The sequence below is a fragment of the Eucalyptus grandis genome, chromosome 3 (assembly GCF_016545825.1).
Source record: "Eucalyptus grandis isolate ANBG69807.140 chromosome 3, ASM1654582v1, whole genome shotgun sequence".
Classification (NCBI taxonomy): domain Eukaryota; kingdom Viridiplantae; phylum Streptophyta; class Magnoliopsida; order Myrtales; family Myrtaceae; genus Eucalyptus; species Eucalyptus grandis.
Genome location: NC_052614.1, coordinates 23508533 through 23580621, shown reverse-complemented (window position 1 = coordinate 23580621; position 72089 = coordinate 23508533). Strand labels below are relative to the sequence as shown.

The window sequence follows — 72089 nt, the reverse complement described above, 5'->3', positions numbered from 1 at the left end:
AAGATTGGGATATTATTGGGCTCTTAAATCAAGCCCACTCAACTGAACTGAACCAATTTCATAAAAAGTCAAACCCAGGCCAAACATTAAAAAGCTGAGTCAAGCCCGTCCCAAATCAAACCCAACGTGCAAAGATTTTTAACCTCACCTTGTCGAGGAAATAACCAACGCATGAACAGAAACAATGGAAACGTACGGAAGGAAAATGATGTTGTTGAAAGCTTATCTCTGGGCACCGTTGAATGCTTCACAAACTCCTGGCCATTCCTCACAGATTATCACCACAGAGTCATCATCATAACAAGCTCTGCTGCAACCGCGAAACATATATAAAAGAAAACGTTCATATTCGATCTTTTTAACAAAGAAATCTAACTGAAAACGTACTCAGCAATTAATAGAAAATTCCTTTCACATGAAACATGTTCACAAGTGTTGCAACCCTCTCAAAGCACATCCGATAGCAAGGTCTGAACCTTTTGAGGGGTTTAGAGGCATTACTCATAAGACGGTCCAAATGATCTCTCGATTATGAGTGTAGGCTCTCCCCAACTATTCTCTCTCGTAACATTTGGAGATTTCATTTTTTAAGTACTTTTTAGCGTAATTAAATCTTGGAGTTCCCACTAGCAATTTGGAATTGGCTAAAAACCATATGAGATGCAGGAGGCTTGACTCATTTCCTACCCAATGAGAGATTCTAACTACAAGAACTTGATTACGCTAATATTTATATTAATGCCCTTTCAGTGCCTCTAACTAGAAGGTCGTTACTTAAGTGGTTATGCATTGTTTTTACCATTTTACTCTTTTTGCATTTTTCCTCTTACCTTCTGCCTTTTATTCTATTATTTCCTTTGTTCCCATCATCTTCCTCCTTCCTCAGATGGACGAGCCTCTGCCCTCGACTTCTCAGAACTTCCATCGATAAAACCCCAAAGGTGTATTAAACCAAACCTACTCCCGCAAATCTTGTCACTGGCAACAATCGCTAACCTCCGATCATCAAACGAAATGCCGTTACCTGACCACCACAGTCAACCACTCCCGGCCACCGAAATTTATCATCGCCGGCCACCCCATGAAGTAGGGCAAAGCACAGAACAGATGGAAGGGAAGTGAACGCAGCAACACTCCCAGAAACGACGCAATATGGCAGAAAATGTGATGTTCAACAACCATTAAGAAGGCGTCTTATCACGCAAAACATATAGATATGCACTCAAGGTAATTTACGATCGGGAATAAACTGACACGGTTTCGGTTCCTGCATTTCGTCGGACATGCAGCGTAAGTGGGCTGAGGAGAAGGTATTGACCATTTTTAGACCTCGAACTCGGATCTAGACTCAAAGAAATCATCAAGAAACACTCGAAATCAGCCATATCAACTCACTTGAACCCAGCGAATGGATCAGAAAAAATACCAGTCCGGCCTCCGATTGGACCAAAAGGGGGCGACGGTTCATGGGAACCGGGTTTAACCGCTAAGACTCCTACCCGGCTCGAAGCCGACGGCCATAGTATGAGTTCAGGACGAGTCAGTCTACAGCCGACTGCCTCCCTTCGTCTCCAAGCTGCAATCCTCGGATTAAGGAACTCGAACCGAGCAACTAAAGAAACTCACCGGAAATGCTGAGAATCAGGAGAGGAGTAGTGAGAAACGATGCTGGCTGGAGGTTGTTGGACGGCAACAGTAGAAGTGGCCAGTCGGCTGAGGTCCAGAGAGAAAGAGACCCAAAGAGACAAGCAAAGGGAGATGCGGGACTGAGAGGAGGGGAAGGCAAATGGCTCGGTGAGGGGCGCCGGTAATGGCTGCGACTGGTGGTGGCGACTGAGGCTATGGACGGAGGAGGGTGGTCGACGGTGAGGTAGAGGTAAGGGGGAATGGAGAAGAAAAGAGCGGGTGAGATTTAGAACCAAAAAAAGAGAGTGCGCCTGAGGATGGAGATGAGCAAAAAGAAGACCCCGTTTTCTCTTTTCCCCGACCTTGTCAGCAATAAATCTCCATTTTTCATTTTTAACACTTTAACTTGCTCTATTTCCACTCCATTATTGATTCCTCAACCCCATGGTTCATATTGAATTGATTATATTATCCACTATAAGTCTTACTTTTAACTTAGGTTTATTTCTTACTTTGATGAAACTATCCATGCTCCTCCTAAACAAAAATTATTAATTTTAAACATAAGGTCTACTCTTGATTTTAATATTATCTTTGCCTTTATTTTCTTCTTTTTTTGATTTTTTCCGTTTCTTTCTCCATTTGAAACAAAGTTGGTGTACCTCTTTTTCAAAAAAAAAAATCCATAAATATTAATTATTTAACAAAAAAAGCTAATAATTGTATTAATGAGTTGTATATTTCTTTTTTTACTAAGAAACTATTATTCAAAAAATAACCTAAGCACAAGTAAAAGGGAAAATAACTATCTACCAATTTTAGCATGCATTTTGTTTATATGAAAAAATGTAAAAAAAAAAAAAAAAAAATCTTAAATCAAGATTAAGAATCGTAATGAATAATATAGTCAATTCAATGTGACAAAAGTGTTAGGAGGCAATAAGAAGTGGAAATAGTGTGCGCTTTTTCTTTTTGTACCCTATGTGCTTTTGTTGCTGTTGTCCCCTCCGTTGTGTGCAAAGTAATCCCAGATACCCTATGTGCTTTCGTTGCTGTTGACTAAATTATTTTCTTCTTTTTTGACTTTTTTCCGTTTCTTTCTCCATTTGAAACAAAGTTGGTGTACCTCTTTTTCAAAAAAAAAAAATCTGTAAATACTAATTATTTAACAAAAAAGCTAATCATTGTATTAATGAGTTGTATATTTCTTTTTTTACTAAGAAATTATTATTCAAAAAATAACCTAAGCACAAGAAAAAGGGAAAAGAACTATCTACCAATTTTAGTATGCATTTTGTTTATGTGTCATTATGTTGTAGTTCGCGTAATTTAATTCTTCAACTTTCATTTTATTTGGCGAATTTGATAGCCAAATTTTTAATCATTTTATTGTGTGACGTATTCAATATTTTAAGTGACCTTGATCAGTTCCTTTTCAAAAGGATAGTCAATCAAACATGATTCAATCTTTCGTCTCTATTGTGTAATAAAAATATTACGCAAATTATGATAATTACCTCTTCTATCGCAACCAAGAAGAACATATTTGTCTCTTTTTGACTATTTTATAAAGACAACATAACCTTAAGTAAGAAGATGCGTCCTCAAACTACTTAAGAAAAACTCTCACATTAGAAAATTACCTCATAATGTTTCAAATGAACTTGTTGACTTGATTAATTATTGTTTTCCATTTGCAGTTTCCCCATCGATGGATACATGTAGGCAATTAAACAATATTGTCTTACATAGTGACCACATTGCTGGAAAAAAAAAAAGACAATGCAATTAAACATAAGCAAACTGTGTATAATGCATATATCAACCACAATATCGAAGTTGAAAAATTCACCAACATGAGGACAATCTAAGGAAATAAATAAACAATTTACAAATAAAACTAACATTTTTTACTCTAATGCATGATTAGTGCGTCCAGATTACAATATTGAAATGTAATTGGTGTAAAAGAAGCAGTTAGGTAAAAACAAAGATGAAAGAAATATTGAAATGTAATTGGTGTAAAAGAAGCAGTTAGGTAAAAACAAGGCTTGCGCTATTTCCACTCCTTACCAGCTCTTGACATGCCTATCACATCTAATTGACTATAGTATCATTTGCTTTCTTAACTTTTACTATAGACGAAACTAGTCATACTCCTTTCAAACGACTTTTTTTAAGGTTAAATATAGGGTTCAACTCTCTTGAAAAAAATATTTTACCCTAATCATAAATAATTTTTATTATATTAGTAAGAGACTCATTATTCACTTAAAGCAATATATATCAAGGTATATCTTTCAATTTATAGTGCGAGGAGCTCCAAGTGAATTTGTTGACGTAATTAATTGATGTTTTTCAGTTGTAGTTTCATCATCAATAAATACATTTAAGTAATTTGGGTTCTCTTCAATATTGTCCACACATAATGACTACACTACAAAGAACAATACAATGAAATATGACTAAATTGTGTATAATGCATCAAGTAACCACAATACTCAATCTTTGAGTAAATTCTTGTAAATTTGCAACAAAAATTGAAATAATTTTTTTTTCAATCATTAGGATTATTTGAGGAAATGAAGTTAATAACGGGTGGAATAAATTTAAAAGAAGACAAACATGAAGAAAAGTTAGAATAAAATGTGTTTGGAAGAAACGGCTAAAGTGAAAAAAAAAAAAAAAAAGTTGTTCGAAAGAGACATGGGTAGTTTTGTCTTTTAATAAAATTGAAACAAAAAAAAATGGTAAAAAACTATTTTAAATCAAGGGTAGGACCTATAAAGGTACCATAGTCAAATCGATATGATGAAGGGCGTGGGAGCTAATAATGGGGTGAAAATAGCACGAGCTTAAAAATATTATTTAAAATGAATATAGATAATTGTATTTTAATAAAATTAGACAAAAAATAAGAAAAAGGTAAAAAAAAATCTTAAATCAAAATTAAGAATCGTAATAAATAATATAGTCAATTCAATGTGACAAAATGTTAGGAGGTAATAAGAAGTGGAAATAGTGTGCGCTTTTCCTTTTTGTACCTTATGTGCTTTTGTTGCTGTTGACTCCACCCTTGTGTGCAAAGTAATCCCAGATACCCCCTTTTGTCCTATTCATCCACAGCACCCCCCCAAACAAAATAGAATAACCTAGCTTGGTGACAAGTGGGAAGCTTGCAAGGCGCCATGTGGCACAAGAAGTAGAAAGGCACGATCTAGGATCGAATTGAGCCGAGCTTTGTCGGGCCTTGGCTTGAGATCAACGAAGTATGTAATAATGCATACATGTGGTGGCTCGAGCTAGATCTTGAGCAACAAAGATAGACATACATATCGTTATGGTAATAGAGCTATGTTACTAGTATGTCCATGGAGCAAATTATTAGCACACTAATGAAATTACTATCATGGGTTGAATTGGTTGACATATGCGAATAACCATTTTTACTTGGTTTTAAGATTATCGTTGCCTATCTTTTCTTCTTTTTTGATTTTTCCTTTTCTTTCTCCATTTGAAACTCACCAGAAATGCTGAGAATCAGGAGAGAGTAGTAGTGAGAAACAACGCCGGCTGGAGGTTGTTGGACGGCGGCAGTGGAAGTGCCCGGTCGGCCACAATGTGCCTATGAAGACCGCAAACCATTTCATCCAACGGCCATGGATGAAGGGAAACCAAAATGGGTGAAATCTTCCACGTAATCTTCGGCGGATTAGTGAATGGAGAGAGAAAATTCCCTTGGGTGCTTTTTTCTCTTTCAGTGACATGAAAAGATTCAACTTTGAGCGCCAAAAACGACCACTATCATGACACATTTTGACTCGCCATTTTGGGGAGAAGTCGGTCGGTTTCGTTGCAAAATAAAATAATTTTTATATATTAACTTGACTTTGAGCGAATCATGAGAGGCCTGGCCTGTCGTTACAATAAAAGGGAATTGAGACACAAGTCCACAGGGTGCCGATTACGGATTGATGTATTGGAATTGAACATGCATATGTCGTCTATGTGAGCCATCAATTAAGAACTTAATCCTAAACAGCATGTGAACCCACTGCATGACGTGCTGTATGAATAATACAAAAAATTATTAATGTGGTCTAATTTTTTGTTTTCTCTTTTTAAATAACAAAAATACAAATGACCCTAAATTTCTACAAATTAAATGGATTTCTATTAATCTTTAATCATGCTCGAGTAAAATTGATACGTATGACCTAATGTTGGCACTTGATTTTTGCTGGCCATTCAACTTTCCATTCTCGCAAAAAAGAATAATTATGAAAAATAGCAATGATCTTCGATCTCCATTCTTATCATAGAGAATTATACAAGTTAGCTATGAAAAGCTCCTCTCTGCAATGGAGATTTCTCTCTACCGACTGAGTAGTCCCCTCCTACCTCACGGGTAGGTTTTCCCAGTTCTAAATCAACTCCCTGCTACCCATCACTACTGCATTTCACCATCATATTTCCCAGTCCCACATAATCGCGTTTTAAAGAGGATGGGTTGAAAAACCCTAAGTTCATTCCTCTTCCGGCTACACCAAAACCTATCCTCATCTCATCTTAGTTTCTCCTCTACGCGCTTCATCTCGATCTTCAGGCAAATCTCTTCCAGCTGGTGCTGATTTCTAGTTCTCCCGGTCGATCGAACCAGACCTCCCTTCAATCGCAAAGGATTCATCGTCTCGCTCTTGGTGGTTTTGCTACTCCATCAGGTCAGTTCTGAAACCCTATTGTGACCCTGTTCCTGCAATCGAGAAATGGCCAATCCATATGAGGAAGAAAGGCAAGTGGCTGCCCTCTGTAAGAGTCTGGGCAATCTTTGGTCAGATGAAGATGCAGTAGAAATCACGGGTGATGTTCCTAAAGAAAACTTGCAGACTTGTCGAAAAACTCTGTTTGGAAAGTTTTCAATAAGACCAACATCAACTTCAATGGTTTTATGGGCACAATGCAAAAAGCCTGGCGAAATGAAACTTTCACTTGTGCTGCTATTGAACCGGGTTATTTCCAATTTTCGTTCCAATTAGAGGATGAAAAACAGCGAGTGCTTGATTCAGGGCCGTGGTCTTTTGGGCACAACCTTCTAGTCTTAAAGCAATGTGATCCCGACACCCCGATATCTGTTATGATTTCAACAAGTGTGATTTCTAGGTAAATTTATTTGGTCTACCCATCGGGAGAGTAATGAGATGCGATCGTCGAGAAATAGCATCAAAATTGGAGATGTAGTAGATAGGGGTGAGCGTGGTTCCGGGTAGAACCGGGAACCGGAACCGAACCGGAGGAGGTTCCGGTTCGGTTCCGGTTCTAAGGAGACCGGTTCCGGTTCCCGGTTCTCTTTTTCGGGAACCGGCGGTTCCGGTTCGGTTCCGGTTCCCATAGGAACCGGAACCGACAAAGTTAAAAATAAAAAACCCCAATCCCTTCGCGTTAAGCCCCCTTCAATTTTCCCCCTTTCCCTTTCTTTTTCTCTCTCTCTTTTCTCCCCTTTTTCCTCCTCACGTCACTTCCGCCCCCACTTTTTCTTTCCCCTCTCTCTCTCTCTCCTCTTTCCTCCTCTCTCGGCCCGAACCCTCCCACCTCTTCTTCTTCTTTTTCTTCTTCTTCTTCTTCTTCCTTCCTCTCTTCTGTCTCTGCCCGACGTTGCTCACTATGCTCCGTGCTCGCCCTCGACGAGTTCCTCGACGAATCTCCACATGGAGTCGGGCCTCAAGTCCCTCGACGAGTTCCTCTCCGGCAAGACCTACATCTCCGGGTAAAGCTCGTCTACAAGAAGCCGGCGAAGAAGACGACCGCATCCCCATCTTCGTCGGCTCGGAGGACCTCGCGTGGAACCATGTATCATCCCACCGAGAGGCAGCGTTCGCGGTGGCAAAGATCGTAAGCTCTCTCTGCATCGTTCTTTTTAAGCTCTTGAGCATTTGTGTTGTATTCTCTTTGCTCGATTCGAAAGCGCGGGGCTTTGAAGCTTGGGCTGGCTTTCGCCTCCTCGACAACGAGATTCTCATCCTCAAGGTCTGTCCCTCTCTTTGGACGTCGATGGCTTTGGTTGGATTTGCTAGGGCTCGTGGCGCGGGTTTACTTGTTGTTGGGGGCTTCGTGCTTCGGCTCGTGCGCGAGGGTTTCTTTTGAATCTTAATTTAGGGTCCGTGCATTGATGGGGGTTTTGATGGGATTTCGTTTGTTTTTCTGTTTTGTGATGGTAGGAGGAGATGCAGAGGACGAATCTGGACGCCAGTCGCCCCCCGCTCGCCCCGCCCTTTCCTCCGTCGACGCCGTCAGCCCCCTCTCGCCCCGTAGCTTAGCCGGTGGACATCGCTCACCCTTGACGCCGCTACTGAACGCAGCTCGTTCCCCCGGTGGACGCCGCTCGCCGCTCGTCCAATCGCCCCGACGCCGCTCGCCCGGCCCGCCCCGACGCCTCTCGCCGCTCACCTTTCATGCTGGTAATCTCTGCTGCCCCCTCTCTCCGTCGTTTTGCGAAGTGTCGCAAAACTGAGCAAAGCCCTTTGCTGTCCTGCAGATTTCAGTTCTCCTTTAGGGTTGTTTTTTTTGCGCTGCCTATGCATTTCGTTCGTAAGAGAGGAGTGTGAAGGTGGGTATGTTCAAGGGAGCATTTACGGCATTCAATCAGGTCAAAAGTTTGGACAACGTAGAAATTGAAGGTGGGTATGAGACTCCCGATGTCTACGTGCATTGCTGGTACGTCAAAAAGCGTATATCTGAACAAGCTGAAATTATCCCCTCTCCTCTGTATCTTTCTCAGTCGTGTAGATTCAAAGCTAATTATTATGAGGATTTCCAGGTACACCGAGTTTGGGGGAGCGGTGCCTTATAGGCAAGCAGAGGATTTGGCATTCTCGGTCGTGAGGTTCATTCAGAACAGCGGTTCATTCATCAATTACTATATGGTAATCTTGACTTCCGTAGCATCTGTGGCTCTGTAACAATCACTTGATTTTGCCTTTCCATTATCCTGCGAATTATAATCATTAATTAACCTTCTTTTTTGTCTCGTTTTAAATGATTGCATACTTGCTTGTTCTTTATATGGGTCTTGTTCGTTGTCTTTAGTATTGCGGAGGAACCAACTTTGGCAGGACAGCTGGTGGTCTCTTCATTGCCACCAGCTATGACTACGATGCTCCTCTTGGTGAATATGGTATGTGACTTGGAATAGATTGTTAGTATCCTGGCGTGGGCAAGGCTAACTTTGCTCATGTGCCTCAATTTGTTTCACTTTGAGCATTCGATGGATCTAACAACTTTAAGACTGGAGTAATTGGTAACACCATCAGAAGTTTAACCGAGTGAAGGCAAATCTACATCTTGTTGCTTAAACATTAAACCTTTTAAAACTAAGTCTAGAAGTAATTCATGACATCCTATCATGGTGATTACTAAGTCATCTTCCTTACATCAGAATTTGCGTAAATGTTGCAGGTTTACTGAGGGAACCAAAGTGGAGTCACTTGAGAGATTTGCACAAAGCCATTAGGCAAAGTGAATGGGCTCTGGTTTCTGCTGATCTGCGCAGTGCGGTCACTTGGAAGTAATCAAGAGGTTTGGTTTCTCACGCCCCCTTAAAATGAATATGCATGAAAACACTCCCACAGCCTTGTGGGTTGTTAATTAAACTTTTACCTGTCAAATTCTATTTTTCTTAGGCTCACGTGTTCAAAGCTGGAAGCGGATGCGCGGCCTCCTGGCAAACTACGGCACGAAGTATTCTGTCATAGTCAATTTTGGAAACGGTCAATATGACTTGCCGCCTTGGTCCATCAGCATTCTTCCGGACTGCAAAACTGCTATTTACAACACTTTGCAAGGGTAAGGCACAGACCATTTGGTCCCAAATGTGGAAGCTTTTTAATAAGTTTTGTCACAAATTTCCAAAGTAGGCAGATGATGAGTTGGCTGATTTTAGAGGATGCCTTGATATTATTCCTGAAATGCTCGAACTGAGATTAGTGCTTTTGAATGTCAAATTTTTGTTAGTGCTTTTCTGGACCTTGTTGTTTTGCCATTCTTTGTTTTGCCATCAACAATGCTGCTGCTGTTTGGACTTCGATGATGAGCAGCCCGCATGTTGACGAGCTGACATGGAAAAAAGTTGCACGTGTCGCTGTTCAATTTTATTTGTTTTGTATTCTCTCTCATAAATGATAAACTTGTTTATTATTGTTGCGTTCATTTTTGTTTTGTTTAACTAAAAATGAAAAAAAAAAGAACCTGTTGGACCCTGGAACCGACCCTGGAACCTGTGAGAGGGTAGGTTCCAGGTTCCAGATTCCGACGGGTAGGTTCCAGGTTCCACAAAATGAGGAACCTGTACCCGAGGGTAGGTTCCAGGTTCCAAGCGGAACCTGTAAGGAACCTGGAACCGCTCACCCCTAGTAGTAGATGTCAAATTAGTAGCTAAAGGGAATAGTAACTACAAAGTGGGCAGGGCTAGAGTAAAGTTGAATCTGGAAACCCCTCTCAAAACAGGTGTATTGGTGAATTTTGACAGAAAAAGATTGTGGGTTGAATTTAAGTACGAAAGACTCCCGAGTTATTGTTATTCATGTGGGAAGATTGGGCATTATGCAACTAATTGTCCAGAAATTCCATATGAGGAAACGGGGTTAGCAAAGAACTTACCAGGAAGGTTTGGGCACTGGCTTCGCGCAAAGGCACGCGAGCTGAGTCCATATGGCAAAATTTTCTATGGCAAGCAAGAAATACAGCTAGAGGAGGAGGAAAGTGTGCCTGAGACTCCCATTCAGCCAACCCCTGAACCAGAACAGCATCAGAATGTAATGCAGCAAACCCAACCACTTGGCAATTTGAGCAATAATGAAACCTTCAACTTACAGGAATACCACCACACTATCTCTTCACAAGAATTAGTACTCTTTGCAGAGAAGGGCCCCCAGAAGCGAGGTAGTAGCTGCCTTGATGATGAATCTATCATGGTAATATATCAGGAACAGTTAAAAGAGGCTAAAGTAGAAATGGCGGAGAAGATAGCTGAGGAAAAAAAGCCAAACAAGGGAGAAAGCAAGAAGTACTAAGCTGTCCTCCTCAAAAAAAAGGGAAAAGATTATGTCCCTATGGTGCTCAATCATCAAAATCAGTAATGGTCGACACTACCCAGCTGGTTGAAACTCCTATTCGCGTGGCAAAAAAGTCTGCTCAATGGGCTCTGGTGGCTAGCCCTAATAAGCCACCAACTCATCCATAAAGATTATGAGCTGGAACTGTCATGGGCTGGGCACCCCCTTGACAGTTCAAGCGTTAAGGGTCTTAACGACTCAAGAAAGACACAATATTATCTTTATGATGGAAACTAAAAATCAGGAGCAGAAGGTGTTAAATTTGAGGCGGAGACTCCGTTTTCAGCATTGTTTTATAGTAAATCCAGAGGGAACAGCAGGGGGTTTAGCAATATTTTGGGACGAAGAGGTAATCCTAACCATAGATTCCTTCACAAAACATGTTATTTTCACCCAATGCCATCTGTCCACTAGCAACCAGCGCATGCATATCTCTTTTATACATGCACCGAATGACTTTAAGGAGCGAATACTGCTATGGGAGCATATTAATAGAGAGGGTAATCTTTATCATCTGCCATGGTTGTGTATCGGGGACTTCAACAAACTTCTTTATCAATGGGAAAAAGTGGGCAAGAAAAGAGTTGAAAATTACTGGATTGCAGCTTTCAGGGATTTCCTCAATCATTGTTCTTTGCTGGATATGGAATGCAAGGGGTGCGCATACACCTGGACAAACAAGAGACAGGAGAAAATCTGATCAAGGAACGTCTCGACAGAGTATTATGCAACTCAGATTGGCGAATTAAATATCCTAATGTAGAATGTATAGCCATACCAGCAATTAGCTCTGATCACACTCCAATTATTCTATCCACTTGTCCAGCAAACAAACGGAAGAGGAAGATTTTCAAGTATGAAGCTTTTTAGGCAGAGGAGGAGGAATGTAAGAGCATTGTCAGAAACACCTGGGCTGATCCTACTTCCCATCAGCTCAATGTGGCTGAGAAACTGCAGAATGTGGCAAAAAAGTTGGTTAAATGGAGCCAAGGAAAATTTACTAATGCAAAGAAGAGGCTAACTTGGCTGAATAGTGAACTACAAAAACTAATGAATGGTGCAGGGGTTCCTCAAGAAAGCAAGGCAGCTAAGGAACTAACAAAAGAAATCGAACAGTTGTGGCGACAAGAAGAAATGTACTGGGGAATGCGTTCTAGAATTAAGTGGTTAGCTTGGAGAGATAAAAACACTAAATTCTTCCATGCTACAACCATTCAAAGAAGAACCGAAACCAGATTGCCGCTGAAAAATTCAGAAGATGAATGGGTGCGAAATGAACAGCAACTAAAAGAGATGACAAACACATATTTCAAAAAGTTGTATGAATCAGCGGGACCACACAACTTCCAGCCCCTTCTACAACAAATACCAACCTCGGTGAATGCGGGAATGAACCAACGACTAGTAGAACTGTTTCTTTGGAAGAGATCATGCAAGCTATGCAACAATTAGGAGCCTATAAAGCTCCAGGACCGGATGGTATGCACGGTCTCTTCTTCAAAACTCACTGGTCATACATCTCTCAGGATATTTATACAGAGATACAGGGTTTTTTTAACACGGGCTATCTCAATCCAGCTATGAACAGCACGCTTATCACCCTTATTCCCAAAGTTCCAAATCCATAAAAGTTGGAACACTTTCGCCCCATTAGTCTGTGTAATTTCATTTACAAAATTATCTCAAAAGTGCTGACAAATAGATTAAAACCCCTGCTACCAACTCTAATTGCTGAGGAGCAGAGTGCATTTGTGGAAGGAAGGCTAATACAAGATAATATATTGCTGGTACAGGAAGTTCTCCACAGATTACGAACCCGGGAGAGAAAAAAGAAGTTTCAAGCACTCCTAAAGCTAGATATGCAGAAGGCATACGACAGGATCGAATAGGATTTTCTTAGTGCATGCCTAACCAAAATGGGCTTCTGCGCACAGTGGGTACAATGAGTGATGCAATGTGTCTCAACTGTTACTTTTAGTGTGAATTTTAATGGGAGTCGCTACCATCTTTCAAGCCTACATGTGGAATTCGACAAGGTGATCCTCTCTCCCCATATCTATTCATATTAGTAGCCAATGTTCTATTCTATATGATGGGTAAAGCTGTTGAAGATGGCACTATTAGAGGAATCCAGTTGAATAGTAGATGTCCCACCCTCTCACATTTACTATTTGCGGACGACTCAATTTTTTTCCTCCATGGTTCAATCCTAGAGTGTCAAAACCTAGCTACGATTCTACATGAATATTGTTATGCTTCTGGCCAGGCCATCAATTTAAACAAATCTGGTATATACTTCAGTAAATGCTGTCCACCAACCTTGAGGCGCAATATGGCCAATGAACTGAGAGTTCCAGAAATTGGAAAAACAGGGAAATATCTAGGGATCCCGACAGAATGGGGCTGCTCTAAAAAAGACATGTTTACGTGGATACTTGCAAGGATAAATATAAAACTTGAAAGCTGGAAAGAACATCTGTTATCAAAAGCAGGAAAGGAAATTTTGATAAAATCAGTTGTTCAGGCCATCCCTCAATATGCCATGGCCATATTCAAGATCCCTGTTTCTATATGTAAAGCTATTGAGAGGAGGATTGCAAGCTTTTGGTGGAAAAAAAAACAGTAAAAACGCTGGAATTCACTAGAAGAGTTGGGAAGCTTTGAAAATTAGAAAGAAGGAGGGAGGCCTAGGTTTCAAAGACCTAATTGCTTTCAACACAGCTATGTTGGGCAAACAAGCGTGGCGCATCTCACAAACTCCTCAGTCCTTATTGAGCAGAGTGATGAAAGGCCTCTATTACCCTCATGGAGACTTCTGGAAAGCTGGCCACGGATCCCGACCTTCATGGGGTTGGCAAAGTATAACTCGGGGTATGGATTCTATCAAGCCACACATTCTGTACTCGGTTGGGAACGGAAAAATCTATCAATCGAACGGATAAATGGATAATAAGTGGTCCAATTGGAGGCCCGGCAACAAAAAACGAACCAGAACATGTGGCGGCTCTAATTGAACCTAGAAACAGCAAATGGAATACCTAGCTAGTGGAGTCGATGTTCGATGACAGAATCGCTAAGGAAATACTTGCTACACCTATTGGAGGGCCAGACTCAACAAACAAACTAGTCTGGATACATAACAACTCTGGTATCTACTCAGTGAAGAGCGGTTATCACACAGTCAGAAAACATCCAGCAAGTATAGGCCAAACAGCAACCTCATCGCATCACGTTAATCCAGATTTATGGAAACTGATTTGGCAAGTAAAAACCCTCCCAAAAATCAGGTTTTTTCTCTGGCAAGCTTCCCATAATGCTCTATTGACACGGGAAAATTTATATAGAAGAAAGATCGTACCGGATCCCATCTGCCCCATCGTAGCAAAGAGGTTGAAACCATTGAACATCTCCTCCTACTCTGTCCATGGACAACCCTGATTTGGAGTTCCGCACCTCTGCGGATCAAGATATCAAGATATGCTTGCCTTGATGATTGGCTCGTTAAATGTAAAACCAACCCTCACCTTGCAAAATATGTTCCTCTTCGAGCGGCATCCCCTACACCCGCAGCAGGTTGTGTTTCAGGCGCAAATCCTCCACGAGACTCTCAGTTTCGCGACCCAACAATAGGAGAAAGAAAGGAGGCTTACCGCTAGACCTGATCGATGGCTACCACCGCCCCCTCATATGCTGAAAGTTAACATAAACGCCTCCTTCGCTGAGCCCAACGCTGCGGAAACAGAGATCGGAGGAAAATCACAAAACAGAGCTCATTGCGTGCATGCATGCGGGGATTACCGAGGATGTTTGGTGGATGGGTTCGTGAAAGTGGTGGAGGCGACATCGGCGGAACAGGCAGAAGCTTTGGCTCTGCTTGAAACCCTAGATCTACTTGCAACCCGTGTGGAACTCTCTCTGGAAGTACAAACTGACTGCTCTTCACTCGTGCAAGGACTTACTACTTCGACGGAAGTGAAGCGGCGAATTCAACCTCTCTGGACTGGGCCCGAGCAAACTGCAGACATTCGGGGACATTTCTCGGCCCACTATGGTCGAACAACAAACCGGCCTGCTGATTGGCTTGCAAAGGCCTGCCAGTGTAATTTTCTTCCCCCCAATTGGTTGTTCCACCCCCCGCCTGCTTTTCTAGACTTATTATGCACCGATGCTCTTGATGTAATTGTCCAAAACAGTGACTAAGTAATCAATCGTATAACGTATTTCTCGATAAAAAAAAAAGAATTATACAGGTTATGAAAAATAGCGATGAAAAATAGGAATGATCTTGGTTCCGCATAACTACAGAGTCCAATTGATTCTCCATATTAGTCATTCGTGTGCTCTCATTTTCATTCTCCATTCTTGTTGTTGAATGCGTTCAAATAGAAGATTTTCCTTTGGCCGTTTTGCATTACCTTGATTTTGCAAAATAAAGTCAAAAGAGATTAAGGTAGTATATGGAAGAGAAGTGGAAAGAATACAGCTCTTCAAAATTCATCCTTTCTTAGAGTGACTCTTGTAAAAGTCCAATCTCATATCAAAATTTCTTTATAAGTTCGAAGAGGTAACGCATGGTGATTAATCAAAATGCCCATTCCATATTCCATTAGAACTTGGTAAAAACACACGAAAGGGAGGCTTTCACTAGTTACATCAAAATTTGCAAAAGACAATCCCTATACATTCTCTGAGAATTGGAAAGAAATTCCTATAAATCGTTACTAAAATGCGTAAAAGAAAGTCCCATACATTCTGTTTAAAGAAGTAACCACTTAACAGTTATTCTGACAATTTCAGCATAATAGGCGAGAGTCTTTTGGAATTTTCACTGAACATAGTGAGACCAAAGCGATGAAATTTTTTCTAAAGTCAGAAGCATGAAGAGATGATCTATCATAAAATAAAGTAATTATTAACACAACACGTAACTCTCACCCTTCTTTGTCATGTCTATCACCTAGTCTATCTTTTCGCACGATTCTCACAAGTATAATCATCAAATCGTTAAACTCTCACCCTTTTTTTCGTAATAAAAAAGAATAAGTTGATTCATAGTGAAGGTCATCGTGCTTTCTAGCTATGATTATATAATGTTGTTGATTTTCCACTGACTAGCTAACTCCAAGATCAGAATACACTACTTATCCGTTCGAGAGAAATTTTTTGAGCGGAAAGAATGCTTACCAAACTTGTTTTTTACTACTCACGAAAAGCTCAAAATCGGACGTGATTCTAACAAAGACGATCTACCCTAGAATCGGTTTAAGTGGTCCATGTGTTTGGATTTGGTAGAGGGAGTTAGCATCATGGGAGTTCTCGGGTGAGCGTGCCTACGGTCGGGGCAACGATGCTGTGTTTTCGGAGTGCAACGTCAACATTGGGAAGCCAAAATATTATCCTTGATTCAAAGACAAACCACGAAGAAGATACATGCGAGTATGGATACATCAATGAAGGGCATTTTGATAAATTAACTATAAAGGGGTGTTTTTAATCAAAGAATTTTAGCACCACCCTTTTTGCAAACTAATCTTAATAAACATAACATTTTCCTTTTTCCCATTAATTTTTCAACATATAACTTACAAGCAGGCCCAACACCTTGGTACTAATACATAATGTTTATTTACCTCCAAAATTTGGGGGAATTTTTGCGTAATTTTTCAACAAATTTATTGTGCAACATCAAATTTGTAAAACATTTGTAAGAAGATTGTGGCATAATTAGGTATGTCGAGTATTGAAATATGGGAAGCAAAACTTATATTCCAACTCAAAATCTCAAATTTCCCATTGATGTCACTCAGGAACTGCAAAACGTATGGTCCATAATCATAGTGAGACCTTGACAATTGGGGTGGACCTAACCCTAATGTTGCCGATTTAGAAGGAACACAAGAAGGCTCATCAATCTGTCGTAGTGATTTTTTTTTTCTCTCTCTCAATAACCAGCAACTCCGGTGGATCTTTAAACACCCTTCAAGCCCTATAATTCAGTTAAGTTGAAGCCTTTGATCCACATGGATGGCTTGACAGTGAGTAACTCGCACGCAAATGAAATCATTTAAACAAACGACTTCCAATTTTTGAACTACAACCATTATTGCCCTAATAAACCACGCCAACTTCGACCGTCTAGGCAGGTTTTTTTCCTATTATCTTTTTCGAAGAAATGTAACTGTTGGTAGGCCCTCACTTTTTGACATGAGTATGAACTTAAAAGAGCTAGTTATATTAGAATAATTATGTTAGTGTTGAGTTGTATATCTTCTCATCTACTATGATCTGGCCCCATTATGCTAGATATTGGTGCACGGACTCATTTAATTTCTATTCAAAGTTACCACCGGTATGAGAATGATATATAATTATTTTCATATCGGAGGTGTAACAGTCAATCTACCTTATGATTGGAAAGATAAATGTTTGTCTGTGATTATTTTTAAATAGTAATTTCTGCATATAAAAATTTTATGATGTGAAATCCTATTTTTTCATAACGAGCTAAGGGGTAGGTATTGTTGGCCTAGAAGTAGCAATAAATTGGACTTTATTGAGATCATTCATGCGCCTATTACAAAGTATTTGAAGTGAGCCACTAAGTACTATACATCATTTGTGATCCGAAGGTTCTCTCTTCTTCTGACAATTGAGGTCACGAGCGTTGGTCACTTGACTACCTTAAAGCTCATGAAATATTTTGCAAGCTTTATGCATATATTAAGTCCATCTATTTGGCCAATGCATATAGCTTAATCTAGCATTTGGGCATGGTTGGTGGAGTTCAGATGGCTGACCTGTGGTTTCTTAATCGGAAATTCCCCCAATTCCTAATCAATTGCACAAACTTTGGGGATTGCAAATGTTCAAGAATAGCAAGCTTGTTATTGTCTCCATATAGGCATGCTGTTAATTAGAAAGTTTCTCCGCAAAAACAGATGTCGTGCCTAAACAACATAGCACGAGCTGTTTGGAGATTTATTCATAACGTGAATCGCGCTCGTGACCCCATGGAAGATGGCCCATTTAACTCAGGCCAACATATTGAAGGTCGGTCCTTCTTTTTTTACTTTTGGTAAACTTATTAAAGATTGGTCACAGTTAACATGAAGCTTCTTCATGCAACCTTAGTAGGGATAAAGATGGACGGTATCAACTGAGCTCACATTTGATGAGATTTAAGCACCTTCGGTGTGAATCTACTTTTGGAAAATGCTGCTGCAATTCCACACCCCTCATATAAATTAGTTTTTTTTCTATAAGCTCAATAAAATAGCTAGCGATAGTTTGACCACGAGCATCATGGGAAACCTTTATGATAAGTTAGAATTCTGAATCTGTGGGTACGTTTGTTTCCAAAAAAAAAAAAAAAGTTTCAAGATAAAAGGACAATATCTTACAAAAAATATCTTGAAACTTTTTTCTTTCTTTTCAGGTTAGGGAATTTGTTTTCCTACTTTAAGAATACATATATTCTTCAATTATAAATAAATTTTCTGTTTACTAATTATTTTCAGCAAACCAAATGTGTAAAAGTCAGAAAAACTAATTCATGAAAAAAAATTTCACTCGAATAAGGCTAACGAACTCTTGTCGCGTTTTCTTACCTTTACCAAAAAAGAAAAAAAAAACTCTTGTCACGTTGAATTGTTTGGGCTTGGACGCCCTTGCCCCAAAGAAAACGTATATATTAATTATTATAAATTTATTTTTCTATGTTAAGACTACTGCTAAAAGTGAATCATGAAATCGATGACTTACTGAGCCACCAGAATCACTAACTAATACTAATCTAATATTAATAAAATAGAACATACTTATAGAATAGAAGAAAACTGTCTTTTATGTATACTTCCCCAATAACACACCCTATATTGATAGTTGGGCAATAATTTGCTATATTACGATGGTGGTTTAAGCCATGTTAAACTTCCAAAGCCAAAGCATTGGGTAGTAGGGTAGTGCAACCAGTCCGACTCTACTCGAAAATTAGATCAAACGGGCCATAGAAACAGGTCCAATTTCTAGTTCCAGTGGAAACAACTTCAGTTCTAAGTTTTAAATTTTTTGAACCAATAGTAGAGGTGAGCATGATCCGGGTTGGTCCGGGCCACCCCTTAACCCTAGGACCAACCCGTACAATGTCGGTTCTCAATTTTTAGGACCGAGGATCGACCCTATTGAGCCTGGGACCAAGGATCGGACCGACCCATTGGGTTCGGTCCGGTTCCAAGGTCAACCCAGGACCGATCGATAATTTTTTTCGTCTTATTTTTTTATACTCCCTAAAAAAGCAAACTTATAAATTCAAATTACACATCCATCTACAATATGGCATTGTGCAACTAAACTATAAATACCAATACATATTTAGTAAATTTAAGATGACACAATAATAGAAATTTCGTATTTGCTAACCGCTTATCGAAATATGAGACAAGATGGAAAGTTCTTGTAATCATCTATCTTTACTATTCATAACACCATATGCAAATGTGTTTTCTTGCATTTGATCATGCAGAGTCCACTCAACCAAAAATGAGCTTCACACCACTTGACTAGCAAATCATCGTAGCAATTGCAGTACTACTCTACTCTTCAAAAACTTCTACCATTTGACACAAATTGAAAAGCAAAGTGCAGCTGAAATTCATTAATAAAATACAATTAAACCATAAAAAGTTCAAAATACTTAATATAAACCATGAATATATAACTTCACATCTTGTTAATTCACTTAAACTTCTAAACACCTGAAAACAAAACACACGACACATAATTAATACTCAACAAAAGTTTTAGATTGAAATTACTATTAGTGCTATTGATAGAACATCTCAATATAATATAATATAACAGACATTTTACTTAGGTTTGAATATATAAAAGAATTATAAATAATATAATATAATATAAAACTCTTAGGACCGAGGACCAACCCGCACAGTGTTGGTTCTGGAATTTCAGGACCAAGGACCGACCTAGTCCCCTTGGGAACCGGACCAAGACCAGCAAGGTTTGGCTGATCCAAGGTCGGTTTAGGATCGACCTTAGACCGCTACTCACCCCTAACCAATAGCATGTGGTTAGGTTTTAGGTTTTGGGTGCTAAACCCATCCATCCAAGAATCGGTTAGTACATGTTCTATGAAGTTGGAAGAAGATGATTTATCTTTCTTAAATGAGCTTAATTTCCAATTAATTTATATTTTGCTTGTTTTATATTGATATTTTACTTTGATCCATTTTGTTGCTCATACTATTTTCTTGTGACAATTATTTGTCTTGCTTTTTTAAAAATAGTGAAGCCAAAAACAAAAACAAAAAAAACAAAAAAAAAATCACTTCCCAGGCAGGCCCTAGAATCATAATGGACAAACAAGGTAAGTTCTAGGATCGATTCCAAAATAAACGCGGTAGGTCTTAGGTTCAAAAACTAAGAATAGTTCTAATAAGATAGGTTTAAAGTTCCGAAACCTAGAACCTACCTATCCTCAAATCGATTACCCCTAATTAGTAGGAAATTTTCACCGAGACTTGAATTAGCAAAAAAGAAACAGAACGTTAGGAGTAGCTACAATTTTGCACTGAAAATTCAAATTAAAGATGCATTTAAGATATGAGTTCTTGCATTAATTTTATAATAACGTAAAAATGAATTTCAATTTATATGTTCGAGTGTAAATTATGGACTAAAGTGCTTACTTGACGTTCTACATGGTTTAAAAAAGAGAGATAAAAAATAAGGAATATTGAAAAACATAGTAAATATTAAAAACATTAAAAGAAAGGGAAATTCGAAAGGTAAAAGAAGGGACGGACAAGGGAGGGAAGTGGCGCACTGTTGCCTGACTTTAGCAGATACCGACCAGGTGTCTTGCGACCTCGGTGATCCATGATTAGGGTTACACAGCCCCAGCCCAAATTAGACCTTGGCTAGCTTCTCGCGACCCAACTAGGAGTCTAGGACAATGGCCTCTCTCCCTCCCTCTCTCTCTCTGGCTTTGATTTTTTTTTTTTTTAAAGAACAAGATTTTGTCGATATTTTATCCAGCCTAAGAAACTCGCATGTAAGCACAAGATTGCCCGGTCAATGCTAACGTCATGCCGATGTGTCAACTCGCCTTAGTATTTTCATTTTTTGTTATAACAAAACGACCAATTCAAATATTAAGAAAAAGAACATATACTTTAAAGACCAAGTTGCACAAAAAGCATATATCCCTAATGTGTTTAATGTTACGTTTCTAAAAAGCATTTCTTGATTCAAAGAATCTATTTATATTGCAATGCAAGGGCTTTTTATTAACTTGATCAGTCCATGATACGGCACCGTCCAATCCGACGCGATGGAAGGGGGTCGCCTTCCAACTCGCCACCTCCTGCCTTACGTCTTCATCGACTCTCTCTCTCTCTCTCTCTCTCTCTCTCTCTCTCTCTCTCTCTCTCTCCCTGCTTTCATTTTCAACAAGCGTACCAGGAAAGCCAAATCCCAACTCTCTCGAACGGACCCATTGTACCGTTAGTTAACCCAGCTTTTGTTTTGCGTTCTCTGCTGCTTTGCGTGCGTGCGTGCGAGTGACGAGTGTTTGCTAGCTAGTTTAGCTCTCTTTAGGTTAAGGTAATGTGGTGCTTCGCGTCAGATTTCTCGCCTTTTGGGTGGTGGTAGGGGATGCTTTTGATTCGAGTGTGTCTGAAAGAGGAGGGATTCTAAGTCCGAACAGGAATCGATTTTGGGTTTGTCCGTGCCGTGTTGAGGCATTGAGGCGTTTGATGTCTTTTTTTTATTTCTGATGCAGTTGAATGTTATAGGATCTTGAACGGACTCCTTGCATGGTCATAGCGTTTTGACCACCGGTCCAATATGCACCTCTTGGTGCTGGAAGAGGTTTCTCTTAAGGAGAGAGAGAGAGTCGGCATCTAATGGTATCGTTGTAGATGTTAGTCTGATCTTACAATTTTTGAACTGTTACTCATTTGGCAGTTTTATCGCCCGACTTTCCGGTTGATTAACATGAGCGACATCGTGGCTCGATTCTTGTCGATAACAAGAGGAGTAGCGTGGTGTTGTTTTTTCCTTTGTCGAAGTGACGGAGTTCCCCCGCTGCTTTCCTTTCCTTTACCGCCATCTCGTGCGATTGAGGATGTGGCATTCCAATCATTTCCTAGGAACAAGTCGCTCTTATCCAGTATATGTTATGGACAGTGTTAGCCGATAGGTGTACAAGTATGTAAACTGTGAGTGTGGATTGGCAGTGAGAACCATCTAAGTTTCGAGGGTGGAACTACTCAAAACTTCACCATAGTCTATTTTGAAGATTACTAATGGAATCCAGTCTTACTGCAGCTATTAGTTTAGGAGACTAGACATAAGCTTGATATAAGCCAAATCATGATAAATCTAATTTGCAACATCTTTTATCTCTTTGCACCTTTTTCAATATTTTTCTGACAAGGGCATGCTGCATTGCATATAAGCATATTGCATATTTACGTCTGGTAACATCAAGCTTTCCCTGCTTATATCCAAGTCCAGTTTCAAATAACTTGTGAAAATCTAAAATAATATTATTATACAACATATTCACCCCTATTTAGGTTGTATCGTTAATCTCAACAAATATGACGGCCTTTTGAATGTTGCACTCTCTAAAGTTTTTGGAAATTATGCCGAGTAGGCCCAATGTTCTCATATATAGGAAAATTTATTTCTCAAAGTTCCTGGCCCTATTTCACTTCTTTGTAAAAGCATGCTCCAAGAATTCACAAATATGTATTTTTGCTCGCAAATCGACACCGACTGATAGACTATTTGTCACTACAAATGACTTTCAGTATTGTGAGATTATATATGCATGCTTTCTAGGGTATATCAATCTAGTAAGGCTAACGTCCTTTTTACATTAGAACACGTTATAATGCCTTAAAGAATATTTCGCTTAAATTTATTGGAGAAAAATCTACAAGTAATTTTGATGATATCCAAACTATCCTTAATATAATGTTTACTACGACATATGCATATATATATATATATATATATATATATATATTTAGAAAGGATTACACAATATTGATAGTGTGATCTAGTATTTGAAAGTATGCAACAGGTCCGGAAACAGTTTTTTGTGTAAATACTACCAATGGATCTAAAGATCAACTGATGACGATGTTCATATCGCAGCTACAAATATCAAGTCGTTGGTGTTATAACAACCATGAACATCTTATGAAGTTTGTTGGGTTAGCAAATTAGCCATTGTGGCTAAGATTTGCACAACAACATAATCCAGTTGAAAGTAGTAATTTGAGAATCCAAGTCGTCTAATAAGTCTATCAGAGACTACAGTGATGGGACAGTGGCAAATGCTATACTTAAGTAGACTACAAATGTTCAAGAAAAAAAGAACTATATGGGCAGTTCTATTCTTGGATAGACTCCAATGGTTCCTTGCTTTTTTTTTCTTCTTTTTTTCATCCTAGAACCACCATACAGCCGGCAGCCAGTGGCGTAAACCAGGGAAAGCACTAGTGCGGGGGCCCACCTCCCACAACACTCCACTTTAGTCACACAATGGGAGCACAGAGTTTCGAACCCCTTCCCTCCCGAATGAGAGGGCAGGGCGCGAACTAGCGCGTCCACCGCAGGGTGAGTGGTTCCTTGCTTGTTTGATCTTCTCTTAATGGGCAAATTGGAGATGAATATAAGAGAAAAGACCTAAGAAGCCAAGGAGGAGAAAGAGAACAACATTATCTAAAGATTTGCATTATGCTTTGTTCCTAACTATACACTCTTGCCCAAAGTGTTTCGTTAAGTTTTGTATTCATGATATTTGAGTAATTGTGTTCTAGATTAAATGTAGAGGGTAAGAATTGCAATTGGGTCTTGATAATGTGATTTATCTTATAATAAGACTACTGTTTGCCTATTGTAATTGTCTGAGTAGCTTACACATGCAATCCAGCCTGATTTGTGGCTATTAGTCTGAAGAGTGAACGTAAACTTGGAGATAAAGCCAAACCACTATATATCATTGTGTGTTATTGTTTTACTCTCTCTTACTCTCACAAGCACAGATCACAAACTTCGAAACATCATCTTGACCTTATCTTTACTTAGCATTAGCTAATTTCTGTGAAAAATTGTCAAGTTTTCTTTAAAAACCTATTCACCCCCTCTAGGTTGTATTATTAGCTCCCAACAAATTAGTTGCTTTGGAGCAACAAAAAGCTACTAAAAAAGTCTTGAAACTTGCTAAATATAATAGAAGATGTTCTTTTCATATATTTTTCTCTCTTGAAGTAAATACACATATTTTTTATATTCTTCCTTTTTGAAGCTTTTGGTGTTTCGGAGACAAAAAGAATAACTCTCCAATCAGATTATTCAACTGGAAAAGCAATCGATGCAAAAACAAACCTTGAAATTGGAAATTGAACAATTGAGAAGATCATTAAATGTCATGAAGCACATGAAAGACGAGGATGATACTGAAATTTTGAAAATAATTATTTTGCTAGTGGATATGAGGGGAAAATAGGGAATCTTGAGGATGTAGAAGTGCTGAATCGAGCTATCATAGTAAAGGTGCATAATCGCAATAATGAGCTTCAAGAAGCTCGAATAAAATTGATCAATGTAAGTTTGCTTTTTCTCTTCTTTTTTTATGGTGAGATTTTTAAATTTTTTTGCAGGGAATCATGTTCACTCGTATCATTTGTCATATTTTTTCATTTTTGGTTTGCTATCTTCAGTTACTTCATTCAATACAAGTTTCTGTTGCAGCTGTACATCATTGATTGACTTAGCTAAGGTGCCAAATTAAACTTAATTTGCAAGTATCAAAAGACATACATAGTGATTTTAAAGTCGATGGCAATGTTCAAGGTTGACAGAAAACTCCAATCCTCCAGTGAAGCTGCACCTAAATAAGTACGTATTTGCTTGCGCCATAGTGACCTCCGTGACCCCCTTTTGCTTGGGGGATTGACCATAACCAATCAAAAGGGACCTCATGGAGGCCACCACGGCGGACCCAAGGGCATACTTCTTCTAAGGCAGCTTTACTCGATCAACTTAGGTTAGACATTTCCATCGACTTTAAAAATTACTAGATTTGTCTTCTAAGACTTGCAAAGTAAGTCAATTAACACCTTAGGCAAGTTAATTAGTGGTGTACAATAGCTACAAGAGAAACTCATGTTGAGTGAAATAACAGAAGACAACATCCTCAACTATATGAAATTCAATTTAAGTCTAGTACCGAAGCTCATTATTCCTTACCAATTAATTGGGAACTCTACTTCTTTATTATTATTTCATATCTTTATGTGCACGGAACTTCTGGCCTTTCTTTGTGTTTTTTATTTAGTCCCTTCATCCCTAAACAAATTAATCCTCTCTTCATTATTCTTTTTTACCCAGAACGCTTTTCACTCTCAAGTTCAGTAAGCTCCCATCTCTTCAAACCTCCATTAATCTTTTCTCTCATTCTCGCTCAACTCACTCACCATTCTTCGAGCAATTCACTCATATCTGCACCCTTAAACCCATGAATTTGGAGGCAAGTGTCGTGTGCACTCAAAGAAAAGAGATACACCCAGAACACATGGAGAGAGAGAGAGAACGCGTGTATCTGCATATATTGAAAATACATTCACTCAAACGACACTTATACAGAAGACACATTCAGCAAAGACAATTTGTGATCTAACATGTCATCACAAACACATACGCGGGAGATATCTAATTGACTCTCACGCACGATAATATAATATTTCAATTTCAGTATATGCCTAATGAATTCTCCAGCAATAACCACCAAACTTTCTCAAATTACCACACTGACATTACCGAATTATTCTAGAGAATCGAGAGCTTAACACGTGCAAACATGGGAGGCTTATCAGAATCGAGATTCTTGGAATTAACTAACAAATGAATTCATCTAGCCTATGCAACTAGCACAGTGGATGAATAAAACAGATGAGGTGATCATGGTCAGACCGGAGGTTACGTCTATTAGTAACGCAGTTCAGACATTTAAATGAATAATTATTAAGCATCAAGTCAGAGAACAACACGATGACAAGTTGGTGGAAATCAAGACACGTTCAACATGAAACTATCACGGTAGAGTTGAGATCACGGATATAAGCTCTGACGTGTATGATTTTAAAGCTAGGAAGAACTAGATTCTCATCCTCTGTTTTCATTTTCATACATCTAAACCAGAAGATACTCAGTTAGATCTAGCGAAAGGTGATTACCTGCAGCGACGGCTGATGGCTTTGAACAAAACAATCACCGAGGCGCTCTAGAAGGCTTGAATTTGCGAAGGAGTCATTGGCAGCAACTGGTCGAACTTTTCATTCAACAATGGCACTCCAAAAAGCAGGGACAAGCAGGAAAATTCCAGAGCAGCTCGGCGATGACGAACAGCCGCTGTAGGCAGGGTTACGACATCCTGAAATGGTGGACCATGAATGCTGATGTCAATTAACCGTGAAGAAACTCCTGGAAAGCGATGGGATCAAAGTGTGTTTAAACTGCCGTTAGACCCTCAAACAGTATGGTTTTTTCCCCTCAAACCTCGGTCACATAACTAGGACTCGACCCACCAGAGCAGAGCAGAGATGCAATAATTACCTTGGAGATGCAGTAGATGGTCACGAACACCGATCGAACGTAGAACTCAAAAGTCCTGGGAGCGTCTCCACCGACGGTCCGGGCCGAGGGGGGAAGAAATCTCGACCGAGATCTGTGCTTTCCGGACTACCCTCTGGCGGAACAGGGGCGAACAGAGAGGTGGTGGAGGTCTGCAAAATCTAAAACAAACCCGTGAGAGCTTTCTAGGGACATATTGCAACTCCAAAACTGATGCTCTGTCTCCTTGCTCTGGTCTTCTCTCGGCTGTGAATCGCATCACACCCCCACCGCCCCCGCGGACGCCTATCGGATTGGCTTTGTTCTGGAAGAAGAAGAGTCATTACGGAGCGTCGGTTAGATGAGAGCGATTCTCTCGGTTCTTTTGGGGTTTTCTGTAAATTTCAAATTTTTATAATGCACTGTTGTCACTATAAAAATTTTAAAATAGAGAAAAACATGCGTACTTTTATTTATTCTATGTGATATTATAAGCTTAGTAATTTGAAAATTTACATCGTACTAATTAAATAGTAAATCTTACATTGCCCTACTAATTAAAGAAAAAAGGAGAGGAGAATTTTTTTTTTTTAAGAAAAGAGAAATAGTAGTCTTACTCACCAAAAAGCTTCGAACAATAATACTTTTATTTACTCGATTTGATAATATAAGTCTTATTTGAGGTGCGATTGCTTGTGTAGTATAAAAACAAATAGGTTATGATATGGAGAAGGAACAAAGAATATGCCATGTGAAATACTATGATGGAATTATGAACGTTAATTCCATTTTTATTTTTGGCGAGAGAAGAATGAGTCTTGAATGCAGTGTCTTCGAGCACCAAAGCCTATATGTGTTTAGTTTGATTATATGTTATCAAAAATAGAGGAAAAAATAACCAAGCTTATATCATCAAATTGAGTAAATGAAAGTATTATTCCTCATAGCTTTCTTGATAAATAAAACTATTATTTCTCTTTCCATTAAGAAAAAAAGCTTTTTTTCCTCTTCTTTTTTCTTTCTAGTCAATACAGTAGAGCGTACTAGTACATAATATCTATAATCAGTAATAAGTCTGCCTCTAGTACTGATAGTAAAATTCCCTTACTAAAAATTATTTAAATAATTGATGATCAGAAATAGATTGTTGGTACAATATGCCAGACTTGTGTACAATGTATATGTGGAAAGTGAAAACTATCTCAACGTGGAATTTCTTTTGTAAGATTATTTATAACTTATCAGATAGAAATGATTAAAACTTTAGAATTAAAATACGTGGAAGACAAAGTAAAATCTTTAATTTAGGCATTTTTCCATTGATAGAAATATTCACAAAGTAATTATTTGAAGATATTTTGAGAAAGAAAACGATTGTAATTCCTAAAAGGCGTGGATACTAATTTTTAGCGAGCTAAAGAATTTCAAATATCAACAATTACTATAACTTTTTTTCTCCTAACCGGACAAGGTATATAGATATTAACTTTTTTTTCGACTGCTTAAGTGTCAAAATTTCTAAAAAAAACGTTTACTTGAATATTATAATTTTCAATCGATAACTTAAGTTTTAAAAATTCTTAAAATGTTTCCCCAAATGCTGGAAATCCAAAGGCCTCTTGTGATGAACGTTTTTAAAAAGTTATAGAAATAAAATCCAAATCTCAATCTGGATCCGAGGCTGCAAGGACCCAGGGACAACCTCCATTGCCAGTCATGGGGAGGAAGTGATTAGGCCATATATTGTTACTTGGTCAAGTCATTTTGTCAAGTACTACTAGAGTTACTAAAAGTATCACCAAAGCGATCTCGCTAAATGATGTTTGCAGTTTCCACGACCTTAGACAAAGACAACGATGAAGGACTCAATGAAGAGGAAGACATTTTAGCGTTCTCGCAAAAATTTAATGATAAATTTTGATGGAAGCTAATGTGGGGTAAATGTGTTATAAGAATACACTAGTTTGGAGTTTTTGATAATCTAAAAATTAGTTTTAATAAATTTGTCGCGGCATATCGGTTTGGGACAAAATTGTCGTAAGTATATTAATTTTGGTTTTTTCGTGATATAACCTATTAATTGATCGGCATTAAGTCCACATGTCACCTATGTTAGCAATTTATGGCAATATTTGACAGAAGCTTATGAATGGCAAATATATCGCGCGTGTACTATTTTAAGTTTTTTTGTAGACAAAAAATTAATCTTTTGTAAATTTGTCACAGATATACCAGTTTGGAATTTTGCATTATATTAACCCTATTATAAAATTAATTCAAGTTAATGGGGGCAAAGTAAAAATAAAAAAAAATAAAAACTCACGAAACTTTACAACTTTCATTAAATAAAAAAAAAAAACTGAGTGTAAATAGTAGGGAAAATGCAGAACAACGCACCACCGTGTTTGTGCTTCTACCGTTAACTTTGCTGGTAGTTACCAGTTTCGCCATTCCGGATGTTGCTTTTGTTTTCATTTTTTATTTATTTATGGAAATACATGAGAAGTACGTAAACTTCACAATAAAGCAAATCGAAGTAAAGCAAAGTCCAGATAATTACAAGACAAAGTGAAATCCAAAAAAAGAAAAAGGAAAATTATCAGAGCACCAAGGTTAAGCACACACTTGTTCCATAAGAATGGATTAGTCTAGCAAAATAATTGTTGACCAATCACTGAATCTTATATCATTGTCAATAATAAGCACACGCTGAAAATTTCTTTTCCAATAACTATAGCATTGTCAATTGACAGTGTATGCCTAGGTTTGGCTTCCTTTACACCACCCCGTACAAATATAGCCACAACAGGTTAAATAAACACATTGCTCCTAGATCTAAAATTAGATTGTGAGAATTCAAACTCTCAAATCTAGAATTGAACCAAGAGAAAAGAACTATCATATTTAGATCGAAAAAGAAGAAAAATAAAATAAAATAAACAAGAAAATATAAATAGAATCAACAAGAGAGCGAGGGAGGATGAGACTAACTCAAACTCTTCACTATAGCTTTAGGTTGAACAAAACACAAATATAATAACCACTCTACCACTTTTCACCTAAAAACTACTATTATCTATATTAAAATATATAAAATGAAGTGCATTTAAATAGTGAAAAAAGTGACGAAGCATATTTAGGATTTTTTAATTGTTTTAATTAATTTCAGACTTTACTCATTACATTGTTAGTTATAATTGTACCATTGAACATTTTGCTACTTATTTAAAAAATATACATTACAATCTTAAATGAATGTGTTTATGCTCGTAGTATTGCTAACCTAAATCTTTTATTCCAACGCCTATTGCATTAAAATATTTTTTATTATGATGCATAATGGAATGAGGAGCATGGATTGCATTTTTCGCTTAGAGTAGTGGGTTGATTTTTTTTCTAATTTGAAAAATGAGGTAGTATGATATCATTATATTCGTGGCAAAACTTAAATAGTGCATGTGACGTGGCTTTTTAGAGTTATGGGTTAAAAGTTTTCGTTTTATCTTTCCATTTCAAATTGGAAAATATGCAATCAATGATATTATTTTTTCTTATGGCAATCCTCCGACCGAAAAATGAAGCCCAACTATTTTTTTTTTTCTTATTTTAACTTTCAACTCATTCTCAAACTTTTATCCCGCCTATTTGCAAACCGTAGGATTCGGACTCCACATATGAAACTCTAAAAAGGTGGAGAATCAAACTCTTCACTTACTCATTCCCATGTATGAAGGGTGGACAACAGTGGTTAAGCCTAACTAATTGACAAGGTCAAAAATGATCAATGTAAGAGAAAGTCTACCACGTAAGAGCTTTAGCTTTAAAACATCATCTTCACCTTTTTAATTGTGCATATTGGTCGAATTAAAAGCAAAAAACGATTCATTTGGGTTTTTACTTAGATGAGAGCAATGTTCCACTACTGGAACTGCTGAGTGGTTGGAGGATTAGGTTCTCCAGTTTTACTAATGATGATGCCTACAAATTGCCGGTGTTTTGCAATAAAAATTCGTTTGTTTAGAATAAATCGTCAGACTCCTTCACTGCTTTGGTGATGTAGACTGATGTTTTTAGAATGACAATTTGTAGAATTTGTTAGGCTAGAAAATTCATGCCCTGCATCTAAACAAGCTTGGCTCGTTATTGTGGACACGGCCAAGTCTTTAACACCAACAGACAGGCAGAAATAAGGCCAACTGCACTTCTCTTCAAATATCAAACGTACTGCCAAGCACAATAAACTGTAGCCCAGAATGCCTGTGGTCTCAACAGTATCATTGCCACATCTTGCAGCAAATACAGAAAACAAATTCCGTCTCTTTAAAATGAAGATTATCACATCAACAAAAATTATTAGAACATATCAGACTTCCAATTCTTTACAGAGCTACTTCTGGTCGATTTTTCCCCTTTCTTGGAGATCTTGTTGATCCAACAGTTCCAATGCCGTCCTTCAGATGCTCCACCACTTGTTTCCATTTCTCTTGCTTCTTTTTCATACTGTCTTCCTTTGCTGCTGGACAAAAGAAATGCATGCTATGAAATAGAAGTGACTGAACTGCCTTCCCATTAAGGCTATTAAGAACCAACCAATACTCAAGTTAAAATGGCACTCATAATCATTCCACTACATACAGTTACTTAAAAGTAAGGTTAAAAGTACCTTTTGAGCGGTGGCGCTGTTATGATGCATCTCTGCGACAAGTTGGTTGGCTTCTCTTTGTCTGACTACTTCATCCTGTTCACTTAACAAAGATGAAAGTAAGAAAATAATGACACAAACACAGACTGGAAACACAGAATGATTGAACCTCACCTTTTTTCTTCTGATTCAATGGACAATATCTTGAGTCATGGCCTTGCTTGAAGCACAAATGACATGCGATTTCTGTGCCTTGGCTTGACTCTTTGAATCCATATTTAGATTCTCCTTCCTCTGTTATCCTTATCTCTTTAGGCCTACCGGGCACAATCCGAGGCGTTGGTGCCACCTAAGGTTCTCTATCACTGAAAGGCCAAATGAGTGAAAGGGGGGTGCACATTATTAGCCGATACTGAATGAGAGAATTGATTTTTTAGACCTCCTCCTATTAATTTATGATATAATGCCGAGCTGTAAGAGAAATTCAACAAATAATATTTCGAGGAGGAAAAATAGAGAAAGATACATGGGACATCCGTCGAATCTAGACAGGTGAAGAAAAGTCTAAAAACAGGAAGTGCATCAACTTAAACTCGAGTGCAACTGGGAAGATAAGCAATGTGAGCACATGAAGACTACTCCAATTAATGACAAGGGACGTGAGAAACTAAATTATCAATTAGATTCCAAAGTAGCATGTTCACGAGAGATGATCTTTGTTACAAGCTAAAGCAATATCAATCAAGCTTTAATATCCCAAATAAGGCGCAATTGCAAAAGCACATCACTCAATTCTAGCAACCTTGTTCTTCACACCAGAAATATTTTCAAATTTGGATACAGAACCTCTGCAATAAGATCTCAATGTCACAAAATTTTGATTCTGAGACTTCCAACCGTGGTGGATACATCCATTTTAAGACAGCAGCTTCCCAAAGTAAGAAACTCCAAGCTATTTATTAACCCAACAAAGTTCAGCAGGCAGACTTTGAATAACTTCCACTCTAGCATGAAGATCCAAACCTGAATCACAAACAACTCTCTCCAAAAGACCACCATGCAGGTGCCAATTATGATAACAAATTGAAATACAATTGTCCAAATTTCAGTACAGAAACCTCGTAAGTTAACTGACAGTTTTAGCTCTGCCATGCCTCTGTTGAACGTAATCAGGGCAATGTGGGATAACAGTGCAAACATCCTTTACAGTTCGAAGGGTTCATCGTCAGCAATTAGGAAAAGTCCAAGAAATTAAGCTTCTGATCCTCTGATGACTTTGTTTCCTTTTAGAAGTGCCTTTCGGAAGCTCTTTTCGATATTTCAGCGTTTACTTCACAATCAGCACAATAATAACCATATCCTGTCAGTGAACCAAATGAAATCAATATTGACAGGCATCTACTAATAATACCCCAAAGTTTACAGATCTTTGTTTGTCAAACTCAATGTTGATTTCCTTTTTGAACTCTTCCAATCCCAACTAATAGGAATCCAAAAGCATCCACCCCAGAAGCTTTCATCAAGTTAGTATAGTTATACAACTTAAGTTGCTTGCTTTTGTGGGATATAGTATAATTCTTTCCTTACAGTTTTCAAATGGCAGGACAAAGTGAAGTTTCTTTAGGAAATTGATGGAAACGCTTTCCATGTTTTCTTTTCAACAAGTAAATGCACTAATGAGAGCTTATGCACAACGTAAGGGATTATTTCACAGTGAAGTCAATTGTGTCAAAAGACATTATTATTCATGTCTTCCATCTTGATTATTTGCTAGACTCTTTAACAGTTCAGGCAAATGACATATGGCATTACTAACTCTACAGACATTAAGAAGTATTCTTTGGGCTAAACTATTGTTTGGCTTGGATTTTTAGGAATATCCTGGATTCAAAGCAAATGAACATGGATTCATAGTCAGCAAACTTCAAATTGCAATTTTCTCAACTGATTCAAATAAGTCACGATAGTTTTGCTTCCGAATTGTTTTCTTGTTTATTCACGACCACATCACTAGAAGAGTCTGCTCTTGCATTTGTAGTTTCTCAACCGATACAATTACCTTAATCAACTAATGCAAACGATTTGGTGAAATAATATGTGCGGAACACAATAGTTGGACAAACTTCGTCCCAAGTCAGTAGTGTCTGCACACTAGGGGATGCCCACTAAATATGTTCCTTTTGCACCTTAAATTCAATCTTAAGCATACCTTAGAAACATGCAGTCATGAAATGCATGGTGAGTGCAGAGCAAACGAAAACCTAATATCAGAAGGATCTCCATGAAGGGTACTTCATTTAGCAATTCTTGACCTACACAATTACCATTAGCATTCTATTAAAAAGCCCACATACATCAGTTTTTATTCTGTAATTCCAGCATTCCGGAATCAATCACACGTGGAGACTCTTTATTTTTCTGCATAGGATGTCGCATCTTACCTGAAGACTAATGGCAAATGATGCACTTAGAAGGCCTATTGATCTATTTCCATTACTGGCATGACCAGCAGAAACATTTTGCCAGAGTACACATAAACTTCCCCCGAACATCTCCCGCGGATTCCTGGAATTCACATAGGAAAATGATAACACTGTCACTATTGAAAAGGTTATAAATCTTCTAACGGGAAATAAAATGAAACTTGGGTGATAGATCTCAAAGAGAAAAGGTAGCTTACCTGCTTTATGTACCGTTGTTAGGAAATGTGGATCATCTGAACTATTCTGACTCATCCCAGTCAATTTCTCCAAGTTCTATCGTTCCACGATTGAGGCAAACGGCATTTTCTCGTAACTTCGATAAAGTCGCGTTCCAGACAATTCTGGTATTCTTTTAAGTGACATGCATCCAGAAATGTCCAGTTCCATTAAGTGGTCCAAATTCTGGAGCCCTCGAAGCTCAGTCAACTTTTCACAATTTTGCACAACCAGACTGATCAAGTTGTTACACGATGACAAATCTGGTAAGATCTCAATCGAGGAACATCCTGAGATGGCAATATGTTTTAGAGATGTCGACTCCTCAAGCCCCGCGATCTCCCGAAGTTCATGACAATTAGACAGGAACAATTTCTGTAACTTAGGAAAATTTGACAAGTTTGGGAATTTTGCTAAGGTCTTGCAATCTTCAATCCATAAACTCGCGCAAGACGTGAATCCCTCTAGGTTCTGAATGTCATAAAGCTTGTCATTGCAGTTGATTGCCAACTTTTGCAAGGTGTCAAAGCAACATAAATCTGGTAACCTTCCAAATGAAGTGCACCCAGAGATATTGAGCACTTCCAAGAACTCTAACCTATTAAGGCCTTGAATTTCGACTAAGCTTTTGCAATATTGAGCATCTAATATCTTCATACCCTCTGATTTTGGAAGGTCAAGCCTTTTAATTGAAGTGCACCTAGAGATATTCAGCACTTTCAAGAACTCCAACCTAGCCAGACCTTGTATTTCAACTAGGTTTTTGCAATTTTTAGCACCTAATATCTTCAAACCCTCAGATTTTGGGAGGTTCAGCCTTCTAATTGAAGTGCACCCAGAGATATTCAGCACTTCCAAGAACACTAACCTATCAAGGCCTTGAATTCCAACTAAGTTTTTGCAATTTTGAGCATATAATTTCTTCAAACCTTTGAGTTTTGGAAGATCTAGCCTTTCAATCGAAGTGCACCAAGAAATATTCAACACTTCCAAGAACCCCAACCCATCAAAGCCTTGAATTTTGGCTAACTTTTTGCAATATTGAGCAAATAATTTCTTCATGCCCTCAGATTTTGGAAGGTCCACCCTTAGAATTGAAGCACACTGAGAGATATATAACTCTTCCAATAACTCCAACCTATTGAGGCCTTGAATTTCAACTAAGTTTTCACAATTTTCAACAAATAATTTCTTCATGACCTTGGACTTCGGAAGGTCCAGCCTTTCAATTGAAGTACACCCAGAGATATTCAGCACTTTTAAGAACTCCAATCTACCAAGATCTTGAATTTCAACTAAGTTTTTGCAATATTGAGCATCTAATATATTCAGATCCTTGGATTTTGAAAGGTCCAGCTTTTTTATTGAAGCGCAACCAAAGATATATAGCTCTTTCAAGAACTCCAACCTATTGAGACCTTGAATTTTGACTAAGTTTTTGCAATATCCAACATTTAATATCTTTAGACACTCAGATTTTGAAAGATCCAACCTTTCAATTGAAGCACATTGAGAGATATATAGCTCTTTTAAGAACATTAACCTATCAAGGCCTTCAATTTGGACCAAGTTTTTGCAATTTTGAGCATGAAATATCTCAAGACTCTCGAAATTTGGAAGGTCCAGTCGTTCAATTGAAGCACACCTAGAGATATATAGCCCTTCCAAGAATTTTAACCTATCAACGCCTTGAATTTCGACTAAGTTTTCGCAATCTTCAGCATTTAATATCTTCAAACACTCAAATTTTGGAAGGTCAAGCCTTTCAATTGAAGCGCATTGGGATATATATAGCAGTTCCAAGAACTCTAAACTATCGAGGCCTTGAATTTTGACTAAGTTTTTGCAATTTTTAGCACATAATATCTTCAAGCCCTCGAATTTTAAAGCGTCTTGCGTTAAAAGGCTAGGACGGAAAAACTTAAACCCCTTCAACAACTCCAATTTCTCGAGGCGGTGAATTTCAACTAACTCTTCCCAATTTTCAGGTAGGCCCTCAAATTTTGGAAGGTCTAACCTTTCGATAGAAGCGCACCTAGAGATATATATCTCTTCCAAGAACTCCAATTTATCGAGGCCTTGAATTTCGACTAAGTTTCTGCAATTTTTAACAACTAATTTCCTCATGCCCTTGGATTTCGAAAGGTCCAACCTTTCAATTGAAGCACACTGAGATATATATAGGAGTTCCAAGAATTCCAACCTATCAAGACCTTGAATTTCGACTAATTTTTCACAACTTTTAGCAAATAATGTCCTCATGCCCTTGGATTTTGGAAGGTCTAGCCTTTCAATTGAAGTGCACCCAGAAATACGTAGCATTTTTAAGAACTCAAATCTATCAAGGCCTTGAATTTCGACTAAGTCTTTGCAATTTTCAGCATCTAATCTTTTTAGACCCTTAGATTTTGGAAGGTCCAACATTTCAATTGAAGTGCATTGAGAGATATGTAGCTCTTCCAAGAACTCCAACCTCCTAAGGCCTTGAATTTCGACCAGGTTTTCACAATATTCAGCATGTAGTTTCTTCATGCCCTCGGATTTTGGAAGGTCAAGCCTTTCAATTGAAGCGCACCAAAAGATATTTAAATCTTCCAAGGACTCCAACATATCCAGGCCTTGAATTTCAACTAAGTTTTGCAACATTCAGCATGCAATTTCTTTATGCCCTTGGATTTTGAAAGGTCTAGCCTTTCAATCGAAGCGCATTGAGAGATATCTAGCTCTTCCAAGAACTCAATCCTATCAAAACCTTGAATTTCATCCAAGTTTTCACAATTTCTAGCATTTAATATCTTCAGGCCTTTAGATTTTGGAAGGTTCAGCCTTTCAATTGAAGTGCATCCAAAGATACATAGCATTTTCAAGAACTCCAATTTATCAACACCTTGAATTTCGACTAAATTTCAACTAAATTATTGAGGCCTTGAATTTCAACTAAATTTTTGCAATATTCAGCGTGTACTTTCTTCATGCCCTCAGAATTTGCAAGCTTCAGCCTTTCAATTGAAGCACACTTAGAAATATGTAACACTTTCAAGAATTTCAGCCTATTGAGACCTTTAATTTTCACTAAGTTTTCACAATCTTCAGCATGTATTTTCTTCATGCCTTCAAAATTTGGAAGGTCCAGCCTTTTAATTGAAGCACACCCTGCAATGCTCAAGCTTTCCAAATATTTCAATTTGTCAAACCTTGAACTTCACGTATATTATCGCAACACTCGGCTGATAATGTCCTCAGATGGTTTAAGTGGGAAACATCCAATGTTTTCATAAATTGGCAGCCACGTATTTCTAAGATTTCCAACTTGAAGGGATCGTAAGGGGATTTTTGTAATTCTGATTCTTCAACATTTGTCAGTTGAGAGCATTCTGAATGTTGTAATAGTGTCGATCGAAGCTCCCAGATGCACTCAAGAAATTTGCAGTCAAGAAGTCGTAATTCCTTGAGATGGTTTAGGTGGGAAAGTGAAGGCAATTTGCGACTTTGACAAGTGATGCTCAAACATGTTAAGCTAGAAGGAAGCTCCAGCAGAAATTGGAGCCTTCGGTAACCATGAAAATGAGGGCGTGGTAGGGAAGAAAGACTACGGATGCTTTCTGTTTCTGACATTTTCCCTCCCAGTTTATAGCAGCCTGAAGCATCTAAGATTCGGAGGTTTCTCAGCTTTCCAATACCATAGGGTAAATCTTTTATCCCAGTGCCACTAATATTCAGAATTTCTAGATTCTGCAGAGCCCCTATTTCGTCTGGTACTACAGAAATATTTTGACAACCTTGTAAAAGGAGTTGCTCCAATGCTTTTAATTTACCCGCTTCTAGTGGCAGCTCCTTGAGACTAATACATCCCGTCAAGTCCAAGCGAACCATACTCTTCATGTCTCCAATCGAAGAGTCAATTTGCTCCAATCTCCAACAACCTTTTAGGATAAGAACCTCCAAATTCTTAAAAGCTGATAGGAAGAATGTTCGTTCTAAAGATGAACAACGTGTAAGGTCAAGAAACTTTAGCTCCTCTGCCATCTGATAAAAAAATACAATAATCGTCGAGGGTTCAGCACAGAGTGATTATAATTCAACAGAAAGCCAGAAAAAAATTGGAAAACAAAGACTTGTTCTGCATCTTACCATGATGGAATTCCATCCTCCCCATTTATCTGAAATCTTGCTTTTTGACAAATCAAGTGCAACTAATTCCTTTAAATGAATTCTGCTTCAAAAGTCAAGGGACAATTCTGCCACTAAAGCCATCTTAACTCCTCAATTGAGTTTTTAAAATCTCCACTAAAATGTGCCCCATTCACGTGAAGAAACCTTAGCCTCGTTAAATTCTTGAATTGTTCACTTGTAAGGATATCGCCAGCATGTTCAGGTGTCTCGCCAAAGTCTTCTGAGCTGCCTTTGTTAAGATAAATGGCCCTGATCTTTTCTGTTCCCTACAAGTGAGAATCAACGTTTTTTAATACTATTTATATCCAACTAAAGTAATCTAATATCATTCATTCATATTGCTATTACCGTGCATCAATGGCTTTTAGAGTGAGCAAAGTAAAGATGACATTTTTTTTTGCCAATAAACAGTACTTATAAAGACTAAGGGAGCAAAAGAAGAGAAACAATCACCTTATTTCCCTTCAGCACTTTTTGGATTTCCTTGGATTCCCATAACCTGCTACGGTACCAAGGCTCCTGTTGGTTTTCCTCGCGAACGATTTCCCTACCAAGATCTCGCAATTGGTCATGCATTCTGAGCTCATGATTAACTCCAAATTTTATTAATGACATAAATCTTAATACTTCAATTGCCTCCTCTGGAAAAAATTCACAGGCATCCCACATGTAAGATGCAATTCTTCCATCGGTGCCAATGAAAAAACAAGCGATATCCAAAAATATTTCTTTTTGTCCATTTTCTAATACATCATAACTAATCCTTAACTTTTCTAGCACTTTTCTATTTGGAACTTTTTTCAACTTCTTTATTGTACCTCTCCATTGTGTTGGCCTCTTTCCACACAACAATGAACCTAAAACCTCAAGAGATAAGGGAAGGCCTCCGAGTGGTGGATACAACTTCATGCGCGAGGTCCTTAAATTCATTTGGAGGAGAGTTACTACGAAATGCATGTCTACTAAACAGAATCAAAGATTGATCACCATCCATTTCCTCATGTTCATAGTTGAAGTCCACTGTAGCATTGTCAAGAATAGCCTTGTTTCTGGTGGTAATAAGGATCCTACTTCCAGGCGAAAACCAATTATGATTTCCAACCAAAGCCTTCAACTGATCATCATCGTCCGCATCATCAAAAAGAATGAGGACTTTCTTATCTTCAAACTTGGATGAGAGGAATCTGGTCCCTTCATCCTTACTATAAACTTGATTTTTTTGCTTCAATATATCCGAGATTAACTTATTATGTAAGTACTCAATGCCATTACGCTTGCATGATTCCCTAATATCAGCAATGAAGCTACAATACTCAAATTTACTGGAGAGCGTGTTGTAGATGGTTTTAGCAAGAGTTGTCTTACCAATGCCTCCCATTCCATGGATGCCAACAAATAGGGTAGCACTAGAATTGTTATCTAGAAATTCCATAACGTTCTTCACATGACTATCAATTCCAACCAAATTATCGGGAATAACCAGCTCAAACTCTTTCTTCAGCTCATTCAACACTTTTTGGACAACTAATTTCACCAATTTTCCTTCATACCTGTCACACATGGCAACATTTATATCATATCGTACATCTAGGGGATAAATCAAAACACTTCAAGTAGTGTTTTTGCCATATTTCTATATATTATCTTACATGCTAAGACTACAGTAGAAAATGCTGGCGGTTGCTTCACACGGCTTACCCCATTCCAGTATTACTCTAACATAATTTATGAGCCGGAAGAAGTTTGAGGGTATTGCTTATAAATCTTGAATATTGTATATGTAACACATTTGAATCAAATTTTAAACTTGTTGCGTGTTAAAGATATTAAGTATGACACGAGCGTGACTTTGAAAAGTTTCTGGGGTGTTTGAATAAGCAAATATACAATAAACTAGTCCGGTATGAGAGTTCAATTAACAGTCAATATGTAGGACATAACTTTTGATGTAAGAGGACCAATCCAAAAAGTCTTTCAGAGTGCTATATTGTGAACTACTTGGATACAATTGAGAATATTTCTCCTTATCTATGCAATTCTACAAGCTTGCAAGTTTCTACTCGTGTTGGGAGTATAGTATGTTCTAGATTTGTGTTCTTATCAATTTTTATTGCATCAAGGGTTGTACATTATATTCCTTTTGAGTATTTTCTATGTTCTAGGATTTTAATTAATCTACCATTGATTCATTGGGAAGTAGAAGAATAATTTTTCCCCAAAATAAGAACATTGCTTCAATTTATGCAGGTGTATGAGATTAAAATTATGCGCTGAAGATAGGAAAATGAATTGAAAGTTATTTAAACATACATATACTATGACAATCGTTTTTCCATTTCTATTTATCATCACCATACATATAACTAATGAATTATTTATTTTGTAACAATAATTTTAATAGGAACTAATTCATGACATTAATGATTTAATAAATGTAACTTGGGAGGTTAAGGAATTATGGCTTTAACAATCAACATGTATGGTATATGGTGTTACGAGCTTTCGATAGGAGCTGCCAATAAGTTGTGCTATTAATCTCAAATAAATATATAGCTAGAAAGGTTTGAGATGAAGTTTAATGCAGCCTATACTATAAAAATAAAAACAGCACGATGTTACAAAATCTTTGGATATAGGAGCAGAAACTCATTTAGAAAATCTTACATTATTCAAGCGAATAGGATCATAAAATAAATCTATGATTAGATTGGTCAATATCATTACAGTAATTCTAAAAAAAAGAATAACTTATAGAACTCATGCATGGCAGGATCTCACTGCTTCCCTTTTTTATGTTAAAAAATGAAAAGTGAGAAAATAAAGCATAGAGAATTGTTTGGTGAAAAACCTTACCCATTGGCTTCCCATCCTTTCAAGAAACTGACTTCACTGAGTGCTAGCTTCCATTTCTCTAAAATCGCCTGGTCAGAATGCCTCTCATGCATACGAAACGCGTCTCCAAAACTCCTGATTTGACAACGCACGTGAGTTGGTTCCACTTTGTAAAATATAGGCAACACTAGATGCCCGATGTTACTATTCTGGCACTCCATTATTTGAACCAGTTCATTTAAGCACCAACTGCTCGACCCATAATTCGAGGAGATAATGGGGATCAGGATCTTACTGTTCTTGATGGCTGCCAAAAGATCTGGCCCAATCTTCTTGCCATGGCGAAGCTCGTTATCATCTTTGAAAGCATGAATTCCAGCATCAACAAGTCTGGTGTAGAGGTGATCAGTAAAGCCTTTTCGAGTATCTCGAGCCTCTAAAGCTTAAGAACACCTCGTAGCGGTTTCCAGTTGCCATGGCAGACGAATTAGATGCACCATTAGTTTCTGTCAGAGACAAACTAGATCCACCAGGATTAGTTTCTGTTGACACAGTCAACAAATCAGATGCACCAGTAATAGCATCTTCTGCATTTCTTCGCACACTAGTTCTCTTCTTATTGAGAAAATGGAACGCAAGCCCAAAGAGGAGGATCGGGGCCACGAGCCCGGCAAAAGAATGCCCAAAAATAAGATGATGCATTTCGTCTTTGCTCTGACCCTACCCTTAATTTTTCCTTTCAGGTCTTATTGAAAAGAAAACCAAACTGCCTCTTAGAAACACAAAATGCCTTGTTGTTGCCCGTTGTCTCTTTATTGATTGGATTTATATAATTGAACCAGTTGCCAACCGGAACCGCAACAATAATTCAAACTTGTCAAGCTGCATATAAATTAGTAATTCATTGACTGGGAACAGTAACCACTTGCTTATAGTTGTTGCCTTCTTCTGGTGGAAATCTCAATACGCAGGAGAATCCAAGGCAATACCTGCCTATAAAGAATACAATATGTGAGAAAATTTCGATGCAGAAGAAATGAAAAGAAATAAAACCAAAAAAAGAAAAGTGATGCTAAAATCAGATAATAACATTCAAGGTTGCATCATTGATAAGTTGAAAACTCGGGACATTTTTTAAGAAAATTAAAATCCCATGATATTTTAATACAAAACTTAAATTTTATATTCCCCATGATAATTAGGGTCTCAATGGTTCTGTTCGGTTCTCCATGATACCTGAACAGAACCATATGGACGTGTGCATGTATTGACCCAAATGTGACCGGAACCGAATATAAAGGGCTCGGGTTGGGTTTTGGGTTTCCTTTTTCATTTTTTTTTTTTTTTTGGGTGGGGGGGGGCGCTATTTCAAACATTTGCCCCAATTCAAGCATAAAAAATTCCATTATAATCAACGATAGATCTTTCCAGACAACAGAGGTGAAGTCAAACACATTTTTCTTCAATCACAGATAAAAACTACGCATAGTACTAATACTGATCAACATAGTCACATATTCATAAAATATACTTGTGAGAAGATATTCCTGTCAGATTGAAAGCAAATCCACTAGAATGGCTCTCGTGTTCATCCTTTCTCACTGAATTGCCAAAATAGGAATTACAAAAGTCTTCTACTTCTTCCAAGACCTCATGCAGCAAACCAACTCCCTCTCTTCCCCATGTCAATCGCATTACTGTTCTTCATGTACATGAAAAATGAATTTGAAAATTCCGAAACAACTTTGCATAAAATCAAATGATGTCACTGTTTAATGGTTAACATATGTAAAACAACATATATCAGCTTCATGGTGCAAATCATCTTCCCATTAGGACAAGCAAACATTAACTAGTTTCTCAGAAACTTCAAACAGAACAGTAAAAGTCTAATTTGTAACTCAAATATGTGCAGGATTAGCTAGTGTTCTTCTATTTACAAGAGAATTTAAGATCTAAAAGTGCATCCACAAAAAGAATAGCAAATTCAAATGAATCTTCACGAAAAATAGAAGCCAATTTATCAAATTCCACAAACATAACTCGATTAACAGTTAACAGAAAATGAGGTTGCAGTTCACAAGGCTCAATAGCACTTAGGGATGTGCCGAGCTAAATCAATTCTTTAGCCAAAGTCTTTACAGGGACAAAATTAGAATTGAGACAAAATACAGAACAAAGTTTCGCCCTTATTTTTCAGAATTTTTATGCTCAAAAAGACAAAAAAAGAATCAAAAGGAGACAAAATCTAAAGGCCTCACTAATCAGCCTAACAGCCAAGGGCCAAAAACTAGAGTATAATTAAATTGGCAAAATACAGAGAAGTACATTCTGCCAAAGCCTGAGAATCTGCCTAGATACTTGCGGAAGTGGTATCAATACAATATTAAAACAAATTTTACGTCACCAAAAGACAAATATTTTACCAGCTTTATATACTTCATAAGCCAATAGTGGTGTCTGCATTCACAACAAGAATTTCCCAAAATCATCAACCCAACCATGGACTAACATTTATTCTCTGAGGATTCCAAACATCCTCTGTTGTAGAGAGAGAGAGAGAGTTCAGGGTTAACTATGTGCTTGATGATGAGTTGTGGAAGGAGTGAATTATTTTACAGGATTGAAGGGGATCCAAAGAACACAAGACATTTATAGAACTGTCACAAAACCCAAAATGAAAAAGAACAAAGTGCTGGGACCGTTAGTTAGAACACCGATCCCACAATTCTAATGTCGACCAGCTAAAGAAAGATGCTTATGTCCCGATAAACCCAACAAGACCAGAAGAACGAAAGGAGCACTCGAAGATGAGCAAACCCACAAAGATTTCAACGCACATTTACAGATTTATCAGATCAACATTGACAGAGGCTTACGAAATCAAACACCAAGAAATCACATTTCGTTCATCACTATGCCCGATTAAAGCCTGATCATCATTCCCTCATTTAGTTCTGCCAACCTACGTACATATGGTCGCTATCTACGCATCTGCAGCAACAATGCGACGGAGACATCGAGTATTGGAGGATTTGAACCACTTCCCCGAAGAAAAATTAGCTGAACCATACCTGTTCTTACCAGAAAAGAGCGTTTTCGCTTCGTTTGGCTGTGCAATTGTCGATTTCCTTGCTTGTACAGACCTATTTCCACCCAGATGATCACTGGCAAGCTCTGGTAGTGGCACACCGAGAACAAGGCGAATCCACCAGCAATTAGTCCGGAGAAAATGACAACCCCATCAGCAAGCAATGGAAAAATTGAAATCAAATCCGTGAAATCAAAGGTGATACAGAAAAAGAAGGATGAAAAGGAAGAATCTATCAAACCTCGAGAGAAATCGCGGGAGAGAGTGTCAGAGAATGCTGCGAACGAACGCGAAGCTGGGTTTGAATCACGAATTCTATGAAGGGAGAGATGAGATGGAGATGGAGGGCGACGGGTAGCCAAGTCAACGGAAGCTCTGAGCGTTCTGATGCTTGTCATACAAAATCTTTATAACCAATAATAAGGCTTCTTGTATTACACCCGTGCAAAGGACCCGACAAGGACCCGACAAGGACCGCTCGAAATCGATCCGGACTGGTACAAAAATAATGGTTCCTAAGGGACTTGTTTCTTTATCAATTTATTGAAATAGATGGATACCGGTCCAATCGTTCAACTGTCCTTTCAGATTGGACCGATTATATAAGTAAATATATAAATTTTAAATTTTTAAAAAAATGAAAATCCTAAGTCCCTAATATTTGTTTTTTTTTACTTTGCTTTGACTTGAAATTCCTCTCTGAATGCAGAGGGAAGGCGGGTGAGCCAATGTTGTCGAGCTTGCGTTGTTGAGATTAGGAATGTCGAGAAGAACTGGGCTAATGCAACTAGAGTCACTAATGGTGGAAACATGCGAAGTACTGGAACTAGTCAATGATACCAACAAGTCTAATAATGTTGATGGCGGTTCATCGCTGCAAAACTGTTATGGTGGAGCACTAGAAGTCGTTGGGTTTGTTATAGGTAACTTGGTCAAGCAAGGACATCATAGCTAGGCATTGCTCGAAGCTTGGTGGAATCGATTCCATAGACTCACTCAGAACTGCTCCGGTTCACAAGTGGGTCTATGGAATCAATAAATAATTTCAATTCTAACTTTTCAAAATCAATCCTAGTAAGCGATTCTAAGTTTTAGGGTGATTCCTACTCACTTAGACCATACTCACCCCTAGTCTATTACTAGCAAAAATACATTAGCGTCATGTGAATGCAAAAAAATAATAATAATATAAATATTTTGCACTAAAATTTCCTTCTTACAAATACTTAAATAATTAATGATCGGAAATAGATTGTTGGTACAGTAGGACAAAATTGTATACTAGATAAAGAAGATTTGAATTTTTTTGTAAGATTTTTTATAACTTACCAGATAAAGAAGATTAAAACTTTAAAATTGAAATATGCGGTGGACAATTTAGAATAATTAAATTTTTGTATGATTATTGATAGGAATATTCACAAAAAAGTTACCCAGTGTTTGTAGCTTTCTCAATTTTCTCATCTCTCCTTTTGGCTTGAATTGATCTTCTTATATGGTATTTACTCTCCAATCTAGCTGTTGGATAATCTTCAATATGATCAAATAACTGTTGGAATTATCGGACACAATCACAAGAGAGACAGTCGCACATTCAATCAAATATTCCCCACAATGATTGGGTTTCCCAAAATGAAGTCGGCCACTCCTGCTAATAGTCTATTTCTCGAAAATAGATAACAATTGATTTGATTTAGCTCCAGTTTACTTTCCAGAATTCCAAGCCTTCAAGATAGTTGTTAAATCTCTTTTGACATGTAAAACTAGTAAAACATATATATAGATATTCTTGTCAAATTCGTAAACACGTAATAAAATCATTAGTTGATATTGGTAAAGGGAAGTGCATTTATAGGCGATAGGATGACTTCATCTGAACTTCCCACTAGAGGTCACCAAACGAACTATCGTCAATTGGCTTCCTAAGTACATCAATGAACAAGTTTGCATTTGCTTACGCCATCGTGCCCCCATGACCCCCCCTTTTGCTCGGTGGACTGACCATAATCGAGCAAAAGGGAGCTCGTGAAGGCCACAACAGAGCAGGCGATGACATACTTCTTCCGACGCCACTTCACTGGAGGATGGAAGTCCTCAATCAACTAGGGTTGGACATTTGCCATCAACTTTAAAAAATCACAAAATATGTCTTCCAAGACTTGCAATGTAAATTAATTGGCAATTGAGGCGTGTGAATCAGTGGTACAGCTGCAAGAGAAACTCGCGCTCAGTGAAGTAACAAAAGACAACATCCTAAACTACATGAAATTCGATTTAAGCCTAGCACTGAAGCTCATTATTGTGACCATACCAATGAATTGGGAACTCTACCTCTTTATTATTATTTCATATTTTTATGTGCAAGAAACTTCTGTCCTTTGTTTGTGAAGAAGCTTCTGGGAACTTCACGGATTGAGAGAGGATTTTCTCTCCGTTCTGGTTTGAATGGCCTCGGTTCAGTTGCAGCTGAGCCTGAGACCGCCACCGCCAACGGACAATTGGCAGTAGCCAGGGCCTGAGGACATCGGAGAAGGTAGGGAATCAGAAAGCGAGGACATACAGAGGCAACATCGAAGCACAAGTTCAGATCCATACAATCCTGATGGCATCAAAGTGTGTTAAGACTTACGTTACATCCTAAATCGGTATCGTTTTCTCTTTTCTTCCTCCGACTTCGGTCAAATAACACGGGCTCAACGTACCAGAGCAGAGATGCAACAATTACCTCGGAGATGCAGCATATGGTCACGAACAACGGTCGGACGAAGAGCTCGAAGTCCCGGAAGCATCTCTGCCGGTGGTTGGCTACCCGGAGGGGAAGAAATCTCGAGCGATACTACCATGTCACGGCGAAAGATAGGTGATGGAGGTCTGCAAAATCTAAAACAAACCGGGGAGAGCTTTCTAGGAACTCTTCTTGCTCTGGTGTTCTCTCGGCTGTGACTCGTATCCCCCACCACAACGAATGCCCCTCAAAAGTCTCGGTCAGTTAAGACGAGAGCGCTTTTCTCGGTCGCCAACTCCACGCACGCCTGTCGCTATCGGTTTGGCTTAGTCTGGAAGAAGAGTCTTACGGGGCCTCGGTTAGATGAGAGCGCTTATCTCGGTTCTTTTGGGGTTATCTGTAAATTTCAAAATTTTATAAAGCACTGTTGTCGTGATAAAATTTTAAAATTGAGAAAACCACGCGTACTTTTATTTATTCAATTGGATAGTATAAGCTTAGTAATTTTAAAATTTACATTGTGCTAATTAAATATTAAATCTTACATTGCCCTACTAATTAAAGAAAAAGAAGAGGAGAAAAAGCTTCTCTTTTTTTTTTTTTTTTAAGAAAAGAGAAATAGTAGGTTTACTTACTGGAAAGCGTCAAAGAATAATACTTTTATTTACTCAGTTTGAGAGTATAAGCCTTATTTGAGGTGCGTTTGATTGTGTAGTATAAAAATAGATATTCACAATACGATAAGGAACAAAGAATATGTCATACGAAGTACCATAATGGAATTTTGAATGTAAATTCCATATTTAATTTTAATTGAGAAAAATGTTGGATCACTATTATCTTGAAAGCAATATCTTCGAGCACCAGAATCTTATATGTTTGGTTTAATTATATATTATCAAAAATAGAGAAAAAAAAAAAATAACCAAGCCTATATCATGAAACTGAGTAAATGAAAGTATCATTCCTCAAGGCTTTCTCGGTGAATAAAACTATTATTTCTCTTTTCATTAAAAAAAAAGAAGAAGCTTTTTCCCTCTTCTTTTTATTTCTAGTCTATACATTTTAGCGTACTAATACATAATCTTTATAATCAGTAATAAGGCTTCTTCAAGTACTAATAGCAAAATTCCCTTACTAAAAATTATTTAAATATTTGATGATGGGAAATAGATTGTTGGTAAATATGCAGCACTTGTGTACAATGTATATGTGGAAAATGAAAACTATTTCAACGATAGAATTTCTTTTGCAAGATTATTTATAACTTATCAAATAAAAAGGATTAGAACTATATAATTGAAATACGTGGAAGGCAAAGTGAAATCATTAATTTAGGCATTTTTCCATTGATAGGAATATTCACAAAATAATTGTTTGAAGATATATTGGGAAACAAAACAATTGTAATTCCTAAAAGGCGTAGATACTGATTTTTAGTGAGCTAAAGAGTTTCAAATATCAACAATTACTGTAACTTTTTTTTTCTCATAATCGGACAAGGCATATCAACAATTGATAGGGACACCCTTTACTTTATCAAAAAGCCCGTTTATTAATATATTTATTCCAACATGTATCTTCTTTCTAATTTGTCTTTCAATTAAGGAGAAGATTGTAGCTTCCCGAAATTGATGTTGCACTCCGAGCATGACGACATTGTTGCCCAAACCATAGACACCCTCACTCGCAAAGTCCCATGACGCTAACTCTTCATGCCAAATCCAAATGCATTAGACCAAATGACCCAATTCAAGGGTAGCCTAAATTTGGTGTGGTCGTGTTTGATTTTGAGCTGCTCCATCGTAATTGAAAGAAAAAAAAAGGGTTTAGTAAGCATTTCTCCTGCTCGAGGAATTTCTCTCCAACAATTAGCGATGTTGCATAATCATGGCCAGCAAGCATGGCCACTTCCACCAAACCCTTCAAACCTTTGGGGTATTACATGTTAGTCTCCAAATTTTCTACTATTATCTAATACACTCTTAACTTTCATTTTGTTTGAACTGTAAAGGCTCTGTTATTTTTTTTGTTAACCTATTCAATGCACGTGACTTTCAAATGATGGAAGTATTTTTTCATCTCTTTTTTTTTTAAAGAAAATCTCTAGTTTACTCTTATTTGATGTAAATTAAATGAAAATATAGAAAATTTAAGAAAATAAATTGCATATAATACTAATAATAAAAATAAATAAATATCTATAAGCCGCATCCGGTCGTCAAATTCCAATTGGAATAAGATTGGATAAAGGGAATTTGAAATCCTCAAATATCCCTGGATTGCAAAGATATCTCATTATATGTTTTCTCTACCTAAGATAGGATTTGAAATCTTTTTAAAAAAATCTTTGAAAATCTACAACTTAATGGGATTGATAATCTTTGAAAGTCCTTAGCGTTTGAAAATCTTTGAAATTCCCACTGCTCTAGGGCTTCAAACCTTTCCGATCACGTGGTTAGTTGGAAATTCGATCTCGATGCATGACGGCTCCCAACGACACGAGTTCACGTAATTTTTGGAAAAACCTCGTGGATAACGAGAGGTACTTCTTGTGGGTTGTACAACCGGACTTCATCACCGAAGAAGGCCTGCGAGAGGAGATTCCACATCACGGTGCCATTGTGGCATTCTTGATGCACATCAATTGGAACTCCATGCTTGAGTTGAGAGAAAGGTCCCCACGAAGCCAATGGTGTGTTGGCCGTTCTTTGTCGACCAACCAGTGAACGGGTGGCTTGTGAGTCACACGTGGAAGGTTGAGCTCAACATGAAGGACATATAGAATTGGGATGGAAAGGATGATCTATCCAAATCTAGGACAACATTATCTTGAGACCCCTTTCACCCTCGCTTGTCAGAACCTAATTGCCGGTTGGTGGTAACAACCAACCTAGTGAGGTGACAATCATCATGCTGTGGTCGGAAGTGATGATGATAAGCTATCTTGGTGGTGTCCTTGTGCAATGCCGCCGACAAAGCAATATATGATGCGTCACTCTACTAGCGATTTAAAAAAAAAAAATTATATCTAATTCGGGTTTATCCCATCCCCTAGACTGGATTTCTTATTCGGCATTATATCTGAATGTATCCAAGTTTATCCGGTTCGGAAAACGTCACCAATATCGGATAAGATAATTTGTTATTCCATCCAGATTCAAAATCAGACTACCAAACACAGCCATAATTATATTAAACGGTAAGAATTTGTTACTATTTAATAAAAATAGCCACTCCAATATAACTAAATAAGAAATTTTAAGAATTATAATAAACAACAACTAAACGAAAAGGGAAAAGGCCTCGTAAGATCATGTGACAAAATTTGCTTTCATCGTTATGTATATTTCGGGGTTAATTAATGTAAATTTGATTGAATAACAAAGAATTATACATGAAGAATAATCGATCCCTAGCAAATTGTGACCCTTTCAGAGGTAATCCTTAAGCAAGAGCTTTACATATGCGCGCGCAACACATATATGACAGGCATCGTGAACTAAAAAGTGTCTTCGCATCTATAATAATTCAAAATTTTCAAAATTTTCAAAAAATTCCTTTTTGTTTTTAGATAAGTTTATAGATTAGCACCTTCTCGGATGCGAAGGCAGATATAACTTGCTCCATTTTCGGCTCATACATCATATTTCTCCCTTGCAGAACTAATTTTTGGTTATGCAAAGCTAATATATATATATATATATATATATATATATATATATATATATATATATATCTTAGGCTCTAATCATATCATATTACAAAATTATTTTAGGTAAATTTGCAGATACGAATTGCAGACCTAAATTTTTAGGCCCGATCATATCATATAACAATTACCACTTTCTTTGTGCAGGCTACTCTCACCTATATCATTTTAAGTAGGAACCTTGAACTATTTTGCTGTTCCTACATATTTACTTTCTTTTGGGCTGTATTATATGCGGTAGAGTTTATTAATCTTTAGAATTTGGGACATGAAAGGGGACATACATATAGTTGGGCCGCATGCAGGGGGAAGTTGGCAATCGAGTTTGGTCCAAGATCCAATTGTATAAGTAATTATGGTTCGCATTTCATTAAATTAGGGAAAAATAAGCAAAATCCCCGACTTTTATGGGTAGTATTGCCCTCAATTTTTTTACTACTACGTAATATTGGAACAATTGTTCAAAAAATCCTAAGCTTATTGTATACTAACTAATTCAATCCTAAACATTTCAATTGTTGCAATTTAGCTATAGACCTTTAAACAATTTGTCAAACTAGTCTTAAATCTTTTAACGAATTATAAATATAGTCATTCAGACTAATTTAGACTAGATGTCATTGGCATGACAGCCCCGTTACTACTAATCTTCCTCTGTGGCATAGGTGATGATAACATGACAATTTTATTTTTATTAATTCAATTTTTATTTCATTTTATTTATTTTTTTCTCCATTTTTTTACACATGGCCTACAGTAGTCGAGAGCTAGCAACCTTTGTCAGCCACCAAGTAAAGGCTAGTAGAGTCATTGGGAAGGGTTTGTGAGCCATTGCTTAATGCCAACAAGGGCGTTGCAACCTTTGCCAACCCGAACGAGGCGTCATGGCCCTTGCCCAAGCCATTGTTAGCGAGGGCCTAGGTGAGAGCTTCCAATGCCCTTGCCAAAGTCCTCGTTGCCACAGCGATGGCTTGTGAGTCTAACGGGGAGGTGAAATTTGTAGGCTTGCTATCTCCGATAACTTCTGTTAGATTCAAATTCTCCGGTGTTCAAGGTTGTGAAAGCCAACTTGTGTCTGGATATTACAATTTTTGAGATTAAAACGTTCTAAGAGGTTGTGTTTGGAGTCGATACAGAGGGAGAATTGTTTTCTAGTTGAGAAACTTTCTCCTTCTGAATGCACTTACGGTGCGCTTCAAAATGGAGACGTCCCTACGGTGCGCTTCAAAATGGAGACGTCCCGTTACTGGCACCAGCTGTTTTGGACTCTTCGCGAGAGGTATTATTCTCTTTACCATTTTCTTCTCAGAATGTGCAATGTCACTGTTCAGGAGTTAGGTTTGTGGACCAATATGTGCATGATTTTCTGTTGTTTTGGTATCTCAACATTTACAATTCTTCCATGAACCAATTTCTTAAACTTCACCCCCCCCACCCTTCCCTCTTCTCCGTTGACATGCGCACGTGCACAAGCACACACTTTTACTTTGTGCTTAGTATTGCGGTTGTTACTTCTGTAAAACCAGTATTAATTGTCCTAAGCTTAACTGATCAGGGTCTACAGAAGCTGACCAGTGAAGCAATGCGGCCCTCAGATGTATCTAGAGATAATGACGACATTAATGGGGGAAATTCTTCAGGTTCTGATGCAGAGTACATGAAGCTTCTTCCGTTTGCTCTGTCCTTTTCCGCTGCTCCTACTTTCTTTCTGAGATTGCACCTGAAGCTTCTTATGAATCATAGTGTCTCCAAAATTAGTTTTGTTGAGCTTAATCAGGAGAAGAGCACTGAAACTGCAAGCATTTTGGCTCAATCTAACATCGCCATAGATGACTGCTCAAAGAATGATGTGGGATTCCATACTAGCCAAGAAGCTCCATCAAGAGAAAGTCCTTGTGATAGGTACTTGCATTGTGCTAAAGATGATCAAGCTGTTCAGCTAGTTGTTTGCGGGTGTGCAGATCTGAGGACCCCTGAGGATAACCAAAGCAGTGATCTTCATGCTGGCAGGATTCACATTGGTGCTGCTGTAGTTGGTGATGAGGTTGGCCAGGTGCAGGAAGGGCAAGGAAACTAACGCAGCATCAGAGAAAACGTCAAGGCCTCCGCTTGATGGGGAGAGGATCACAAATGGTGCTTGTCCTTCTTTGAATGGTATTAAGATAGATACTCCCCATTATAATGAAGGTGATAAGCCTGCCAATGATGGATCACTGCGTGGTTTGCCGCCTACTGGTATGGCTTGTGATATGAATGGAAGCCTCGTTCCCAGTCCAAATCCCACCGCACCAAAAAGCGTATGGCATTGCAGTAGAAGTAGTTCATTTTATGGACACTTCTCACGTGGTTGGTCAGATGCAAAATCAGACGGTTCCCTGAATAGTTTTGGCAATGGACCGAAGAAACCATGGACGCATGTTACTTACTCATATCCTTCTGGAACTTCAGGTTCAAGCTCAAAGCCACAGCAGAGAATAATTCCTCACAAAAGAATCAGGACACCCAATGAAAAGAGGGCCTCAGATGTCGCCCGAGTTCCTCAAAGAAACTGGGAGTTGTTATCATGTCATGGGAACTTGTTAATTACAGTGGGGGACAAGGGATGGAGAGAGAGTGGGGCAGAGGTGGTACTTGAACTTGTTGAGAATGAGTGGAACCTTGCAGTAAAAGTTTCAGGAACCACAAAATATTCTCATAAAGCACATCAGTTTCTGCAGCCTGGGTCCACTAACAGGTATACACATGCTATGATGTGGCGAGAAGGGAAAGAGTGGACACTCAAATTTTCAGACAGAAGCCAATGGGCTCTTTTAAAGGAGATCCATGAAGAGTGTTACAACCGAAACTTCCGTGCTGCATCAGTCAAGAACATTCCGATTCCTGGTGTCCGCGTGGTAGAAGATTATGATGATAATGGAATGGAGCTGTCATTTCGCAGTTCTGCTATCTACTTCCAGCAGGTTGAAACAGATATTGAAATGGCCTTGAATCCATCTCGTGTCCTATATGACATGGATAGCGATGATGCGAGGTGGATTTCATCTCGTCAAAGTTCTTCAGATGTTAATGATAATGGCTATGGGCACATATATGTGGAGATGTTTGACAGGACAATGGACATGTTTGAGAAGAAAGATCATGCTCTACAGCGTGACCATTTCACATCCGAGGAAATGGACGATTTGAAGTTAGGTGCAGGACCAGTCGTAACTCGTAAGAGGTATTTATGAACATTGGCGGCAGAAGAGGCGAAAGAAGGGAATGCCATTGATTCGACTTCTTCAGGTGCCTTTTAAAATCCTTTTTATTGTCGTTTATTGATTTTGTCCAGATACATATTTATGTGAGTTGCTGCATTTAATTTGGCTTTCTGCAATTACTGTTAATCTGCCATTGGGAACAATTTCTGTGACTCGGTTTTCCAGAGGAACGTTTCCATGTTGAGATGCTCGTTTTGTTTTAATTTGGGGTGTACTTTGTTTGAGTGAAATGCAAAGGATTGTCGGGGGACCTGTTGGTATGTGATTGCTCTGTTCCTCTCTTCCATGCCCGTTTCATTTTTATCTTTTCCTGGAGTCGTTCTTTGGAATTTTGTCTGATATGGGGCTGCTTTCTGCTCTGGAGCATGTGGAAATATCTGGTTTTGTGATCTTCCTTTGTCATTCTTGCATAATTGCTATATAGTAATATCAACTTCTTAGGCCTTCATGCATGATGGTAATGCTTGGTTTTTCAATTAATAGGGCATTGAGCATGAATAAAGAAACAAATAGCCTTTGAAATTAGCTCTTAATTAGTTCAGTTATTAATTAGTTGGTTAGACATATTATTAAAACTCAGATGCTAATTTGTATGTCTCTTTTTGTTAATTAGATCTTCCTGTCATGATTAATCCTGTCTGTTACCTTTGTGTGCGCATAGTGTGCACTTTTTTGAACTTGTGATTTAAATGTCATGGTATTAATTATTCAATTCATGCTCACGCTTTGCAGCCACCATTATGGGAAATGTACCAGGGCAGTTGAAAGAGTGGGAGCTAGCTTTGAATAAAGGGAACTCTGCTGCTTCTGATGGATGTCAGAAGGCCTCAGCTGCTGAAAGACCTCCCATGTTTGCTTTTTGTATGAAACCTAGGGGCTTATCAAAGCAAAAGGTCGCAAAAACGATTCTCAGTCACGGGGCAAAGCAAAGGTTTTCATGGAGATCAGGACAGTTTCCATGCTTTTGGTAATGTTATGTGAATTTAACTAAGCGGAACACTTTAGGGTTATTTTTTCTTGGATCCAGAATTTTGACGTCATTATTTTTTTGTTCCTGTCAGGGAGGAGATTGAACGGACCTAGTTTTGGAGATGATAGAGCCATCTATTTGGGACATAACTATAGACATGCAGACAATTCTCAAATGGCACAGACATCTCCATTGGGAAATTCTCCACGAGATGTCCCTGGCCAGGGATGTTTTCCAATTGGCAATGATGGATTCAATCGAAATTATCCTCCGAGACTACAGAGATATAAGTCAAAGAAATCTGGTGCTATTGCATCTCCTTGACATTCACAGGTGGTCACTGCCTACAGCAGGGGAGCCACGAGCAGTAAAAAGAATACCCTTCATTGGAATTCTCATCAACAGTTTTCGTCTGAAGGCTCTCAGAGACCATATAGTGAGCAGTGGGACCAGATGGATATGAATGAATATAAATTGTTGGATGCATCTGGCGCAGCACGGTATGCATCTAATTTGGCTAAGCTTAAGAGAGAGAGGCCACAGAGACTTCTTTGCAAAGCAAATGTAGCAGTTCACAGAGCTGTGGTTGCTCTCATGCCTGCTGAAGCGATGAAAGCGTCTTCGGAGGATAGGAAGGATGATGGGCAGGTTATCTGAAGATTATCAGTGAACAGATTGGTATGGTTCTCAATTTGACCCCGACGAATGTGCAGATGGCATGAAAATATTTCTCTTGAGGCGGGAGCTGGTCCAAGATTTATCAGATGCTGGTGCACCTTTCATCATGCACAGTTTTTGAAGGAAAAGTTTATGGAGAAGGTATTAATAGAGATATATTTGGTTGTCACATTTAATTGTCGATATTTTGGCAGTTTTCTAGTCCATCCTAGCAATACCTTAGTGATTCCAGTAGCCTCTTACACCAGCAGCAAGTGTATGCCTCATTAGTGGTGCTCTTCGTGTTTATTTTACAAGAGCTTTGTATAGAATCTTTTGCTGCCGTTCTCTGTACAGTCAGCCCACCCCCTCTATCAAATAAGAAAAAAAAAGGAAATGAAGAGAGATTGACCAAACGTAATTGGTTTTGGCAAGAATTTGGTTGATGCTCTGAGTCTGTTCTCCTTAGATTTCCTTGTCATCATCTGTGGCCTCGAATAGCAGAATGACAAATCACCATGCGATACCTTTTTATCTTCTCTTGTCCATAGGGCGATGCGTCTCTGAAGCTTATGGCCTCTTTTTCGCTCCTTGAGCAATTTCTGCGTTTGATCTGTGGCTTTTAGATTATGTATAAAGCCTATGCTGTTCATCATCTTCTAGCACAAGCAGAGAACTGAGTTCCCTTTTAGATTGGTTGTAAGTTGTAACTTACGCGAAGGGATGAAACGTGGAACCTGACGAAGCACTGGTATCCGCAGAGGGGCGGCTCAGACTGTAAGATGATGAACCCTTCATTGCGTCCTCTCTCTTCGTTAACTACGTGCCCTCTCTGTTGTCTCTCTTCTGCCGCACGCTCTCTCTCTTCCTGCTCTGCGTCTTCTCCCTTTCTCTCTTTTTTCTTTCTTTTAAAAATATCCCAGGTACCTCACCTCTCTCTCTCAACACCCCTTCTTTGTCTCGCAAGAAGCAAACGACAACCGCTGCCACCGTGATCCTTCGCAAGCCGCGAAGAAGAGGCATTTCTTTTATAGAAGAAAAGTTCAAAGGGTCGGTTTGGAGTGTTGGCGAGGCCCATTTGGCTTCTATCTCAGTTCGATGCCAATTTTCGGTTTGCTCGCTTCGCGTAAGGCCACGCCACTTTCTCACAGGTTCTCTCTGTCTCTCCGTCTCTGTCTCTCTCGCTCTCTCTCGTCAGTTCTTGCTTCACGCCACGCCACGCCACGCCACGCCACGTCACGCTATTCCCTCACAGGTTCTCTCTGTCTCCGTCTCTCTTTCCATCGTGCGCCCGCATAGACTCGCGTGAAGTTTCGCCACAAAATGAGAATTTCCTGTTAGCAGTGGCATTTGTGTAAAGTAATAGAGATGATACGGACAATATTGGTCAAATAACTTGAGCACTCCCCCCAAGAGCGAAATTGAAAAGGGATTTCCGTAGGCCTCTGTTTCATATCATGTGACTGCCATTAACCAACTTGAGCAATTCCCTCCCGTGCAATGCTGCAGCTTCCTTCATCTTTCTCTCTCCCGCACCAACAATGACGGAGATCATCAGATCCTCGAAAGCTCGCCGGACAGGAGCCACCCGACCCAAATTCCGAACAACGAAAAAGAGTTCCATCCTGAATCCACGCGAAAGTCTTCTACTTGTTTACTGGTCTTTGCTCTCGAGTGGAGACAGTGGATGCTAGCTTTTTCGGGGTGGATTCCCATCTCTGTCCTCGTCGGCCGCCCAGCATAGCTTCAAGCTCCAAGCCCGCGATGCCACCATTGCTTAGATCGAGGCTTGTTCGAGGTAGTGATCATTCTCGATCCGAGGCTGCGAGGACCCGGGGACAACCTCCATTGCCAGTCACGGGGAGGTGCCAGCTGAAAGGAGAGATGGAAAAGAGAGAGAGACGGAGAAACCCGGCATATGGAGAGAGGGGAGAGCGCTGCGGCCTCAGTCGCTGCCGGATCCGCTCTCGCCGTTTCCCATCAACTCTGCTCCCGGCTTCGAGACTCATGCCTTGTCCGGAACCTTCGATGCTCTTCGTGATTAATCACTGGCTTGAAGCAGTGAGAGGGATAGCTGGCAAGGACTTAGCGTGAGCAGCAGGGAGAGAGAAGGGGACAGGAGAGAACTGTGGGGTCTCTGCTAGTGAAGAGAGACCCCCAACTACCTGAGGGTAGTGTGTGGAGTCGATATAGGGCTGTATTTAGCGCCATCCTTTCGTGGTATTAACCCAAAACTAAAACCTTTGAAATAGGCATGCAACATATTTAGTTTTCGACTGTGCTTGTGTTTATGGTTCCAGTGATACAATGCACGTCTGTATATTATAGGACTGAAGAGGTGCGAATGGTAAATTGGTGATGCGACTTCTTGATGGATTTGCAATGGTGTTGTTCTTTTTCTTTTTAATCAATTCAACACTTTACTGCTTCCCCTCTACAAAGCAGCTATTATCTCTGGGAAGGGCTGTGTATTTTAAACTGTATTAAGTGAAGTAGATTTGAATAGTGAAATAGTGATAAAGCATGTTGGGGATTTTATTTTTATTTTTTGGGTAATTTCAGGCTTCACTTATTATATTCTTAGTTATAATTATACCATTAAGCATTTGGATTAATACTACAAAAAAATTCCAAAATGATACACTTGTGCCACATTATCCAAAACTAATTTACGTGTAATGAAAAAAAAACACCATACCAGTACACTCACATCACATTTATCCCAACCAATTATTGTGTTGCAAAAAATGTCGAACCGGTATTCTAGGTCGTATTTAACTCAAACCGGTGAAAAGATCCCAAAGTTTGAGATAAATATGCCATCAACATGCCAGTTTAAGGTTTTTGATGAAATTAGTCATAAATATTTTACTATTGTTTTAAAAAAATTATATATTAGATGAACTTTTGGATTATACAAAGGTTGTCTTACTTCTTGGATCAGGATTGCAGAAGTCCAATTACGTTCATATCTCACACTCTTTAGTAAATGTGTTTATACTCTTAGTATTCCTACCCCAGAGTTTTTTATTCCAATGCATATTGCAACACATTATATTTTATTAAGATGGAATGAGAAGTATGGCAATTTAGTTTTAAACATTTTCTCACTTTACCAATTAAGCCTATCGGGCCAATTTTTGGTTGGAAATCGTTGACATAAAAACCAATCGTCCTATGTGGCACGGTTGGGATAATTTTTTATTTTGAAACTCTTTTTTTTTCTTTTCTTTTTTCCTTTTTGTCCATTTTCCTTGTTTTATTCTTTTTTCAACTGTGGCCAATGACGGCCATCGTGTAGATCTGGGTGAGGACGGTTGCAGGTAAAGGCAGCTTTACTTGCTATTGGTGAGGACATGGCTACCTTCACCCAAACCAGAGCAAGGCTACCATGTCAAAAACTACAAGTCTAGGCTACCCTCGCTGGCATTTGGCAAGGGTTTCATGGCTTGCGCTCAGTGGCCAGCGAGCTTCAACGACCTTACTGGCCACAGTGAAGAAAAACAGAAAACAAGGAAAAGAGAAGAAACGAAAACAATGAATATTAATAAAAATACGAAAAATATTTAAATTTTTTAAAAAAATTGTTCATATCCATTGGTCATATCACATAAGATAAGCCGGCATACACGTCAATAATTTCAAGTTAAAAGTGGTTGTATGGACTCAATTGGCAAACGTGAAAAATTTATGACTAAATTGATGTAATTAAAATGTTTATAATTACACTAGCACACATGCAATTAGTTTAGGACTTTCTTGATAATTTTTCCAATTTTTATTTCACTAAAAGTAACTTGAAACATTAATCATATTCATGCTTTCTATAACTTATTATTTTAGGATGAATTATTTTAATTATAGATCAAAATCTCTTATACTATGACTCAACAGTAAATTTAAATAGTTGAAATTTTCAAGTATGATAAACAATATTTTATTATCCTTTAATTTAAGATAATTAATTATAAGTCATTTTGAACTATGAAAATTGAAGTTATTCTTGGCTACTTGGAATAGCTATTAAATACTTCGCATCCTAGGAATAGCTATTACTATTTTGAGAATATAGCTATTTCTATCCAATTTTTGAATCCAATGAGTGAATAATTGCTTCATCAGATTGAACTAGAAATATAATAACTATCCTGCAAACCAACTGTGTAGCAAGCTTTCACCGGGAAAAATCACTTATGCATAAGAAGTTAAAAAGTAATAAAGAAAATTAATGGATTTCCAAATATATGTTAGTTTCTCCGAGCCAGAATGTTTCCTATGGGACTTCGCAATGTTGTGCAAAACTTCATGAATGCTTAGAAGAGAATGACGTGATTAGTGGAGAAGGAATTAGATCTCAACACCTGAAATAAATCCAAGGGAAGAGTAATTAAAAAAATGGAAGCAACCTCGGGGAGAAGTAATATACTCAAATTAGTTATTTCCTGATAAACTTCCCTCTCAAAATATCAAGAAATCAAGAAATCCTATCTCTCCTCTAATCGACAGAGTTTAAGTATAGCCATGGCCATTATCATCATTTAATCACCGCATTTATCCTATATGGCTAATTGTGCTGACACAGAGCAAGATGGCGTCTTTTTTCTTTATTTATTAATTCATAATCTTTGTCATCAAAATTAGTGTATAATTTTTGTTGTCAGATTTTTATCCTTTTGTAAATGTCGTTTGTGGTCATGATAGATGGGGTCCACTGTGCATGTCAGCACCATGATCCATGTAGGACGACGCGTGACGACTTACGATGAGAATAAACAGAATTTATAACGCACATCATTTTTGTCCTACGAGGGAAAGGTTGAGCTTTCCCTCTTTTTAGGATTTTTTCAGGCGATATTATTTTTATTCCTGGGTTAAAAGGTTGTGCCTTTTTTTTTTTTTTGGCTATATACTCACTAATATCCAAGGAGTGAGTTATGAATGTGTTTCACTTATGCTTTAAATGTCTTTTATTTTGTTTCGGGATAAATGTACTGAAAATCCAAAAATTTGTCATAATAGTGTGAGTGAGTCCTAAAACTTTCAAATACTAAAATCAACGGAAGAACTTGATTGGATCAATTTGATAAATTTTAAGATTTGATTATATTTTTTTGAAAATTTTAGGATTCAATTATACTTTTGTAACAATTTTTAGGCTTAATTGTACTTTTTAAAAGTTTGAAGACTCATTGTACTTTCACGATAAGTTTTAGAATTTTTAGTGCACTTATATTTATTGCTTATTTGTTAGTTGTTCTAGTGGTCTTGTCCATGCTTCGCACTTCACTTTTTTTTATTAGTAAGGTTGATTGTACTTTTAGATAACTCATGAAGATGGCTTTATATAATTTGATTAATTATAGGAATAAACTTAAAAGAAGATTTTGTATCGGTTTTCAAAACACTTTCGACTTGCTGAACCCAACAAAAATACTCAATATAGTTACATCATATAATGTATCTTTTTAGTTGTAAAATTTAGGTAATACCAATTTATAAAATATACAGCATATTCATTTTTACACAAGACATATTAAATAGACAATAGCTTTGAAATTGCTCATGTATCAATTGGCTCCTGAGATTATAAAATAGGTTGCATGTTGAAAACGCAAATAAGTGCTAGTCTTTTGAGCAACACAACTTTGAATCAAACTGAATGATGGATTAAAGTAATAGAGTCAAAACTATGATTAACTTCACAAATACAATAAAATCACACATTTGAGCAAGCACTAATCATATATCGGAGTAAAGTATGTTAATTTTATGTACATATTGTTTACTTTATTTCCCTAGGTTATACTCATGATAGTGAATTTTTTACTTCAATATTGTGGTTACACAATTTACTCATATTTTTGTTGCATTTTTTTTTTGGTAATGTAGTCACTATGGAAGATAATATTGTTTTATTGCTTAATTGTATCCTCGATGACAAAATTGTGAATGGAGAACAATAATCAATCAAGTCAACAAGTTCATTTGAAATATTACAAAGTAATTTTCTAAAGCGAGATGTTTTTTTTTTTTAAGTAATTTGTGGGCGTATCTTCATGCTTAAAATTATGTCGTCTATATAAAAAATTAAAAGAGAGACAAATATGTTCTTCTTGGTTACGATAGGAGTAATTATCGTGATCGACATAATATTTTAATTACATGTTAAGAAGAAAGATTGGATTAGGTTTGATTAACTATCCTTTTGAAAAGGAACAGATCGGGGTCACTCAAAATATTTAATACATCACACAATAGAATAATTAAAAATTTGACTATCAAATTCACTAAATAAACTACAACATAATGACATATATAAATGAAATGCGCACTAAAACTGGCAAATGGTTCTTTTCCCTCGGTTATTTTTTGAATAATAGTTTTCTATTAAAAAAAGAAGTATACAATTCATTGACACAATAATTATCTTTTTTGTCAAATAATTAGTTAGCTATCTATTAAATAATTATTATTTTTTGAAAAGAGGTACACCCCATTTCAAATGGAGAAAGAAAAAAAAAGAAACCAAAAAAGAAGAAAAGAAAGGCAAGCATGAATCTTAAATTGAGAGCGGGCTCCACATTTCACCTTAATAAATATTGTTCAAGAGAAGCATGATTAGTTTCGTCTAAATGAGAAATAAACTAAGTCCAAAGTGGGACTTACACGGTTAATATAGTCAATTTAAGATGAAAAATGGAGTTTTAAATCCGGCGGGCGGGAAAACGGCGGTCTTCTTTTTCCATTCTCACGTATATGCTCACCTTCGTCCTCACGCGCACTCTTTTTATTCATTTGGTCTAAATCACACGTACTCTTTTCTTCTCCATTCCCCCTTACCTCAACCTCATTCTCGAGTCAGTCAACACCACCAGTCGCAGCCATTGCTGGCGTCCTCTCACTGAGCCATTCGCCTTCTCCTCCTCTCAGTCTGACATCTCCCTTTGCTTGTCTCTGTGGGTCTCTTTCTCTCTGGACCCCACCCGACCGCCCACCCACCTCCACTGTCGCCGTCCAACAACCTCCAGCCGGCATCCTTATCACGACTTCTCTCTCCCGATTCCCAGCATATATAGTGAGTTCTTTAGTTGATTGGTTCGAAGTCCTTAGAAGAGAGGTGGCTGGCTGTAGTTCGACTCGTCACGAACTCAACTTACGGCCGTCGGCTTCAAGCCAGGTAGGAGTCTTCGCGATTAAACCCCTGTTCCCGTGAACCTTCACCCTCTTTTGGTCCAATCAGAGGCCAAGACTGGTATTTTCTTTGATCCATGCACTGGGTTCGAGTGACTTGATATGGCTGATTTCGAGTGTTTCTTGATGATTTCTTTGGGTCTAGATCCGAGGTCGAGGTCTAAAAAACGGTCAATGCCTTCTCCTCACCGCGCCCGCTGCATGTCCGACGAAATGCAGGAACCGAATCTGTGTGAGTTTATTCCCGATCGTAAAATACCTTGAGTGCATATCTATATGTATTACGTGATAGACGCCTTTTTCATGGTTGCTGAGCATGATGAGTTCTGCCATAGTGTGTCGTTTCTGGGAGTGTTGTCGCGTCCACTTTCTTTCGATCTGTTCTGTGCTTTGCACTACTTCATGGGGTGGCCGGTGATGATAAATTTCCGTGTCTGGGAGCGTGGTGGTCCAGCAACAGCTTTTCATTTGATGACGGAAGGTTAGTAGAGCTGTTAAAGGGGTGGATTAGGTCGGGTTTGGGTCAAATTATAAATGATCCAACCCAAATTAACCCGTTAACCTGTTTATTACATATTTATGTGTAATGTAAATTTTTTTACCTATACCCATACACAACCCATACTTAACCAAACTCGTATCGCGAAAATACTTCTATATATAACTCAATTTATGAAAACTTGTTCTTATGATTTTTTTTTTAAGATTATATTGCTAAAATACTTCCAAACCTTTATGAATTTAACAAAAATGGTATAGCTAAAACACTTCATTCAATACAAATTTAATGGACAATTTTTATAATTTTTTTAAGAAAATGGATGCTTCATTTTTTTCTTGAAAAATGTTTTTATGAAGTCATTTTCTAGGAGAATAATAATATTTTTTTGGTATTTGCCTAAAATTTGAAAATAAATTAAAAAATATTTTTTGACGTTTGGTATGAAAAATCTAATTTGATTTTCCTCTGTGCATTTCTTTTAATAGTTTATATATATTTAAATAGAATTTTTAATTGTTTTTAATTATTATTTTAAAAATAGAATTATATATATATTCCGATGAGCCGAACCTTGCCGGCCTCAAGTGAGGCTCCACCTTGCTAGATTCGGAGAGGTCGAGCTCGCCATAGGCCAATGGGCTTGAGTCTTGATCTAATGCTCGAGCGTTGCTACACGTTGACAAGTTTTGGCGCGCTCAAGTCTCACATGTTAGCCAAGCTCGAGCCTCATTAGATGTTGGGGAGGTCTTGGCCTCACTAGATTGGCAAGCTCGAGCATGCTTGAGGTCGGCGAGCTCGAATCTCACCATATTGGCAAGCTTGAGCTTTGCCGGCCTCCTGCAAGTTTGTCTCTCGCTTGGCCTGCCGTCGCCATTGCCGTCACTGTTGCCATGGTCGGCCACTAGCCAAGGAAGATGGAAGAAAGAAGAAGAAAGGAAAAAATGGAAAGAAAAAAATAAAAAGGAAAAAGTAAACAAAAAATAAAAATAATTTTGATTTTTTACAAATATTTTTATAAGGTTAAAGAGGGAAAAAAGAGAGAGAGTGTGTGTGTGGGTGAGCCTAGTGGGTTAAAAATGGATTCTAGACTCAACCCATTTAGACCCATTTATTTCAGCCTTTAAATTTAAAATCCATTTAAGATAAACTCTTCAAAATTTAGTGATTATTTTGACAGGTTTAGAGGTTAGGGATGGTTGCAAGTGACAAGATTTGTGGGAGCAAGTTTGGTTTATCGATGGAAGTACTAAGAAATCCAAAGTGCTCAGCGAGCAAGTTTGGTTTATCGATGGAAGTACCGAGAAGTCCAAAGGCTCAGCTCGTCCATCTTAGGTGTTGACGCCTCAATTTTAATTAGGTTTATTTTATTTTATTAATTAAGTTTTTATTTTATTTTGTCTTTTTCGGAATAATAAACAAATAACAAAAAAAAAAAAGCAGCCCAAAGCCCCTCCCCTCTTTTCTCTCTCGCACAAGCCCCATGGCCCGGCCCGCACAAACTAGCCCAGCCCCTTCTCTTCTTCTTCTTCTTCCTTCTTCCATCTTCCCTACACCTCTCGTAGCTCACGCGCACGGAGGACATCGACGCGCGAAGGGACGGCCTACGGCCGAGGGAGTAGGCTGATGTCGGCCGGAAAGGATAAGATCTCGGCACCATCAATGCCGAGCACGCTTCGCTCGATAAGCTCGGATGGGACGCCGGTTCAGCCGAGGAGAACCATTCGATGCGCGAAAACCGGTAGTCAAAGCTTCGTCAACCGGCCGCCCCCTCGCCTATAAATAGCAAGCCACAAGTAGGGGTGAGCACGGTTCTCGGGTAGAACTGGAACCGGAGAACCGACCGGAGGGTCCGGTTCGGGTTCCCCCGGTTCTTAAGAGACCGGTTCTAGTTCCCGGTTCCCTTTTTCGGGAATCGCGTTCTCGGTGCCGGTTTCGGTTCCTAAGGAAATCGGAACCGGACCCGGAACCGGAACCGGTCAGAATTTAAAAAAAAAAAATCTAGCAGGTCACTTTCCCCCACGTGATTTCCCTCCCTCCCGTCGATTCTTCCCCCTTCTCCTTTCTTTTTTCTCTCTCTCTCTTTCTTTTCTCCCCTATTTCCTCTCCTCACGTCACTTCCCGCCCCCTTCTTTTTTTTCTTTTCTTCTTCTCTCTTTCTCTTCTCTTTCCCCCTCTCTCGACCGAACCCCACCCTCCTTCTCCTCTTCTTCTTCTTCCTTCTTCTCGTTGGTTGCTGCTTCACCCACCATCACATTGCCGCCCCACGCCCTACTCACCACCACCTCTTGGCCACCGAACCACCACCACCCACCGCTCGTCCGACAAGCCGTCTCACCATTGGGCTCGATGAGCTGTCGCACCATCCACGCCACCCCTCGCTGCCGTCCCAAGCCACCATGACCACCTCTTGCCGCCGCTCACTCGGCCGTCCGGGCCGTCGTTGCTCCGAACCGCCACCGCCTCTGCCAAAACCGAGCTCTTCCCCCCTTGGTCGTGGGTTTCGCCGCGATCGCCGCCGTCTTCGCTGCGTCGTCCGTGCTGCTGTTGGTGCCGTGAGACTCGTGTCTTCGTTGCTGTCGCGCCACCGTTGCCACGTGCTTGCCCTTGACTTATTGACTACTAATTTATTCTCTCTTTTTTTATATAGGAACCGTGGAAAACAAGTGTATTTGGTTTTTCCTGTTCGGGTTATGATTCGGAGATAATGGGGGAGGTGAAAAGGGGGAAGAAGGAATTGATTCAGCTCCATCTCTCTTTGGCTCTTCCGCGGAAGATTCTCGTTCCTCGCGAAACAATAACCACCCAATCGCGTCGAGAATGAGGCCGATCGTCTCCTTGCAGATCTGGATCGATCTTCTCTTACGTGCCCGAATCGTGTTCTGCAAGTCGGGAAGCGCGTCTCTGAGCCATGGGGAGGGTAAAGTTCTAAGGCAAGCCCACGGGTCGCCGCCGGTTCCTGACTCCCGACGAGATGAGTAAGCCGAGAGCGCAAAGATTTGATTTTTCTTGCAAATTTCGACGACCCTCTTTCGTTCGGCATCACTTGTGATTGTTGGGAATAGCCCATTCGTTGAGCGTCGGTTGGTTGTTTGTTTGGATGTGGTCGGGCTGAATTTGGGTGTGGTTTTGTTTCGTTGAATTTGTTTGGTTTTCTGAGATCGCCATGTACAAATATGCAAGTTGTACCAGAGAGATAAGTGATAAGAAGATGGGAAAAAACAATCGACAATTGATTTTGTGCATGTTATTCCCCGTTTTATGTATTGATTCATGAATGAAGCTTCAATTAGTTCATGACCTTGCGAGTATCAAGAGTTTTCTAAACAGTTATTGATCATGTTGTGGCGCTGTTTTAATCCTGTGAAAATGAAAAAAAAAAAAAAGAACCTGTTGGAACCGAAACAGACTATGGAACCTGTAATAGGGTAGGTTCCAGGTTCTTAGTTCTGACGGGTAGGTTCCAGGTTCCAAAAATTGAGGAACCTGTACCCGAGGGTAGGTTCCATGTTCCAGACGGAACTAAACCGGAACCGGGAACCGCTCACCCCTAGCCACAAGCTCCGTCGAGGACAGAGCGAACTCCGAGATCTTCCCACTGAGAGACTTCGGGGGAGGAATCGAAGAGTAAGCAAGAGAGAAGTCGGGTCGCGAGCTTAGTCGACCTCTCACTGAGAGACTTCAGGGGAGGCCGGCGACGAGCGAGTCCGAGGAGGTTAGATCTGGCCGAAGTGAGAGAGAACCAAGGTTGAGGAAGGTCCGGCTGAGAGCTGCGCCACAGATCTGGGGTGACCAAGCCCCTCTGCGGCGTTGACACCACCCCCCAACGCCGCTACTGTGCCAAATCCCGACGTGCCACCGTCTCGTTGTCACCGTAGCTGAGCCTCGGGCCACCGTCTCGAGCCCCGCCGTCATTGTTCGTCGTGGTCATCATCAGTCTGTCCTCGCCCTTGTTGTTGTCGAATGCCTCCGCCGCTACTGCCTTCGATCTGGCATCGTTGTCGTCGTCGTCCCTGTTTGAGAGAAGGTAAAAAAAACGTCGCCGTTGCCGTTGCCGTTCATCGTAGCCATTTCCTGTTGACCTAGCCATCGTCGTCGTCGCCGTTGTCGCCTTCATCATCGCCGTCATCACCGTAGTCGCCGTCGCCGCCAAACGCCTTGGTTCCCATCCTCGGCGCCGCGGATTCGCAATCTCCAGGGTTTGCGATTTTTCAGGTCACGAAGTGGATCCGGACCCGGAAAACGGGGTCCGGATTTGCAATTTGGGCACAGCAGGAACCGGGTCGCGATTTGGGTCGGATTCAGGTAGGGTTTTCACAAAGGAGACGGGTCGTGGAGCAGGTTATCGTAGCGGGTCGTCGGGCCGGGCCAGGCGCCTCCAAACGCTTGGCCACGACGCTGTTTCAATAAAATAAAAATAAAAGAAGAAAAAAAAAAAAAAAAATCTGAGTCGGGCCGCGTTTGGGTCGCGGCCGGGTCGACCCAACCCGCGAATCCGACTGGGTCGGCTTTTATATTATTTTATGTAATATTTTAATAAAAAATCAAAAAATAAATTATTTTCGAAAAAATATTAAAAATATTTTAATTTCCAGAAAACCGAAAAATGTTTTAAAACGTTAAAAAATATTTACTTTCCAAAAAAATGCCAAAAATCCAAAAAAAGCCAAAGATTCATGAAAAGCCAAAAATTCATAAAATGCCAAAAAGACTTGTATTTTCCAAAAATACTAAAAATCAAAAAATCCCTTTTATGTCGAAAAAATGAGAAAAGACCTAAAAAATGTTTTTCCTCCCCAAATTGCATGGAAAATCCCTCGAACGTCAAAAAACCTCAAGGTTTAAACAAGATTAGATACCGAAAGGGCATTAGTAATTAGCTAGTGTAATCAAGTCCCCGATCCTAATTTCTCTAATTGCACAAGAGTGAGTATTTCTCCCGATACTTCACTTGAGTTTCTAATCAACCCACCCCAAATCGATTAGTGGCGACTCCGTTTAAAAAATTAACTTATAGGGTAAAAACTTAGACTATTAAAGTCGTGAATTGGTGGACTTGGGAGAATCCGGGCATAACTAAATTCAGCCAAGCCATTAGCCTCCGCAAGGCGCCTGCCCTTGATGTGGGCGCCAAAAAAAAAAGAGGTCTCGACATTAGGAAGGAGGAAGATGATGGGAACAAAAGAAAGGATAGAGCAAAAGGCAGAAGGTGAGACGAAAAATGAAAAATAGATAGCTTGAGATCTTGAGTGGGGATACTTAGGCTGCGGAAATGGCCATTTTGTTTAGAGTTTGTGTAATAATCCAAGGGAAGGTTTTATGGTGTTGAAGAAAGGTATTATTATGTTTTGTGATATAAAATGCCACGATATAGAGGATACTTGATTAGATCTTTGGCTAAGTTGAGCGGTGCTCACTTTATGGTTGTAAAATTTGATCAGTGATTTGAAGTTGGTCATAAATTTTAATTGCCCACGGCAGACTTTGGCGTATGTAGATAGCTTTCTTTATGGGGTTCCAAACAGTGGCGTCACAGGCCGTCAGGTATAGTTGTTTGTGTGGCTGGCTGGATAATTATTATCTGCTAAGTTAGTTACTAAATCCCGTTTTCTTCGAGTATTTCCCTTGCAATTTTCCAATTCTCAGGTCCTGATGACCCAGTAAGAGTCCTAGTATACACCTCCTTGAACCGGGAACCGGAAGTAATGGCCGGCTCCAGCAGGGGAAGCAAGGTGCGCCACTCTGGCCTCTCCTGCACCGTATCATCTATGCGCTTGTTGGATTGTTCCTCCAAAGTGCCCACGTGCTCACTACCGGGTTCTTCACTTGGGGCAAGAACCCCCCCGGCTAGGGCACAAAAATTGCTAGCTGCACGTACACCAGATTGTCCCCCGCAGCCTCGAAGTAAACGGCTGTAAATTTCTCCAAGTCCCTGGCCGAGACCGAGCCGATGGATGCCTTGGGGAGTTGGGCAAAGGCTCACTCGACACTCTCAAGGTCGGACCTGAGTGAGAGGTCCATGTCAAGCTCGAGCTCGAAGTCTTGGGGCCTGAAGGCAGCAAGGGCGGTCTCCTGGAGGTGCTCGAGGAAGGAGAGCAAGGGAGTAAAGGCTGTCACACTCCGATCCTCCAAGCGCGTGCCTATTCCTCTGCGGTCGATTAAATAGTGACGTTTCAGGACGCATCGCTGACCCAATCATTTTAATACGCATGCGGAAGCAAATAAACAATCTCCAGACAAGAACAAGATGGGATAGGAAAGTATGGCCATAATTTTTCAAAACCAAATCACACTTATATATATATATATATATATATATATGTGTGTGTGTGTGTGTGTATGTATGTATGTATGTATGTATGTATGTATGTATGTTTGTATGTTTGTACGTATGTACGTACATAGCAAGTCATATACAAGCCAAGCCTATATATATAGAAACAAAGTCCACAAAACAAGGGGGTTTTCAAACAGTTTCTAATCTTCCTCTTGCTTAACATCCTCACTAATATTGGAGCTTGTAGCCAAGTACATCGGACTTCCGAGGTCTTCAAGATCCGGGTCTACTATGTCTACGATCGAGCCTTAAAGAGGATCTACTATGCCTTTCCCAAAAGCAACATCTAGCACATACAGAGGTATCTCAGATTCCGGTATATGACCTTCTCTCTAGCTATCCTAAGCTTGGCGGTACCATGATCTGTATCTGTGGGGTACTTTTTTGGGTAGACCCGCATCGACCCAGATTATGGACCTTACCAACTCATAGGTCCAACCCCTAGGGCTCCCATGCAATGGAATGTAAGACGTATGTTCTATGACCTTCTTAGGCTGTCCAAAATGCTCTGGGAGAGCTACCTTCTAGGGACCTGAAAATGTTATCCCACAACGGGGTGAGACAATATCTTAGTAAGTTCAACCATCTAAGACTTGACTAGGAAGAAAATATGATGAATGTGATTCTTCAATCTTTTACCCACGGATGTGCTTTCCATAATTTGACATACTGTTCTCATATTCCCTGGATAATATCAATGTAAACAAAAAGCATAAAAATGCTGAACAATGGGCAACCATGCTAGAAAGGAAATTTCTTATTGCATTATATAGATTGTCATTAGTGTTAGGTGTCATATCTTGCAGCAGGAGACAATATGATTACATGAACCTCACGTCTTACTTTTTTTTTTCCTACAGACATTCAAGCGGTATCGTTAAATTATGTCTCGAGTCTAAGTCATTTACGGAATCCAACGATTGAATAAATATCCAAGTTTGATAGCACATTAAAATTGAAGAGTTGGACTCTCCTTTGCCGAAGGTTGGATGAATGAGAGGAAAGAAGTCCCCTGCCACTGCTAGACAAAAGGAGTTCTTTGTTGTGTGAATGGCCGCCAGTGGCTTCTTTCTTTGATAAGCGTGGATTGGGTTCCTTCAGCAAAGTGTAGCCGCACGAGAAGAAAGAGAGTACAATGGCCGCACCGTGATTTCCTGGGGAACGCCGCACGAAGAACAAAAGGAAGAATCAGAGAGTGGGGCGCTCGTCGCTTGGCCGTGAACGGGGGGCTATACACACCGTGGATTTGTGTTGTGAGTATTTTTGCAAACACTTTAAATTTGAGTCAAGGCGTGAGAAACATTCGAGCATATGAGTGATTGCAATTTTGAATTTCCCAATTATTAGTGAATTATTTGCTTATGGCTCTCTCTGTGAATTTACATACCGACACTTGGTACCGAACCATGTAAATCTTTAGCGTCTTTTATTGTTTCTCATTTATTTCTCTAATAATTTCGCGTTAATTTTCTGATAGCTTATGCGATAATATGTTACAACCAATATCATTGCAATGGACGTGGCATTTGCTGGTGTGGTCATCGTTGGAAGTAAGACTCAACAGTGTCAAAGCAATTATCGATAAGAATGATGGGATTGTAGTATTTGTAAGAAGATAAGAAACACTCATAAACATATGGCACAAGGTGATTGGTCGAAGCAATTAAGCATGCGATTCATGAGAGTTCTTTGCTGCCTCAATGCACAACATTCACTCTTGAGTGGGTTCAGTAGTTGGGGTGTGTAGAGATGCTCATGGGCTCTCGTGGCCAGCTTCGCCAAGAAAATCCATGCTTCGACAGCCTTCGTACCTAAAATCCTAGCAGTGAGAGAAGCTTTGGCACTCCCATTGAAGATAGGGTGGAACTGATCTATGGAGGAAAAGTGGTGATCTATAGGTGAGGATGGAAAGTGATAATTTATCTACAACCCTCCTTATCTCGGGCCAAACTGAAAGCCCATGGGTAGTCTGATCTGTTGTCGAGGGTTGTCAGCATCTTATGGCCAAAATGCAACGAGCGTCTCTAGCCTTTTGACCTGGGAAGCTAATCAGCCTGCAAACTAGGTTTCAAAGGCCCATCGACACAACTTGAATCGGCTCGCCAATCTCCCTATCCTCTTTGGTTATATTTAGTCATTTGGAGTTCTAATTAGGTTACGATTGAATATGATATAATATATAATCATGGAATTTTATCATATCCTATCCACCATTTGGTAATCATAATAATAAAATTAAATATATTCACATTACATTATTTACATTATTTAGTATAAACGACATATCAATGTAAAAAATCTAAAAGTTTATAAATTGAGATAGTAAAAATCTCTTGCAATTGCCTACTTTATTTTTATGTTTTTTTTTTAATTTCCTATTTTTAATTAATTTATTTTCTATTTTTTTCCTTCCATCATTCTTTAATAAAATTTTTATAAAATAGGAAAATTTACTAACATACCTAAAATATGTACAATATAAGTTTGGCTTCTCATATTTCCAGACCCGGCATATCTAAATACACACTAATCTCCTTGTGAATATATTAGAAATTGTTGACACCTAAATTTTGGCGATTCGGTCATTTATTTATTGCATAGAAAATTAGGGGTTGATTTTATCCCTGAAAAAATTAATTCCATAGCATATAGATTTAGGTGCATTTATATTTAATTTGCATTTTTTGTTTGCATTTTATTGGACCGATGGTGGATGGGTTCAAATTTATGTTTATGAGCTCTAGTTCGATAGTCCGGGCTAGGCCCACGAAAGGAGCAAATTAGCCCAAGCCTATTGTTTTTTTAATTAATTATCCTCTAAGAAATTAAGATTTGATGTGATATTTTTGAAATTTAAGAAAATTGCATTACAATCTTATCTTTAGCAATAGGCGATAAAATCAGTAGAGGATATTCGGGAGAT

The 72089-nt window shown here is 38.8% G+C and overlaps 2 protein-coding genes, 3 long non-coding RNA genes and 1 other non-coding gene across 8 annotated transcripts; 2 read left to right on the top strand and 4 right to left on the bottom strand.

The window, feature by feature from the left end:
• The first annotated feature begins 7185 nt into the window (after nt 1-7185).
• LOC104415583 (beta-galactosidase-like) lies at nt 7186-9822 on the top strand. The gene is made up of 7 exons (XM_039308742.1): nt 7186-7515; nt 7842-8081; nt 8159-8337; nt 8441-8546; nt 8710-8797; nt 9079-9198; nt 9303-9822. The coding sequence occupies exons 3-6, from the start codon at nt 8237-8239 to the stop codon at nt 9189-9191; spliced, it is 408 nt and encodes a 135-aa protein (XP_039164676.1). The 5' UTR covers nt 7186-7515; nt 7842-8081; nt 8159-8236; the 3' UTR covers nt 9192-9198; nt 9303-9822.
• A 13101-nt stretch (nt 9823-22923) lies between these two features.
• Nucleotides 22924-26110, bottom strand: LOC120291152. The gene is made up of 2 exons (XR_005549002.1): nt 26003-26110; nt 22924-23450 (listed from the first exon to the last, which is right to left on the bottom strand). It is a non-coding gene; the product is annotated as an uncharacterized LOC120291152 (long non-coding RNA).
• Nucleotides 26111-30561: 4451 nt separating this feature from the next.
• On the bottom strand, nt 30562-34257 carry LOC104439290. Of its 3 annotated transcripts, none has more exons than XR_005549474.1 (6): nt 33701-34257; nt 33462-33585; nt 32139-32380; nt 31195-31385; nt 31042-31116; nt 30562-30894 (listed from the first exon to the last, which is right to left on the bottom strand). It is a non-coding gene; the product is annotated as an uncharacterized LOC104439290 (long non-coding RNA). The 3 variants fall into 3 exon arrangements; XR_005549473.1 differs by having other exon boundaries at nt 30562-30891; XR_005549475.1 differs by lacking the exon at nt 32139-32380 and having other exon boundaries at nt 30562-30891.
• A 2983-nt stretch (nt 34258-37240) lies between these two features.
• On the bottom strand, nt 37241-38763 carry LOC104439265. The gene is made up of 3 exons (XR_005550033.1): nt 38346-38763; nt 37851-38158; nt 37241-37745 (listed from the first exon to the last, which is right to left on the bottom strand). It is a non-coding gene; the product is annotated as an uncharacterized LOC104439265 (transcript).
• Nucleotides 38764-38797: 34 nt separating this feature from the next.
• Nucleotides 38798-39595, bottom strand: LOC120291748 (disease resistance protein RUN1-like). The gene is made up of 3 exons (XM_039309471.1): nt 39591-39595; nt 38880-39442; nt 38798-38811 (listed from the first exon to the last, which is right to left on the bottom strand). The coding sequence occupies exons 1-3, from the start codon at nt 39593-39595 to the stop codon at nt 38798-38800; spliced, it is 582 nt and encodes a 193-aa protein (XP_039165405.1).
• Nucleotides 39596-53466: 13871 nt separating this feature from the next.
• Nucleotides 53467-55292, top strand: LOC104439398. Its single transcript, XR_005548985.1, has 3 exons — nt 53467-53537; nt 54245-54479; nt 54574-55292. It is a non-coding gene; the product is annotated as an uncharacterized LOC104439398 (long non-coding RNA).
• Nucleotides 55293-72089: the final 16797 nt, after the last annotated feature.

Bases quoted from the DNA above. Each gene is read 5' to 3' on its own strand.
- LOC104415583 (XM_039308742.1), top strand. From the start codon at position 8,237: ATGTTCAAGGGAGCATTTACGGCATTCAATCAGGTCAAAAGTTTGGAC. The intron at 8,338-8,440 runs GTACGTCAAAAA...GAGGATTTCCAG, and splicing joins GATGTCTACGTGCATTGCTG to GTACACCGAGTTTGGGGGAG. The intron at 8,798-9,078 runs GTATGTGACTTG...TAAATGTTGCAG, and splicing joins TGCTCCTCTTGGTGAATATG to GTTTACTGAGGGAACCAAAG.